General features: G+C 39.9%; 5 protein-coding genes across 24 annotated transcripts; 1 reads left to right on the top strand and 4 right to left on the bottom strand.

Moving 5' to 3' along the window:
- The first annotated feature begins 17,095 nt into the window (after positions 1-17,095).
- Positions 17,096-19,785, top strand: LOC103712555 (transcription factor MYB56-like). 2 transcript variants are annotated; one of them, XM_088702589.1, is made up of 4 exons: positions 17,096-17,572; positions 17,699-18,125; positions 18,449-18,913; positions 19,265-19,785. In XM_088702589.1, the coding sequence occupies exons 2-4, from the start codon at positions 17,744-17,746 to the stop codon at positions 19,525-19,527; spliced, it is 1,110 nt and encodes a 369-aa protein (XP_088558715.1). In that variant the 5' UTR covers positions 17,096-17,572; positions 17,699-17,743; the 3' UTR covers positions 19,528-19,785. The 2 variants fall into 2 exon arrangements, with proteins under 2 accessions (XP_088558715.1, XP_088558716.1); XM_088702590.2 differs by lacking the exon at positions 17,096-17,572 and having other exon boundaries at positions 17,600-18,125.
- A 5,256-nt stretch (positions 19,786-25,041) lies between these two features.
- Positions 25,042-36,282, bottom strand: LOC103712557 (mediator of RNA polymerase II transcription subunit). Of its 4 annotated transcripts, none has more exons than XR_015967853.2 (8): positions 35,908-36,260; positions 32,664-32,829; positions 30,111-30,585; positions 29,469-29,528; positions 29,184-29,252; positions 28,867-28,910; positions 28,516-28,786; positions 25,042-25,353 (listed from the first exon to the last, which is right to left on the bottom strand). XR_015967853.2 is itself a non-coding variant. In XM_088702588.2 (7 exons), the coding sequence occupies exons 1-7, from the start codon at positions 36,188-36,190 to the stop codon at positions 26,004-26,006; spliced, it is 1,101 nt and encodes a 366-aa protein (XP_088558714.1). In that variant the 5' UTR covers positions 36,191-36,261; the 3' UTR covers positions 25,868-26,003. The 4 variants fall into 4 exon arrangements, 2 of the variants coding, with proteins under 2 accessions (XP_088558714.1, XP_088558713.1); XR_015967852.1 differs by lacking the exon at positions 25,042-25,353 and adding an exon at positions 25,578-26,007 and having other exon boundaries at positions 35,908-36,282; XM_088702588.2 differs by lacking the exons at positions 25,042-25,353; positions 28,516-28,786 and adding an exon at positions 25,868-26,007 and having other exon boundaries at positions 35,908-36,261.
- An 8,287-nt stretch (positions 36,283-44,569) lies between these two features.
- Positions 44,570-46,567, bottom strand: LOC103712558 (expansin-A10-like). The gene is made up of 3 exons (XM_039124416.2): positions 46,354-46,567; positions 45,944-46,256; positions 44,570-45,330 (listed from the first exon to the last, which is right to left on the bottom strand). The coding sequence occupies exons 1-3, from the start codon at positions 46,502-46,504 to the stop codon at positions 45,027-45,029; spliced, it is 768 nt and encodes a 255-aa protein (XP_038980344.2). The 5' UTR covers positions 46,505-46,567; the 3' UTR covers positions 44,570-45,026.
- Positions 46,568-54,122: 7,555 nt separating this feature from the next.
- On the bottom strand, positions 54,123-55,729 carry LOC148702630 (uncharacterized). Its single transcript, XM_088702586.1, has one exon. It carries the CDS (start codon positions 55,582-55,584, stop codon positions 54,736-54,738), a length of 849 nt encoding a protein of 282 aa, XP_088558712.1. The 5' UTR covers positions 55,585-55,729; the 3' UTR covers positions 54,123-54,735.
- A 151-nt stretch (positions 55,730-55,880) lies between these two features.
- On the bottom strand, positions 55,881-68,209 carry LOC103702211 (uncharacterized). 16 transcript variants are annotated; one of them, XM_088702572.1, is made up of 6 exons: positions 67,928-68,084; positions 67,014-67,194; positions 66,398-66,511; positions 65,622-66,188; positions 57,307-57,347; positions 55,881-57,180 (listed from the first exon to the last, which is right to left on the bottom strand). In XM_088702572.1, exons 4-6 carry the CDS (start codon positions 65,932-65,934, stop codon positions 56,179-56,181), a joined length of 1,356 nt encoding a protein of 451 aa, XP_088558698.1. In that variant the 5' UTR covers positions 65,935-66,188; positions 66,398-66,511; positions 67,014-67,194; positions 67,928-68,084; the 3' UTR covers positions 55,881-56,178. The 16 variants fall into 16 exon arrangements, with proteins under 16 accessions (XP_088558698.1, XP_088558700.1, XP_088558699.1 ...); XM_088702574.1 differs by having other exon boundaries at positions 65,622-66,185; XM_088702573.1 differs by having other exon boundaries at positions 66,419-66,511.
- Positions 68,210-70,892: the final 2,683 nt, after the last annotated feature.

Below are 70,892 nucleotides of genomic sequence, written 5' to 3'. Positions count from 1 at the left end.
GATATGCTAACATATAATCCTCACTAACAGGGTATTGATATACCAGCGCATAACACCCACTGGCAGGATATCGATGTACAATCACATAACCCCCACTGGCGGGGTATCGATACATAGTCACATATCGTTTATTTGCTGGATAGATCTTGAATACTTCCTTAGAATCAAGAAACCCAAATAATACTTTCCAGTTAGCCTTCTTGGTGAAGACCTGAGTTATATTACAAATGATATCAGAGCGGACCCGATCCATAATCTATGTGGACTAGGGGACCCTGCAACATGAATCCGTTGGAGCTAATCACGAGCGGATCATGATGCTTGTGATTAGATTTGAACCTTTAGTCTGACGAGGACGTCAGGGCTTAAATGAGGAGAGTATATGAGGACCCATGCAGGCGTGTGTTTAGTCACATATCAGTTATTCGCCGGGTAGATTTTGGGTACTTGTATAGGATCAAGAAATCTAAATAATACCTTCCAGCTAGCTATTTTGGGTGAGATCCTTGGGGTTGTTACAGAGCCAGTAGTGATGAGATGCATTGTGGATGGTGGGATGTCTTATTGGCGAGCAGGGAGGGAGGGAGGGAGGGAGAGATTTGGGTGAGTGCGGACGTACCGGATGTTGGGGAGTTTGGGTGCGAATGTCGGCCGTTCCAGGTTCGTAATTGGTTAGTAGATCTTTGCTAGCTGAGAAAAAAAAAGAGCAATCTGGTTGTGGATTGGCGTTGAATATTTGATAGTCGTTCGTCAAAAAAGGTAACCAAAAAGGTCATATAATTATTTGGTTATGGATTGGCTTGTTATTAGAGGAGGTGCTCAAAAAGATCATAATTGGTTCTCCAATATATAACGAATCAATCTTGAATGTGTGACATCCATAAGTCACAAGATCCTTTTGCATATATCCTGAAAGCACGACGGGCATGCAGTCGATTTTGTTACACAACCTCGCACACGAGCATCAATTTTTCCTCCTACCTTAATCTTATTTATTGTAATTTTTGCAATTGCATCCCTGTCCAAATCGAGTCCTATCTCGATCCCTTCAATTCCTTTCGATTAGTGAGATGGGTAGCAGCATGAATCGAGAAACTACAAGAGTTTCGATCCTCTCAAATTTGGAAACATAACTTGATAGTCTGGTTCACAACCATGGCCATAGTACATCGGGCTCGATCCCCATGTATGACGAGTGTGCTGTACCTTGTACGGTATAGGTCCCAATACATTAGAGGTCGTTCTTCCATACATGGATGGCCGTGATTTGCAGAAAAGAACTCTGGAGGGGATCTGGAATCAAGCCACAGTACTGTGTACGTGAGAGATAAGAGGCTACGGATACGGCAGCCTCGCCGCTGCCGGTGCCGACATCCCGAGCGAGATCGTGGTGGGGGAGCCTTGGGCTTAGATTTGAACTGGAATAGCTCCGCCGGGTAACTCGGCCGCGTCTCCGCGTAATTATTGGCTCGTTTCTCTGCAATTTCTTCTCTCTCAGTTTCTTTTATTCTTCTATGGATGCTTGACCCAAGCTATATTTACTATAAAACAAAGAAGCCGGAGTCTGGCTGCCTTGCCCACACTTCCCAAGATGATGGGAGTAGCCACATTCCCAAGTTATAATTTCAGCATTCTCGTTCCGTTTCCGCCTTCCATCCCAAGCATGGTCTTCTCGCTTTTATCATGTCTTAAGGGCTCCTCAGCTTGACTACTTTCTCTTATGAAGATTCAAACAATGAAATCAGCAAACAAATGAAAAACAGTGATGTGGATTGTAAGTGATACGTCTTGGATCTAATCGGCTGACAATGCCATCGTGGATCCAATCGGCTGACAAATGAGAGCTTGCCACATAGCCTCCGGCTTGGTGTACCATAAAGTCGGTTAAAGCAAACAAGCCAAAAGTAGTAGTGTGGATTGCAAGTGATATCTCTAGGATCCAATCGTTGCAAATCTAATTGGCCCAACCAATCCACATGGTCTCCACTAAATGCACCATAAAATCGATTAAAGCTCATCTAACAAATGACGTTTATTGCTCGACCCACAAAAGTATGATTTGTGCAGTTAAGTTTCGCAAACGAGTAATTAAAACATACGTCCGCCCTTCTCAGTAACTAACACCAACCCACACTATATATAAACCGGACTGAAGGAACCCTAAGTATGTTCATTGTTACATTTTTTCTCCATTTTTTATTGCTCGGATCTCTATTATCCCTAGAATTTGGTTTGATTTAGGCATCGAAGAGTTTTCCGCCGAATAAAGTCCGCTAAGCTTTATTGCTTTTCTTTTTCTTCTCTTTACAGATCCAACCTATTGCTTCAAGCAGAGTTTCGACCAATCAATTTCGATCTCTAACCGAACCAGCCAAGCACCAATCTCAATGCACATCTAAGTCGAGTCGGATTTTGGCAGTGATAATAAGATATTTATATAACAATATCTTTGGGATTGAAGTATAGGGTGGGTGGGATCTTATCCCCAACAATTTCTATATGAAAAATTATTTTTTTTAAATGAAATAATCTCTTATTAGTTAAATTTCCACTTGAATATAACAAGATATGAGTTCATACGCCCATGTAGGCTGAAATCGAATCGGGTACGGATTATATACTAGTATATTCATATCCATATTTGTATTGTTTGACAAATATAAGTACAGTTACGAATGTTAGTCGGATGCAAAAATTTATATCCATATTTATTTTAAACATATACGTGTATGGATATAAATCGAATAATTAAACTTTATGACCACATAGCCAAAAATATTATTAAGTGAATGATAAATTAAGCTAATAACATATTAATTTACTTATTTTTTTTTGTTAAAAGTTCAGGAGTGCTATATAAAATTAATTAGGATTACAAATGAAATCAGATATTCGAATACAACTTGGATAATAGGCCATGTAAATTTATATCTTCTTTTTTTTGACAGATATGAATATCGATAGGGATATTAATTGGATGCTCGAATTTTTATTCATATACGGATAGTTTCAAATACGAAAATGATATTATCCGATTCACTTTTATCCTTATCTATATCTGACCTGCTTGCTATGCCAAGTCCAGAACGGCAGCTTCCATCAATCCTTGCAGGCGGAAAAGAATGCTTATCCCTCCATCCACCTCCTCCCTCTGTCCCGTCCCTATCTTCCACGTAAACAGGCTAACGGGTCAAACGTGGGCCGGCGGGTTGCATGTAGGTCAAGTACGGATAAGTTTTATACGCTTAGTTAGATAGATAGCTAGATAGATAGATAGATAGATAGAGAGGGATTTGGAATGGAGCAGAATTTTTTCAAACAACACGATATCTAAACTTACGGAGCATCTATTTTATGTATATACAATCCTCGCCTCACCATTAACATGCCTCTGTAGTCCGTAGACACCTGCTTGCTCAAACTCATACGTATTAAGCTACTTGGGCCGGACTGCTGCTTATTCTGGACATCATTCGCATTAATACCGTCTAATCCCTACCAAGTACGAAGCATCGGACTGGAGAGGTCAGGCCCAGGCTACGACCTTCTTACGACAAACCATTACAATCCCAAACTCCACAAACGGAACCAGAGTTTAATATGGGCCCTCAACAGGCCCAGCCCACATTGCCTCCTAAATCATAAGGACCCTTTAATGCATGCCTAGGGAGGTGCCACAGTATATGCTAAGTCGAATACAGAGATTGGAGTTTTATTATGTACATCCTACAAGTATTAGATAATTCAGATCAAAAGCTGCATGTGTTAATATCGGTCAAGCATGAGAAAGGTAGAGCTCTATAGCTATCTGAAAGGGGCTCTCAATCTTTGCAGTTCGTTTGAAGGATACAGGCCATTTAAATCCCAACAGTCACTCACTCAACTAGGAAGACAGTGTTACACTCCATCCGTATCATATCAGCATGCCATTTGAAGTTGCTCAGAAGAATTCTACCTTCAGGTGTGCCTGTGGTCCTCCTCAGAACAGATGGTAATTAGTAGTCCAACATCAACTCCTCCAATGAAACAGAGTATAAAGGTTTGTTCATGTGATCAAAGTTGATGCTCTAAATTTCTCCACCATCGATCTTCTAGGTAACTTGCCCGAGCCATGATGTTGTGTTAGTGTTACCATCAAAGTGAGAGTTATAGGATATAGTTATAAGGTATTGCACTTCTACCAATCTTTTTCATCTATGTTCCATATCACTCTAGATTAAGATTGAAGTTTTAATTGGATAGCTTTATGCTAGACATGGCAATTCCAGCTGAGATATTAGGAATAAGGATTGGTAATAACTATCTTGTCTAGTTATCACAACTCCCACAAAGCATCTCAACCACCAATGTAATAGAAGGAGAGGATCAGGAATGAGAGGGATCATCAAAGCAATCTCCTTATCTTTTCTCCTCTCTTCCATCTTCTTCTGCCAATAGACTGTTCGGCTATGAGAAAGAGTTTCTGTTTCAATTGTAAATGGATTCCCGACTGCGAATTTATGTTACAATGAGGAACAAGACGTTGAAGAACAAATAAAGAGTGCAAAGCATGTAATCCTAGCTAAAAAAAGATCCTACAAACATTGAACATGAGCTTTCAAGGAGTATGTTATCAATCTCCCTTCTGGATGAAGATTTTATTTCTTTCATAAAAATGAAATATAGATATTTTAGTTTTTCTAAATCTTCATTTTGGTAGCTATCATATCAATGAACTATCAGGCTTCTGTTTGTCCAAATAGTGCCATGCAGTTAATGCTAGTGGGGATGGCTCCCAAATGAAGGAATATGATGACTAAGCACATTCACACATTTTTGCACATGAATCAATGGGCTAGAAATCCAGATTACCTCTACAGATGGGCATCAATCTCAGTCCATCGCCAGCAAGCCTAGAAGTGGTCGGGCCCAAATTGCGGAGTTTTCGCATTTATGGCAAAACAAACTTTTCAACCATAAAGATTTAGAAACAAAGGGGCATGTGGGAAAAGAGAGCACGCATATGTAAAGATGTCCTAAAACTATCGATGAACTTGAATTTTAGGGCTTACATGGATATTCTTGCAGAAATTGAGGGGAGAGATATGGGGAAGAGAGAAGGGGCATAGGAGAAAAGGAATAAAGAAGAAGAGGAAGATGGTGGAGGATGGCGATGATGAGGAGAGAAACAAGACCCAAATAAGTCTTCTTTTTCTCCCTTGTCTACTCCATTCGAGCAAAGAGATGTTAGATTGATATGGGCATATGCCCAAATGAGCTATCCAAATTATGAATCTTGTGCCAGCTTAATATTGGTCACCCAAATAGGTGCTCAATAACTATACTTTTTTCTCGTTCGATAATTATATTTCACAAAATCACATAATTTATTACTACACATTTGTTTAACTGCACCGGTTCTAGATTCAAACTCCGGAAAGTATTCTCCTAATTAATGTTTAACTAATAATGATTATAAGAATAATAAAGCTCTGTTTCCGATTTAAATAGCTTTCAAGTTGGTATTGGAAGATCGACGAGCTGCCTCTGGGCCGAAAATATTCCATAGAACCTAAATAATGCTCAGGTGCACACATATATGATGATTCAAATTTAAATATTTCATGTACGTTGCACCTACCAGCTAACACAAAGCTAAATGAAAGGAGAAAGGAGAAATGCAACACAAAGAGCACAATGTTCTCCCTTGGGGCTATCATATCTCTCGAGAAGTAATTGTATTCTCATCCCCGTACTAAGAGATTGGGTCCGTTTTCTAGCTCGTGATGTGGTCGGTGACGAGGCCACATCACAAAGTTTTCAACCACCCTCAACCTTGTCCTTTCCACCGACTCCTTGTTGTTTTAACCATTTCCCGACATCAATCACGGTTACAAAAGAACAAAAACACCCTCCGAACCTAACGTTAGATATGAGGCGCAGGGTGCAAAACAATCATATGGCAACACAAATTTGGCACATAAATGTTAAAAGAGCAACGCTACAAAATCTCACGCACCGAAAGGTCCATCTCCAACATGACAACGCTCCATGCAATCTTCCAAACTCCCATTCCCTCCGTGACAAGAGAGAATCTCATATGATATGGTTTCTAAGGAGTTAGTTCACCCAAAGAAGACCAGTGAGGCGTCCCCATTATCAATGATACAAGTCAATGTTCTTTATTCATCGGCGTCGGAGATGTCGGTGTTGATCGATGCAGCATCGACGACCGCCGTGATAGAGACCACAGGCTATTCCCCACATCGATGTAGAATTCGGGGCCGATGAGCATTATTAATTCGACAATTCGAGCGGTATTATTGAGACATGGGATGATTCAGATAGGTTTTGGAACGAGTCATGGCTCTTAGGAAATTATGCCCGTGATGCTATAGGTATCCACGCTGACCTCTTGATTGGAGAGGGAAGGTTTGGCATGTGGGGAATGGACATTGTTTTTCTCAAGATGCAGCTGCTATGGCCTTTCCTAGATTTCAAAGTTTGGTTTACTTGTTTTGTCCAGTAGAATGGAGGGTGTGGAAGACAGGGTTCTCGGAAATGTAATTGAGGGAGTTTCTCATTGGGACCGACTTGAGAAATGGACAAATGGTTGTTAGCTAACCCTAAGCCTACATTGAACGAAGTAAAGCAAAAGGAGTGATGCGGACGAAGTAGAATTAACAAGGACCAAGGAGTCCTTGTGGGGCACTAAGCAAATCACATTGCTTGATTCCCTTTGCTTCTGTTTTGGGCCCTAGGCCAACTCTGTCAACATTCCCTCTTTCTCAGAGTCATTACCAGCTTATCCCTACTTCTCACCTTTTAATAACATCTCCTATGCAAAGATATCAGTTATTTAAACCGTTGAAGCTACCATAGAGTATTTTTATATATTACTGGATCTTTGATCTACGAATACGTTATTCAATCCGCACCTATTATTATATATCTCTAACCTAGCTCCGGTTCAAAATAACCAGACAAGAGGATTAATACTCGGCACCACATCAAGAATTCGCGACTCTTCATTCTGCTCAAAGTTTGGATAACATCAATATCACCAAATAATAGACCTACCAGGAATTATTATCTATCACTATAATGAAATAACAACGACTGGTGTTTAAGTTCATGAACATAAATAATATGATTATGAAATACTCGTCATTTTTTACAATTATTTGGATTTCTAATCATCACACAGGCCCCTAGCTAGAATTGTTACAATGGTCACTAATTTTAAAGCTTGCTTCTATCTCGAGCATACATTAATTGGAGGTTATAATCTACATCAAAGTAGATCCATATATATGATTGTGGACATAAAATAACACATCCTTGGGTCGTGTTCCTCGTGCACCAGGGCAAGCGACAAATTAATGTCAAAGATCAAAATTTTTATGGGCACCCGAGTGCGACGCACCAGGGTCGCCCGGCTCGCCCATCTTGACCGAGACAGCCGGCCAGGATTGGGACTCAATTGGGCCACACTTCATGGGGCGGCTTCAGGCACGTGCATGGAAATAAGGCAGCTCGAACGTGGACCCAGCGGGGGCCGGACAACCCGGGACTGAAGGAAGGTGTCCGTGGAAAAATCCCATGAATTCTTTCATGGCGATGGGGACATCCGCAGTCCCACAAATGACCTTATAATACTTGTCCATGCCCATCTTATCTCGATGTTAGATGACAGCAAGTGGGCATTACCTCATCCCCTCAGAGCAAACCTCATGTGTAACACTAGAATTTCATGATTATTTAGTCAATGTGGGGAGTTGGAAGTAGCTACTTTTGGGCAGAACGGCTTGGATTTATTGGCCTGGTTGTGTCTCTAATGACACAAAGTGCAAGGTTAAGTAGAGCAGAGGACAGAGATAACCTAGGTGACGAGGGGCATGTGCTTTTGATTGTAAGTGGACCCTCTTGGGAAGACATGTCTACATGTGCAACAGGGGAAAAAAATGGAAAAAATAAAGGCTTTGGTCTTGCGGTGGTGGAAGAGATGATAGAGTCGGTTGTTGTTGTTTGAGAGGTGGGGTCCTTGTATCTTGCTTTCTAGATGTCCTTTCCTAAAGCTTGGTCAGGTAAAGTAGTTCTAATAGTTGTGTGTTTGAGTTAGGGGTGTGGTGGAGTTGGAGGAATATGGATGAATATAGATGGATGGGCACTGGGGCTGGCCTCTATTTCAACAAAGGCTGCCTTGGGTGTCTTATTATTGCTGTGGGTGAGAGAGAAGGGACAATCCCAAATAACAATAGGAGAATCCTAGGGGAGATTTTGGAAGTCTTCTCCCTTTAGCATCTGGAGTCCATGTTTTGTAAGTGAGGGTGCTGCCGACGAAGGTACCCCACCATGGTTGGGTCACAGTCTTTGAGCTTTAGTTATCTTGTCCCCGTGATCTGAATCGACAAGTGCGACAGCCTGTTATGGGTCTGATTTAGATATGTTTTTAGCTAGATGAAGTAGCTAGACATGGATTAGATTCGTAGCATATAACATGAGCTAGATTATTGCTTGCTCGCAGAAATTCAAACTCATAATGCTTAAGATAATGATTCTCTAGCATGGATAGTGGAAGTTCGAGGTTTTTAACTCATTAAAAGTTAAGTTTCGTACTCATTTTCTAATTTTTTAATATCCTTTATTTTGTTTTAACGACAAATGGAGAGTGTGTATATATATATATATATATATATATATATATATATATATATATAAGCTTGCATTTGTGGTACCGCACCTTTATCCATATGATACACAACAACATCTATAGAAAAGCAAGGAATGAAAGCTAAAAGGAAGACAAACACTTATGCAGCACTTATCAACCTACTTTAGATCGTAGATCATGTTCTATTTACAAACTTCAGCGCCAAATAAGTATTTTTGTTTCATATTAACATTATTTGTATTATCTCAAAAAAATCTAGAGTTTCGAGTTTTGAATTCTAGAATTTGCTTCCAAATACCAAACCAGCCAGGATCATATGGTGCATAATTATGGATCTTATACTTGAGAGAAAGGGAGAAACACCCATCTGTATTAATTAATTATCCAAGCTTATATCTTTGGGGATTTTATCGAAGAAAACATGAAATCCCTGCTTGCCAATAAGTTAGAGGGAGGGTGTGATCAGTAGGACATCCTATAAATTCACATTGTGGGTCTTGTGTTGTATTGAGAAAGTATGGTTAGAGCTTAGAGCGTGTGCATTTAGTGTTAGTTTTTTTTTTTTTTTTTTTTGCTAAGTATGTTAGTTTATATATTCAAAAATGACATGGTAACACCTGTGAGGACTAAGTAGAGTGACACTAGATAAATAAATGGGGATGGATCTTCGAGATGAACCTTGGAGGACTTTATTTTATTTGGAAAGCTCTTCGGTTGCTGGGTTTGTTACTGGATTAAAAGTCTATTTAAAAGAAAACAAGAAAAACAAATACAAGAAGAAAATTTCCCACGCAAGGCAGGCAAGATGATTTTTTCTTTTCTTTCGGGCTGTTCTACGCCACACGTGTGGAATCACGTATCTCTTCCCGGATGGTCCTTGCTTTAATAGTTGGGTCGTCCGGGGACATGCAGGATGGTTTCTTTTTGAACGAGATACACTGAATACCTTGTGTATAAGCAAACATATTTGCAGGTGCGGCCCTTTCAACATGCGAGCTTAATTGGTAGGCTCCATACTAGACTGCTTGGTGTTAGATTTCATCAAAACAAATTGATAAAAAACAAGTTCTCTATCTTTTGTAGGAAACTCGTTTATGCAGCATCATGTTCTAGAAACATCAATTTTGGTCTATCATATAGACATTTTGGGTTAGCATAGGTTAGCATGAATATATTTGTTCTATACTAACTATTTTAGCCTAAAAATCAGTACAAAATGTTGTAAAACATTGCTTCAATTTTAAAAATATTTTGCTATTATTCTTTAGTAAAAACTACATTGACTAGATCTTTAAATGAAGAGTTTTATGAAAATGCTTGGTTAATTTTTTTTCATAAAATCTATTTTGACAAATTTAACAAGTCATAAGACTTTAAAAGTGGCTTTTTAAAAACGAAAAGATGTCATCAAAACTAGCTTTACATAAAATCAAGCTTTTTGATGTATCTATTTTAGATAAACTTACAACAACATTTCATGATAAAGTTTTTGCTTGCTTAGGAAGGATAATATATGGAAATAAAAGAAATCATATCAAATTATCTTGACGCTTCTCCATTGGTATCTTGTATTTTTGATGTAAATACTCTATTACTCGAAAAAAGAATTGTAAAGTGGCAGTAGATTTCTATCTCAAACTAATATTGCATGACTTTTATAATTTCTTTTTCCAAACCGGTAAAAATGGTTTTCTACAAACCACCATTGCAGCATCCTACTCACAAACATCATTTTAAACAAAAGTAAAAAAAAAAAAAATCAATGAAGCACTTGTTAAAATTCAAATACGATTCTTCTATCTACTAATTAAATTTATAAAATAATTATAGTCATCTATATCCAGCTGATAGAAAATGCTATCCTACAATATTACTCCATTCTCCAGCATGCCATGATGCCAGATAAATAGTTCAACTCTAAGACGACAATTACTCAATCCCTTATGCATTGCACCACTCCTCAGTTGCTATATAGACATGGTTTATGAGCAGTAATAGTCTATGAAATTTAGGATAAATGGAAAGAAGGAATAAATTGCTTAAAATTAAAGTGAATTAAATCAAAATTTTGATAAAAAGTTAAATAAAAAATATGTATAGATAGAGAGGGGGAAGAGAGAGAGAGAGAGAGAGAGAGAGCATCCGAGCATCCGGCCGGGCATCGTATCCTTGGGTGATATTATTCCGCTAGCTTTGCCGACTCTCCCACCTTTTCTTTCTGAAGCTCACCATCCCCACGGCCAGCCGTACACGTGTCCGACCCTGGCCAAACGACAGCGATCGAGGTGTTGTCATCTCCCCCGTCCCGAGCGAAACCGTGTCGGATGCGTCCAATTCCGATCTAACGGAATACGTCTCACAACGAGACAAATTTGCTCGCAGAAGGGGGAAAAAAAAACTTAAATAAATGTAAACAGAGAAATAACGGAAGAAAGTTAATAAAACGGCTCCGTTAGAGGTGAAAGCGGCCACACGTTTCATACGTCAAAAGCTGACCCCTTGGTGCCGTTTCCCTTGTCCTCTCTCTCTCTCAATTTTCTCTCTCCTATGCCGTAAAGATTCGCGGCAATGAAAACGAGATTTTTTTCCATTTCTCTCATTAGTCTTTTCACTATTTGCCCCTTTTATTTATATGAAATCAAATAAAAAAATAAAATAAAGATAAGAAAAGGTTTGGGGGTAAAAGAAAGGAGGGAGGGAGGGGTGGGAGGAAACATTTTGCACTGCTGTCTCCCTGCCAGCTGCATATCATCATCATGCCATGGTCGGGATAAGGATGAGGGTCTAGTACTAATATCCAAAACTTATGAAACTACAAAATATAATTGTTTTTGCTTAAAAATATATAATTTTCGATAAATATTAAGATGGTATCTTGCTGTGCTGATTTTGTCTTGATCCCATTAACTAAGTGCTGGTGTTGATGTTGGATTAGTTAATTTAATTTAGTTTGCTAGATTTATCCAATATTAGACTGTACCAATCCTTAGTGGTTTCTTATATAATAACTTGGCATGAATTATATTGCACAGTACCGATCCTCACATGCTATATCAGATCATAAATTAATTTGATAATTAATTTAAATAATGAGTGATTTGAAAGATGGGCTTGGTAATATAGTTTAAAGAACAAGACTCATCTTTATATACGAATTCTATATAGTAGTAGAATTTAAATATTTAAAGTAGGACCTAATGATATCCTCGATCGGTGTCTTTAGGTTGGTTGAAATTAACCCATGATCATAAAAAATATGATCAGAATTTTTTCCTAATATAAACTAATCGACCTAACTGTAATTTCCACGTTCAGGCTTCATATCACACTTGGACGTCCAATTTAGTTCAAATACTTCGTATTCAAATGCAACCAAAAATCATTTGAGTTGGAAGTTAGGCTCTATTCCCCACCCACCCCCCACACTCACTTAATTCTCTATACTTATATACATAGGTTTGGGTCTCTAACATTTCAGGCTTTGGTTCAAAATTTGACTAAAATAATATGCACGCGGCCTAACCCGACCCACCTGGCCCCACCTAAATTTACTTTTGTGGGTCCATGGAAGGGTGTAATAAGGTTGTACGAATGGCACATTATCTTCATGGTGTGACAGACTCACACCTAATTACTAGCTCTGCGCGAGAAATGGGCGAAGAGTTGACCGGTGCGGTCCGGAGTTATTTACGTGGGGCGAGGCGAAGGCGAGGAATGTAACAATCTGCGAGATGAAAACTAAAGGCAAAGTAATGAGTCTATGTGTGAACTGCTACTCTTGCTCATTTTTATATACTTGCATTTATCGGATGAAGGGAGAGAGAGGAGGGGTGTTTCCAACATGTCTTTGTTGGATGTGTTGCGTGTGGGAGGATTTAAAATAGGAGGGACCCATGAGCAATGTGTGCTTGTTTGAAGCAACTTACTAACGTTCCACATGAATTAAATGAGAATAAACTAGAAAAAGACATGCAACTGCTGCAAGTTCATACAGTCTACGGACGAAACAGGATGATAGGGATGGATGGCTAGTCATTTAAGTTAGAAGGCAAAGTGGTCAGCCATGTAGCAGTTAGGTAGCTGAGCAAGCTGCTTCCCTTGGTTGTGTGTGCATTTGGTCTGGAAATGCAGCACAATTAAGCTTGGACATACAGTTGTACATCTTGCTTAAAATCACTGTCATGGACTGAACCTTGTTTTTTTTTTTGGTGATGATGAGAAGCTAGCTGGTTTTACTTGAAAAATTAAGAAAGAAACAGTACACTTTTGATAAGATGGATGAGGTTAGAGCAATGGGATAATGCTGCCAAGGCAGGAAGATGGAACACTAAAACGTTATATATTTAGCATAGTCTAGTAGGGGAAAAAAATAAATGAAAACTATATGGGCAAGTTTTTGTCTTGGCAATACAAGAAAACCCTGTCATTGAAGTTCCCTTCCTTAAATTTATTTAGTGGAAAAGAACTCAATAGAAAATGTTATAGAATAGAATCAACAATGTGGGCAATTGACGAAAAACCAGGACAATTTTTTTCTGGTCAAAAAGAGAGGCTACACCAGCCCTTAGAAATATTGTGCCTTTAGCATGCATGAGTTGGCAAGTGTCACACTTCATGTAGCATGATTTTGACCACTCTCGCACCAATGAATAGAGCATGCTTGCTAATGTCTTACTCGGTCTACGGAGTCCAACTCTAAGGCTGCTAGATATTCCTACCAGTAGTTAGTAGTGTAACCATTATCTTAGACTTTAAAGCATTTTGGAAGTTACTTGAGCAGAATAATGTGTATTTAATGATTGGGTATCAAGTTGACTGTACTATCCTACTAGTTTGATTTCAAGAACAAGGGGAAGAAATGGGAGAAAGGATGAGATAAATATGGACTCCTTAGGAGACCATTAACATACACAAAGTACAATGATCTTCAATGGTCATGTTAAGTCCACCATAAGGGGGATCAAATTCCGACCTTTCTAAGATGACATAATCTATAGAAAAGATGATTATGGTATTAGAAATACCTGAATTCGCAAAATATTTAATTTTTTCAACCCCTCAAACTTCCTATTTCATTTTTTTTTTCTCCCACTGCTTTTTTAATTGATTTGGAAATATCATATAAGCAAACCGATCTAAAAATATTTATCCCTTTCCATTCTAACTTTCTGCTAAACAATAAGATTTCACCAACATCCAATTTACCAGCTAGATCACTTTGGCCATATATTAGCCATCTCTTTATAAGATTAATTATATATAATGACTTCTCCTTTACATAGTTATAGACTAAGACCTCTTTTATAATCTAAATTTACTTTTAAGGTCCCTATATAACTTTCTATCAATCATAATTGGATATTTATTAGCTTTGTTCTTCTGCCTTTCTTTACTTAGCTCTTTGGAGTTTCTAATTAGTGAGCCATTCATATATTTTGATGCTATTGTTGTGAGATCTGGTATCCTCATCGTTTACCATTGCTAGAACTAATTAGATTGTGATTTTATATATCTTGAATTTGAAGGTGATAATATTGAGAAGAATGATAGCAAACTAGTTAGAAGCTTCAAAGGTCAACTAAGAAAAGGCATGTTTGATTGATGAAAAATTTAGCTGGATTTCTATTAGAGAATTCTAGAATAAGAAGTGTCTATCCACAAATACATAGAGAACAGTTTTTGTATATATGCAGTTAATCTATATATAACAATTTCACAGTGTTGGGTGTGATCACTAGGATGCCACATGTTACACTTGATGTGGTTCATTAAAAAAAAAATATTATTCCCTGTATATTGTCAGTGGAATCGGATACGTGGAGTCAAGTTAGTAAAATCAAAGTTAATAAAATCACGAGACAGTATATTTTTATTGACCAAAGCAAAGATTATTTGGAAAAAAAATAGTTTAATAGAAGATGATGAAGAGGACAACTTGGTAGAAGTAGTCTCACACAGAACGTAGGGCCAAAAGGCAAGATGATGTGAATTTAGCAGTCAATATTGACTCACAGAAGCATTGCATGAAGTTTAATAAGATTTAACACGTCGATGCTGTCGAAGCTAACAAACAAGAAAAGTGGTAGAAAAAAAGTGTGGAATCAAGAGTAGATCGATGTGGGCCACTACATCAAGTATGTGTCATCATAACACAGTGCCCATGGAACTTTTGTTACGGGTCTCGTCCCCAAAGATAAGAAAAGATAAATGATGAGATTGGTTAGCCGCAAGATAGGTAAAGGTAAATCATAAGGTAGATTTGGCAGCCTCCTACTTTACTCTTAACTAAGTGGCTGAGAAAAATATAAAATCAAAATATTAAGAAAAAAAAAGAATGGAAAAGATAATTAATATATCTTTTCATGCGAACAGAATTTAGATCAGTTTCCTTGGCACTCTTCTCTTTTCATGGCAATCCAAGATCATAAAAAAAAAAAAAAAGTTGGAATAGCAATACATCTAATCATTATTTTTTTTTTGCTCGATATAAAATGATCGTTCTCATTGAAACTCGTATGATTGTGGTTGTCTAAATCCAATACCATATATTATAGAATGTTTCTTCCTTCATCTTTCCATAAATTAGTAAGTTCCAAAGTCTTCTTCATGTAACCTAACCTAAGTAATCGTGCTCGTACTATCATGTTTCAAAATACTGCATGTAGAAGTCTGAAGCTTGCAAAATAAGATGCTAGGAAAAAGAAAACATGTCCTCATGGTGGCAGTATTATCTGTTTCAGCTAAAATTGCTATATATTTTACAAGAACTCTACGTATGGTGAATCTCTGTGACTAGTAGTATCTTTCATAAAAATCTTGCGAGTAATTCGTGTTGCTGGAAATTGGACCCGGGGGCAATCTTCGGTCGAGGGAGAGGGAGCTGCGGGTCACCACTGCGGGGCGGCGACCAGTCGGCGGGCGGCGTCCTCCGTTTGGGGTGGCCGGAGAGAGGGAGCAGGGGGTCCTCACAGCGGGGCGGCGATCCGTCAGCGGGCGGCGTCCACCGTCTGGGGTGCCTGCAGGCAAGCCGGTGGCCGGGTTTTCCGGCGCCGGCCCTCCGACGCTCAAGTCAGGGAGGGGGCAAAGTGTGTAGAGAGGAGATAAACAGTGTTTGTAGGGCACGGAATTTCCCAATCCCCTCCTGAGAAGCCAAGGCTCCCTTTTATAGGTGGGGGTCGGTTTACCTGTGACGTAACAGGGCGAGGCCATAGTACGGCTCGGCATGTGGCTCAGGTCGGCGCACGGTCAGGCGAATCATTGTGCTGATGTCGGCGGTGAGGGCGTCGTACGACCCGAACCAGTACGCTACCAGGCGAATCATTGCATTGGTGTCGGAGGTATGGCCGAGATCAGAGACTTATTATGGTTGACCAGACTCTGCTGGGCTAACTTGCCGTGGAGAGCTGAGAGTCCGTAGATGACAGGAGCCATACGCATTAAATGTGGAGTAAGCCGGAGATCCGCATTAATTGCAGAGTAGGCCGGAGATCCGCATTAATTGTGGAGTAAGCCGGAGATCCGCATTGATTGTTGAGTGAACTGGAGGTTTACAGTAGCCATGCGCAATAAATGCTGAAGCAGCGGCAGGATATGGTCCTCAGTTGGACCTCGGAGGAGTACGGCCGTAGTAGGTGGCTGACAAGGGTAGATCTTGAGCATCAGGATTTTCCTAGGTCGGAGGTCTCGAGGTCGGATGTCTTGAGGTCGGGCGTTCCGAGGTCGGACGCCGACTTTGGCTGTTCAGAGTCGGCGATTGTGCGGCTTCTTGGGGGCATTCGTGTCACTTGGAGAAAAAATCTTATTTCCCCAACAATTCGCATGACATCCATATAACAAACAAAAAAACAAGAAATAAATAGGAAAAGCTCCCTAACAAGATGAGTAGACTACAATCCCCGGACCATTCGGACCGGAATGTCGGCTACCAAGTTCACCAAGATGCCTTCTTGTTATGTAAGCAGCTAAGCAATAACTTCTTGCCATCCTAGAATCCCTTCACCTTCTAAACCAGCATTAATAATACTTCACCTCTTTACGAACTTCTGGCTGCAGTAAGGTACTAGACTTCAAGAACGTACCAATATAATGGCATTGAAGCGTGCCAAACCAATTTCAGGTCCTTCCAGGATAAAATTTCTCTCTCCTAAAATATTTTTTTTTAAAAAGGGTAATTATGGAGGGTATAACGAAGGAAGTGTGTAAATAAGAAGAAACTATTAGGTGGTGAACTAAGGATGGAATCAATTTATTATTATTATTATTTTGTGTAATAGCAATGAGATTTAGGATAATTTTATTCTAGATTTATCGTATCCATTTGATAATTTTTCATAAATAAAATATAATAAATAGAAAATATCAAAAAAAATTGATAAATAATATATTTGCAATTCATTTGCCTTCATCTTTTCGATCTTTTCTTTGCTTCGAAAAAGCCAGAGAGGGTAGGGTGCAAAGAGCCAAGGGAGTTCTGGTGGTTTTGTCAAGGCGAAGAGGGACAGGGGCAGCTCTGGTATAAGAGTGGGAAGGACTCCCCACCCACACGAGCGGTTCCCTTTTGAACTTGTGCACGAGACCCCCAATGCCCACACCCTCAGAGGTGCAATCAGTCTCAAAGTAAGCGAAACAGAGAGAGGTCTGGGGGGGCAGGGAGGGAGGGAGGGAGGGGGAGGGAGAGAGAGAGAAGGGAAGAACCAAGTGGTTTTCTTCCGCCCGAGGCCGTTCCTCTCTCATTTTTCTGGGCTCTTTCTTCGTAAACAGTTCCGTCTTTGGGTTCTCCATCATCGTCTTCTTCCTGCTCTGAAAGCCCTGTTTCCCTCGAACTTCACTTGAAAATAGCATCAACCACAGAAAAAAATCCTTCCTTTCATCTTTAAATGTTTTCGGACTGAGGATTTACGAGAAACCGGTCAAGAAAAGGTCCAAAGCTCTCTAATTTGTGACAATTCCTCTTCCTTCTTCCCTTTTAAGAGGTCTTTCTTGCATTTTTCTGTGGTTTTCTTATGCTCTGAGTTTTTTATTTTTTCTTTTTTTGATTTTGTATAGAAGAAGTTGTTAGTCTGCATTGAGTCATTTTGGTTTCGAAGAGATATGGCGCCTAAGCATCTAAAAACAACAGATGAGACGGGGTTCTTCCATCCACCTCCACCCCCGCCACCTCCGTTTCATGGTGGTTTGGGCTCTTCATCTGGAGGGATGGAATGCAGGAGTGGTGGGATGGGCTTTCCAATGGAGCAGGAGAAGAACAAAGGCTGGGGCTTTCAGAGGTTCAGCGGGGAGCAAGGTTATCATCGGGATGAGAAGGAGGACCAGAGTGAGGAAGGAGAAGATGGTAGCCATGAGGATGACCAGCCCAAGCTCTGTGCCCGGGGCCATTGGAGGCCAGCTGAGGATGCCAAGCTCAAGGAGCTCGTCTCCCAATATGGCCCCCAGAACTGGAATCTGATTGCTGAGAAGCTCGAAGGGCGATCAGGTATTCAACCAACTCCACTGCACATAAAAACTGATGGATGATTAGATGCTCTCCCCCCCTCTCTCTCTCTCTCTCCATAACAAAGCAATAGTTCTCTCCTTGTAGGTTTTTTTTTCTAAAGAGACTAGAATAAAATAAAACAAGAAGTTGCCTCAAAAGATTTTTTTTTTTTTTTTGAATTCATACACAGATTTCTAATTGCACGCCATTAAAAAAAAATGAGATGATGTTTTTGATAGAATATTTTGATGTATCCTAATGGTCTTTTTCCCGTTTTAACTTATGCTTCTCTTTGTTTTGGTTTGGGATTTGGTTTTGGGCAGGGAAGAGCTGCAGGCTGAGGTGGTTCAACCAGCTGGACCCAAGGATCAACAGGAGGGCCTTCAGTGAGGAGGAAGAGGAGAGGCTTCTGGCTGCCCACAGGCTCTATGGCAACAAATGGGCACTGATAGCCAGGCTTTTCCCTGGCAGGACAGACAATGCAGTGAAGAACCATTGGCATGTGATCATGGCCAGGAAGCAGAGGGAACAGTCCAGTTCCTACAGGAGGAGGAAGTCCTCCAACTCCTCCCCTAACGCTCCATCCTCTCAGGCCCTCCCCAACAAGATGGAGGTGAACACCAGCAATAATGCATGCAGTGGTGAGTCCACCATCACCTCCACTAGAGATGAGTCTGCCTCCGCCGGCACAGATCTCTCCCTCAGTTCCTTCACCAGTGGGATCATTCCCAACTTCCTCACCATATATAGCCGTTCCCAGCAGCCACAGCCCTATGAGTTCCTCATGGGTATGTTCTGTTCTTTTATTCTCCCCTCCTTGTTCTTCTCATTTTCCTTCATGTTTCCTGTGGCTTCTCTTCTCTTATCATGGTGCTTTCTAGCTAATTTCCTCTTTTTTTTTCTTTTTTTTACTACTTATTCTTTCTGGGTGAATGATTGTCTCAATAATATAGCTGAGATGCTAAGTTATGCGACGTTTTTTCTCATGGGCCCCTCTTGAAAGCTGCCTGCTCATCACTTTTGCTTTGTATCATCTAGTTTTGATGAATGAATCTTTCAGTCTTTACTCTTTACTCTTGGTGGATGTTTTGGTGTTTTCCTCATGGGCATCTTTTCCTTATTGTTTGCTTTTTGTGCAGGTTCTGATGAAAAGCTGGTGGCTGGGAGGAATGGATGCTATGAGAAATTTGGCGACCATGGGATTAGCTTCCCACATGGTGCTCCCATGATGCTGGTTCCTTGTTTTGATCACTCTGGTCTTTCTGATTCAACCACCGAAGCCTCGGCAACTGAATCGGTGGCCAACCACAGGACCAGTGCCTGGCTGCATGGTAAAAGAGATCATGAGAGGGAGAACGTTAGTCTGCCCTTCTTTGATTTCCTTGGAGTAGGAGCAACATAGAAAGTGAGGTTGCAGCCTAATGTACAGGAAATAATCTACAAAGGGGGTGGAAGAAAAAGTGGGGACGAAAAAAAAGAGAGCGAGAAAGGTTTAAAAGCAGAAACAAGGGTGAAGGAGGGAGATTGGAAGTTTTTTTTCTCGTTAAAAGCAGCACCTTTGTTTTGCTGCCTGGAAACCTTAATCCGATGTTGTTAACTATTCTCAATGAGGTTTTTAGTAAACTAATGCCATGACCTCTGGTTCAACTTTCTGAACAAATGGGATGTTGCAGTAGCCTGTAATCTCCTGCACTCTTAGTCATACTCTCTAGTCTCATATGTTAAGTTATTGACTTAAACTAATCTAGTAAACACTGATACACATGTTTTCAGTCACATAGATGGTGGGATTTCTCAATTAATCTGAAATTTCGAATGCATTTTTAGATCGTGGACATCTGTGTTCCTTACATATGAATAATCTTATGATTAGTTTGCTAATTAAGTCACTACTTTGTATGACTTCGTCTAGGAGTAATTCTATCTTCATGGTTAAATCGAATCAAGAGTTTGGATGCTTTGTCCATGCTCTGTGGTATAATTTCTGTGGTAAAGTCCATTGGCTACTCTGTGCGGTGCTTAGTTCTCATTTAAATGGTATTTCCCATTGCGTGCAGGTAACGAAAATTCTATGTTAAGAAAAACTTGGTTCAATGTACGCATAGTTGTAGAGATGATTTAGGAGATCCTTTTGAGTGTCGCGGCCAAGATATGAGGCTCTCAGTCTTGGATATTGTTGCTTCTTAGAATGGTGCAGCAGTTTCTGTTACCTAGCTTGAAAACGAAAACAGAAGTCAATTCCCATTTGGCTAGAATACGGCGAAATGATGTTATCCAATCTCCTGTTAGCTCTTGAGCTCCATCATGCAATCTCCATTTGGCTAGAATCTGACGAATTGATGCTAATCTGTCTCCATTTAACCAAAATAACTTTTGCTCGGCATAAATACTTTAATATGATGGTAAATAAATCAAAGAAAACCACGAGCTTCGATCCGAATCGTCCGATGAATTTTTTCAGGCTTTCATGGTTAATTGCAGCTTATGCCTCGGTGCCCGCGGCACGTTGTCTAACGGCTAACAGTGGCATCATATCCCCTGCGAGCCACAGTAAGTTGTTCATGATGCATGCTTAGCTCACTCTAATTAATTAAAACCATTCCGTGCTTCACCAGGGTGGTTGAGAATATCTCTGACAAAATTATAGCACGTACAGTGAATGGTTGTGTACGATTTACGACACCTATAATGCAATCTTATAAAGCTTTGTAAAATGAATTCCCTTGTTTTATGATCTAAACAGAGGTTGCTTCCAGTTGGATTTAACCCAATGGCAACTTTCCCAAGGCATCAAGAACAGATGCGTTTTTAAGGCACACCACCCAACTACCCCTTGTGCTGCCGAAATGACAACTCCCCGGCGTTCCCTTGGAAGGGAAGCACTAATTTCTGGAGGGTAAAAGGAGAGCCAGAGCATTCCCTCTGAGCCCAGAGTAGTGCCCCAGTGGGAGGTAGTCGACTGCAACCAGCCTGCCAACAGTGTTCATAACTTAACATCATGTCACTGGGCCACGGGGCTTCCCTTTTGTGGCAACGGACCCCTTCGTAGGGAGGTTTGTAGCTGATCCAGCACAAAATCCTAGGTGGGAGGCAGGATGATTGATTCTCCTGCCCATATTTGGTAGGAGAAAAACGAGGGGTTGGCAAGGAAAGGGCTCTCGTTTTGTTTCTTTTCCTGCTCTGAGAGGGCCGGCATTGGTCCTCAGAGCTACTGAAACTGACTCACCACACTACAATCATGGTGGTGAACAGTTATCTCGATAAGGGTCGAAGACTTGGAAGGCTTTAGGAAACAGAGAAGCAGTGAAGAGACTTTTGACAAGGTGGTGAAAAGATGCTTCCTGCAAAAATCTACTCCATGGACAAAACATTTGAAAAAAAAAGGTTATCTTTTTTATTGTTAAATTTACTGTTTTAGTTCTTTGATACAGGTATAGCTTTTCTCTACTTGTATCGATGGCCATGATGGTTACTTGTTTGGGTCCACCTAGAGTGTTCGAAGGTGTTACCAAACTAAAAACACCATTTAAGGGAGCTGGCAGGGTGACACAGGAAACAAAGGAAACCAGAGGTCCAGCGCCTCGTGGGGTTCATAAATATAGCTCTATATAACAGGCATAGCTCTCACTCTTTTTTTATTAGAGGATTTGATGGCTTTATGGCATCATAGACGCAAAGCGAACTAAGAAGAGACGGAAGCTACTGCTAGTGGCTGGTGGCACGTGTGAGACGCTGCAAGACGTTGGGAGGGAGTGCAGAGAGTAACTTTTTTGTTTGTGTTTGGTCCAACGCTTTCCCATGAGCACAAAAAAGCTTTCGAAAGGAGACTCAGAAACGGCCTCCGGGCTCACGTGGGTGGCGAGCGGCGGGCGTTTGGCGGAGGACAGACAGGGGAGGAAACGGCTTTGAGAAGCAGCCGAGGCCAAGGATTTCGTTCTCTTGTGCGGGCGTTGGGGGGGGGGGGAAGACACGGTCCACTCGGAGCCTTCCATCGGTTACGGCCACCCTTCCCACGCCCCCCTCCCCCCTGAGACAAAGCTATCTACGTAATAACCTTGGCCGGTCAGGAGAGGAGAGAACAAATCCCGCAACGGTTTACGTACCTTTTTGAGACTTTATGTTGGAGTTATATGAATGGATAAGCCACTTGGCAACGATGCTGAAGAAAACTTATGTTGGTGTAATCCGAATGGATAAACTACTCGACAGGATTGTCGAAAAAAAATATATTTATAGTAGTTTATAGAGCTGATAAAATCCCTTGCAGTTGTGCCTAGAAGATGACAATTATGATACGGCAAGCTATATTGGACCCCGCCATGGCTAGCTAATGTATTGTAATATCAGCTTCGTTCTTGCTATTTCTCTCTCATTATTAGGTTTATTTCCATGCCTGGCTTGCAGGCCTGCGTGCATCAGTTCATTTTTTGACCTCCAAAGACTTGACCGAGCGAGTAGAAAGACATTTAATATTGTTCAGATGAACCCCATTTATCAGTGTGTTTAAGTTGATACGGTGTAGAAATTCAAAATGTATCTATCAAAGGTGAGGGCAGCTTATTCCTGCTCGAGTGATACTAAGTTGGTGTGAGATGGACCGTGTCAGATTTTTAATATATACCATTAGGCATTAAAGTAGTCCATAATTTAACATGTGGCTTCTTTGGCAGCTTATTTTTTATGTGGCAGGTGACGGGCCCGATCAACTTGTACTGGTCTCAGTCATGCCTGAGCCACAGCTGCCTCCCCAAGGAAAGAAAAAGGACAATTGAATGGGTTGCATGACAGCATAGGACTTTAGTTTAAATATAGAGAGGGTGTTATAATTCATAAAGGCTTCCTTTCTTTTCTTTTCTTTTCTTTTACTGCGTACATCTGCACATATTTAAATGTTACCTTTATGTCTGTGGAAACGAAGTGAAAGGGCACCATCATTTGAAAGGATTCTCATCATTTCTACCAAAATGAATCAATGGGGCCAGCATATTTATGTCATACGTCTGAGAGGTAATTTATCATATTTAATTTCAGTTGGATGATCGAAACAACGAAAAAAATTAAACAAAGAATGATGGTTTTGAGAGCCCACTAGATTGGATCCTTGGTCTGAAACAGGCTATCTTTTTTTTTTTGGGTAACTACTGAAACAAGCCATCTAAACTTCAAAACATGAACAAATCTCTTTTAATTATGTGCTCAAGATAGAGATAGGCGTCCTCTAGTTTGCCAGCGCATTGTAGATTTACGTCCTGGCTGATCTCATCCGACAAATCCACCAAGATTTTGATTTTAAAGATATATGTTCACATCTTTCCTTGGCGCACAGAAATTTGGAAGGCCAAATCTTTTGAAGACCAAGTTTGGGATTGTATTGTGAGCTAGTTATTTTGCCTGTAACATCGAGAAAGATACAATTTCCTATATCAAACAGTACATTACTTTGTTTGTGCTTTGCATTGAGGGTGGCTAACTTGTTGCAACGATTATTACCATTACGGCATGACCCGGCTTGCAAGCTATCTTGGGCAAGCTTCTCTCCTCCCCAAGTTGTGCCAAGTTTTTCACCATTGATAAAGATTAAAGTCATGCTAATTAAGAGACAGTTTTAAGAACATTTGCAAGCTCCAACGAATCATAACTTGATCTACAGCTGAAATTCCAGTCTATTGTTATGAAAACGAGAGTCTACAAAAGTTCATACTGGTGATAATTTTTTTTCCACTGTAATTGATGTTAAAAAAGTGATAGCCCACCTTTCTTTAATACTTCAAATTCACGATCAATCTTTGTAAATTCACTAAGCCACTAGCGTCCAAATTCCACAGCTAAAAGGCATTTGTTCTTGTTAGCTCAACCATTGCCCACCGAAAGACGAAAAATTTACCATAGGTTCAAAACTTCACATGTGAACTGCTTTATTTTTGTTTACTTATATTATCTTTCCTTGGATTAGTTACTCTTCCATTCCAAAGAAAAGGTTAAAGATCCACGCACGCCATGTTTTCAAATGTCATCAACCACCCCAAGCTATAAGTTAAGCAGTTCAGCATGCCTTTATAATCTATTTCACAAGTCACTAATCAAGTTGTAGGCGCTGCAATTGTTGACTTAAAAAGGCTGCCACGTTTAAATAATTCTCTTTTTTTGGGCTAAACCCTAGATATACATAAACCTAACCCTACCTAAGCGAGCATTAAACTTGTTAGTTATGTCGTTACTTCGAACTCAGTCAGTCCAAGTGTCAAAGGAGAGTTTGGCATGTCCCATATTTTCAATGTTTGGTCCCTTTTCCGGCACTCACATGAAGCCTAAAAGACATTGATGACTCCACCATTGTTCTTTCAGAATGACATGGATATTTTTGGTCTGTTGTGCCATGTTACCAGCACGCTTACTAGTTAAATGAGCAATCAAAGGATATTGTTGGTTGGAAAGTCCCGTATCGTACTAATTTAAATGCGGAATCATGATTAGGTGGTTCCCAACTATCTCTGTATTATTATAAACAAACAGCCTCTGAATTAAATCACACAAGTGGGCCTGCTAGGGAGTGTTACTTAAAGTTTCTTTTTTCTTTTTTTTTTTTTTCAAGTTGTTGGAAACTCATCTCATCAGTCTAAAATAAAAAGAGAGAGAAAAAAAGTCGCCCTAATCAATGTTGCCCATACATGACAAGAGCTAATTATCTTAGATGGTGCCCCATACTGTTTGTCCAGAACTCCAAATCACAATTGCTAAGTAATTTTTTTTTTTTTTGGTACGTCACCTGCTATGTAATTTAAAATAAAAGTGCGGCGCCTATGTGGGTGAAGAGTATTATAATGTAGACATCAAGGACATGATGAAACCAGCAAGGATGCAATTGTTTAACATACATCATACAGATGAACTCATAATTGTAATTTATCAGGCATGATTTTGAGCATTGTCATATTTTACTCAGGAATGATTGTATAAAGCCCAGGATATATGCATAAGATATAGATGACAAAGACAAGATTACTTGCGATCAGTTAAGCATATCTTTCCTGTTCCTCAGAAACGTAGCAAACTAAAAATAGAAACTCCAATGTAGAATGCCTACACAACAATGGAGATGACGGCGATGATAATGATGGAGAGGATGGTGATGGCATAGCACAGATGATACACAAGGATGAGGACCCCGGAAAGAGAAGGATGAGTAGACACACTGATACTGATGCAGCTAAGCCCATTCCACGCATCTCTGAAAAAAAATATTCTAGAAATGATCTCTCTTTTACATATGCATTTTAAGGCACCGGAGGTGCTGGGACCCTTGCTCGGTGAGGCAGCATTCATGACATCGGCCGTTCAACCGCAGATATAAACAAGTATTTTGCATAGAATTCTTTTGATGGCAATGACGAAGCATGACATGGGTCATACACCAAAAACATCACTCAAAAAATTGTTCCATGGAAGCATCAATAGCACATAAAAACACAGCCAACTACCATCAGCAAATGAACTGAATTCAGGGTATCCTAGAAACAAATCACTACCCATGCATGAACTTTGAAATGATCCAAAAGAGCATCATTATCAATTGTAAGCCTTGGGATAATGATCTAAAGGAGCATACATTACAGAACGACATAATCACCAAAGAACTATTAAAATGTTTCCTCCATTCGTGATCAAAAGATATATAAACAATGGAGTAACTAACCACAATTTAAAACTGTCAAAAATGACAGTGGTCGTAGTTATAGTCAAACTGTTACTAACTTCTTGACCTTATATGAGCTTTGACTACTATCAGAAGCGGGCTTCAGATACACTTAAGTCAGATATGTAGCTCGAGAAGACACCAAATCTTCAACATAAGAATCTCCAACTATTCTCTTGACAACATCACCTGAACATTGTAGTTTCTGTCAGAGTTCAATTCAGTATCCTATAAATGAAAATACTACTCTTAGGGGAAAAAGAAATAGTGGTTCATCTGATTCCACCTGTAAAGCTTTAGGATAACTTCAATAACAGAGCAGTCATAAAATTAATATCTATAACATTAGTTTCTGCAAGCCTGTGATCTAAGATTTTTCAACACGACTTAGTACAGACTTTTTTTTTGGGTACAAAACTTAGTAGACTTTTTTTTTGGTACAAACTTAGTAATAGACTTAATGACCATATCATATGAAGGTGGTGAATTCCCAAAAATTTGTTTGAACTGGGAAATATGGTACCATCTCACTCAGGATAACAGAAGGTTTTCGTTCTAGTAGCTGCGCACATATATTCCCAGGCACTTGGTTGCAACAACTCTTCGGGCTATCTTGTTCGAAATGAACCAAAAGTTTATAGAAGAGTAAATTCTAAAATTACAGCACTGCCAAATCATTTCACCTTTTGCTAAATTTGGGGAATGGGAATTAACTAGGGTTTCCGAACAGAATCCATCTTTCACTTGAAGGTCAATCATAAATATACATAACCAAGTGTGCCAGTTGGTCTTCACTACTTATAAATAACCCCATAATCAACATCTAGATAGTCCTTCAGATCTTAGTTATTTTTCATCCAGAAAGTCATTAGCAAACCAGGCCCGAGCCCAGTGGTTGCACCAAACCTCCAAATGGGAGAGATTCCATGTTCAAGCCAAGTGAGGTATTTCTGTGACTGTTTGACATGGACTTGCATCATTTTTTTGAAATGACTGATGATGTTCTAAGCACTGTTGTTCATAAAAGAACTAGAAAGTCGAAAAAGCTTTGTCATATAAAGTTGGTTGAGACATACTACATAGGCTACTGGAGAATGGATTGGAGCAAAGAAAATAACCCCACTGCCTAAGATGCACACACGCTACATAGCCGCAGTTGAAAAGCACTTGAGGTACCAGAAAGAACAAATAATAGGCATATGCCTGTAACATGATCGTGACCATTACAATGGAAGTCACAAAATACAATAGATAAAAGTAGGAGACTTTGTGTTGATTTTCTTGAGCTATCTTTGGAGCGACAATGTTACTTCAAGAGATATCAAGGTTAACAAATTAAAGTTATCTATTGGGATGTATGGTATCATGGTTCACCTTTCAACCAAAATTGTAGGATTAAAATGCTTTCCTGTAAATCCACTTCTACATAGCCTATCATTAAGTCAATGAGGTCAAGCTCAGCCCATTCTCTCTGTGGGCTGATCCAGCAACATGGTGAGCCAACTAGGTGAATCACTGGATGCTGTAGCAAGTATATAACACAAATAAAATAAGAGGAAAGTCAATAATAACAATTAAAATTTTAAGCCCCGTCCCTCCACTGTGGGGCCCATCACCTATTTGACTCCACGGTACTTTCTTTTACCTTCAAATCTCTGCCCTCTTTCCCAAAGAATGGTCCACCAGACTCCAACCCCTACATTCCTCTTCCACTGTACCCAAACGCGTGCATTGCACTTCTGTGACCTCAAAAACCCAGTAACCAATGATCTCACATGCAAACTCGTGCACCAATGCTAAAGTACTAGATACCGAGAATAAGGTGCCAGAAAAAGTGTTTATAATTGTCTTCTAATATCCATGACAACAGCTAACTTTTTTTTATTTTTTCATTTTATAGAAGATAGACGCATTGATGATTTTTTTTTTTAAAAAATGAATTTGTTTAAAATATGTATAAACTAAATTTTTGCATTTTTCCCTGATTCACAAAACCTCGTCCATGTAACTTTTCATGCAACATCAAGCCATGATGAAGTATGCAGGAAATTGTGTTTACTCATGTATATCAGGCATCTGGCTGTCCTTTCCTATCATTCCAATTTATACATACAAACTTCATAAATTTGTGTTCAATGCATTTAGGTTCCTAAATTCTTTGCCTTGGGATGAAACCTAAGGAGAAATATTGTAACCACTAATCATATCCTCATACTAGTGCATAGCTCACCGTTAGCTTCTTCAACGATGAGTCAGAAGTCAAAACCACAAAAAAATAACCACAAGCAAATTTGGCTGAAAATCCTCTAACTGGATTGGATGCACAAGATTTTAGATCTGCTATAAATAGATGAATTTTTATTAGTCTACAAGGACAGCATCATGGAAGCGCTCAATTTTTAATACCAAGCTGCCCTTACCAGATTTCAGGAAGCATATTATTTCAAGCTGTCATGAACAAAAGAAAATAAACTAAATTGAAGTGAGCTAAAACAAAAGCACACATATATGAGGAAATGAATTGTCAAACCACCAAATTGCAAAGTTATACAACTGACTGAAGAATCAAATAATGGCAGACTATAAGCAGTAGCAGCAGAAGAAAAGATAACTTTTGAGCCATTTAATTTATATGAGCTAAGCCAAAAGCTCCAAATGCATTTAATTTATATTAGAGGTAGTTAAAAGAGTTCTTACCATTTGGTTAGAAAATATATTGCTCTCCAGATACAAATGTAGTCCACCATGGAGTTGAGATAACAAGTTGATACAAAGACACAAGCTTTATTAGACTTCATCTGAACACCCAATATGATATGCACTGTTAAGATCTACATTCTGGACCTTAGCTGATGGTGTCGAATGGGATTGGTTAAAGTTGGTTGTGCAAGTTTGCCGGTAGGGACGGTGAACAGGAGGCAAGAGCAATGCTAAAGATTTATCCATCAACAGAAGATGCCCACATTTGCTACATATAAAAACAATGTAGGTTTTAATCTAGATAACAGCATATACGTACATCATGTCCTAAAGAGACAATTTTCTTACCTGCAAACCTTTGTAAATAGTGTTTGATAACTGTAGATCCAACGCTGTGAAAAATATAAAAGTTCAATAAAACTGGTGTCAGTATGATCTACGTAGAATTAACATGACCAATAGCAACAAGCCTGATGCTAATTATACGTCTCAGCTTTACAAATCCTTCTATGCCATAAGTAACAAAGAGTTTGAAAAGGAAAGACATGAATACAATTATTCCTGATACAAACATGTTAAAAAACCACAATTTTATTCCGTTAAACTGGACATTGCTTTTATAAAAAGAAAGATGTGTTTGCACATGATGGAGAAAGTAGAAGTACCAGAAGTAGAGAAAGTGATGTATTAGCATCCACACTAAGAAAATACTGCAATGCCTTGTCAGCATGTTCCTGCAGAATAAAGATGAATCGAATGCAAACAAACTTCTCAGTATACCATGTTCAATAATGTTGAGAAAGTTACAGAAAGGAAATGAAAATGAGAGTCATGCCCCCATTTTCACTTCCTTTACCTCAGTTTAACATCAAGCAGAAACAGCCTCATGGAGCAGATGAATAATAAATAGAAATATAGAGGAAGGAAGCCTAAAGTTTGGCAACATTTACCGTCACATGTCTAAATACGTGATGAACTGATAAACCTCTCGAATGAACGTAGTTGCCTCCCTAAAAAAGGTACCAGTCAGGAACTAAATATTTAGCAAATAATTTTCCATGTCAATTTAGGATGCATGAGTAAACAAGCATAAGTTAAACATAATACCTACCACAGAGATGACTCTTTCTCTCACATGCACATGAGTGCACATATGCAACAACAATGAATAAACAATAAAAAAAATAGAGCTATCAAATTGAAACATATACATGCATATGCATATGGGTTGACAAAATGAACTTTACAAATAATCAAAAAATTAAAGCTTCCAAACTGAAAAGATCAGACTGCAGCATAGCAGTGGCCATGAGGTTTGGAAGAAAAGGAAAAAAAAAAGAAGGCAACTTCACTGCATAAGAGCATGAACACACCCAAAAGATTTGTTGTAACTAAAATCAAACTATTAATTTGTTACATAAACATGACAAGAAGTCTGTAACAATATAAACTACAGATGATAGCCCACCTTGGTTGAGACCTAAGACAATGCTCTAATAACTAAACAAGATATAAAGGCAAATAATACTAATGATGCTAACCAGAAATTCAATTGCTAAGATAATCAGGAAAAGCCCATGGAAAACAAGTACCTCATCTGGAGAGAAAAATGCTGCTGCATCAGGGTTTACAGATCCTGCTGAATGCAGTGATACCACAGCTCTGAAAACAGAAGGCACTAACAACTCAATGACAGCTACCTTATCCACAGCAACAGCATTAACTGAACCTGATCTTAGTTTGTTTGGGTTGTGCATGCTCTGTTCCTTGGATGGATCTATTGAATTCTCGTTTGCTGAGGACGACAATAAGGATGCTCTTTTCAACCAATCTAGGCGCTGATATGTGAAGATTTTCATGTTGGGTACCTTATTTTCCAGATCTGTAAGAATATCAGACAAAGTTTTTACTTCATTAAGCTCTTCTCTGTGGCTTGTCGGCAATCCGTGGGAAGTCTTTTGTTTCTTTGCAACTCCAAATTCCCCATCATGAGAATGGCCAAATGGTTCATCTTCCAGGAGAGGGAAAAACCGCCTCTTCTGGTCAGTAAATGCCTTGAGGGCTAACCTAGAAATCATAAATATAAATAAAAAATATAAATATCAAGATCAGTTTCATGAGGAGTTCCAAATTTTATACTCTCTTCTATTTTAATTGTGTGAAGCAATAAAGAAACCAATGCATTGCAATCTCCTAGAGCTCTTTCAGAGGTCTGTACCTTTGCCACAGGATTATCAAGTCAGTTTTGAATCCTAAGATACTCAGATTATTGCTCTAAAAGCCACATTGAGTATTCTGCATGAGTAATTATGCAGGAGTACTCCCACATTTAAAAAGAAATCAAACAACATATATAAGTCCTCCACTTACAAATTATCAAGTTTGCCCAAAATAATAACATTTTCTTCAGCATAACCAATAGCTCAGCTTACATGCAGACATAGTACTTTAGTAGCTACTACAGATGTAAGAATCTGAGGCTAAGAAGGCTTCCAACAGTCCATTAAATAAGTTATCATCCTTCTTTCGAGCAACAAAACAAATTTGATTTATGGCACATAATTGCTCATACCAAGCCTAGGTAACAAATGTGGCCAGGGTGCGCCATCAGAAGAATGACACAAAGGAGAGAAGGCTTCGTGGCATTAGTTATTAAAGGAGTGGCAACCATTTGGGTTGCTTAACCAATCAGAATTAATAGCACAGTAATTTAGGAAGATTAGAAGAAACTGTTTATCTCAAGATAATAGTCCTTTTGATGTAAAAAACAACTGGCCTTCAATTAACACAAAAGGTCAAGCTATAAAATGATATGACCATTGAACGATATATAAAAGAGAGCCAAATATGAAGGAAACATAACCATTTGAATGCTACAGGGCCCAAAGTCACCATCAAGAAGTTCAGGTAAACATGTTGAAAAAAGAAATGAACTTTGTAACATATTTGGTCTGCGAAAGAAAGAGACCTGTAAGAATTCACACAAGCAGTTCCATGAAAGAAACTGTGGACTGGTTCTAGAGCACAAAGTCAGTTGAAGTTGTGGCAATAAAGCAATTAATATCTTTGATATGTCTAGTTTGATAAACATGAAATGTTCCACAAGATTGCTAGTCATAGTGTGCCAATGAGGCTGAAATGGGTAAACAAAATGCTTGGTGTTTGTTCAAGACCATAGATTGCTTATTTTAGCTTAGAAAAGCACTTAAATTTGAAGGCCATACTCATCATATTAGCAACATAAAGATGCATAAAGGTTATACCATTAAATGGCATGGCTGGCATTATAACACCAAGCAGACCATTCAATGTGTACCTTTTGCACCATAACCATTTTACACCTCCATGTTTGATGGGAATGGCAGAGCTACAAAGTTTGACACTGTTAAGAATCTAGCTACAAATGAGAATGCATAGAAGCATGGAGGTTATTTCATGTTATCAAAGAGATTATCACAGGAGGAATATAACCTGCTTTTGAGGCTTAATTTGCTAAAATCAATATACGGGAGTACTTCATAGAGGGTTTAAAATTTTTCCCTTGTAAGTGATAGCCTGCTTTTAGGGCTTAGTTTGTTAAATATTGTAAGTGGTGGGTCATTTTTTTAAAAGCGGTTAAATCTGGCTTTCTTGCACTCACGTACGAGTTGGCCGCCTTTGGAACCATGCAGTAATACTTGACACCTTTTGTCATCAATGCTTTGATCAGAAATCTCAATTTGCAAACAACCATCAAACACCTTTAGTCCCGATAGCCTATTCTGATTGGGACTAACTTTTTGGTTAAAGACACGTGCAGAGAAGAGACAGGAAGGCAAAAAAACCTTGTGAACATTTATTAGGCAATAGAAACAAGATTATCAATCAGGAAATGACTACTGAAAGGATCAAATAAAATTGCTTAGCTCCAATTACAGAGAAAATGCCACATTCCCTCTCTTCAAATTTAAGTTCCTAGTCAAATGCTCTTAGACAACATAAAATTACATATGTCAGAACATTTTCATATGGAATGAAAATAGTGTGATAATCATTGACACAACAATTTCAGTGTGGAACATGCTCATGCGACATAGAAAAGTACTAGTCTCCTAGAGTTTAAGCAGCTTTCACCAACAGCTGCTTACAAAATTAACTCAGCCTACCTCGTTCTGTCAACCGCAGATGCACCAGCTTGGCCAGCAAGTTGACGTTTCCAAGCATATGCAACAACAGCACCATCTGGGCAAACAAGGGGCATGTGTAAACCCCAAGAATTACCTCGTGATTTAAGAGACCCATTTAACACTCCCGAATCTTCCAATTGTCTTCCTAACAAGAAAAAAAAAGAAGAAAATTTAAAAGGCTAAATTGCAAATATATGAAATACTTAAGAACTTTTAGAATCTTATCATGCAAATGGTTTTAACATGGGCCATAAAATGATCCATTTCAACAAAACAAGGCAATTCGAGAAGAGTTGCTCTGTAATGAGGGCCATGTTTGTTAGGCTCGCATATTCTTTACACAAATTCTTCTTATATGAGTAACCTTAGAATGTTTTAATATCTTTCCCACCAGCGCTATTTAGAATGAATTGGAGGTCAAACATTCGGACTTGTTAGTTTCTGCAGGGAAGGCATAAATTAGGAAAAAGAACACCATGAGTGCCTTTCTTTCCTTCTTTTCTTGGATTCTGTCTTCTAAACTCTAGCTCCACTATCACTCCCTTCACACCCAGCTCAATCAAGTACAATATTTTCCTCATCAACAGTGAACTATGTAGCCTAGGTTGAGGGTGAATGGGACAACGGTACAATGATTGCACATAGTCAGATAGGGTTGAAAAGGCTAGTAAACTTCACTGTATTGTATTTTAGTGCGAAGGAATTTAGGTTTTTGGAATGAATTTTATGCGAGGATCCTGAGGTCCTTGGTAGTCAAGGGCAGTCTTTGCCAACCCAGTCTACCTCTTCAAAGAGTGATATCTAACTGCCAGATAAACAAGCTCCTCCACACCCACTGTAAGCTGATTCCGGGACTCAGTAATGGTAAGGAAAGGGATGGAGACCGAAGTCAAGGTAGGAAAGAAGAGGTACCAGAAGTTGGGCAAAAGCAATGGCGAGTTTTGAGTGGTTAATGAGTGCATGGTTAAGGGAAAAAAGGAAGGAAAAATAAAAAGAAAAGGTGAAAAATGTTGGGGAAGAACATTACTCCATGTTTCAACGAATATTCGTTTTCCTCCACAAGGATTTCAAAATTATTTTTCAGAGAACATAGCTACTAAATTGCCATGTCTTATCTGCTCGTCTATCGAAGAAGCTCTTCGAATCTGAAACCAGCTCAGATTGCAATCAGAGGTTCTTAAATTCCACAGAGGTTCATAAATGAGTGCACAAGTTTGCACAAGCAACACTTGGGATTAAGCAGAAGAAAAGGCACATGATGGTAACAATAAGGGAAAATCAGAATTTGTCACTTGCCCCTTTTGCACTTCTTTTTTAGTGTATGTCTATATGTAGGAGTGTGCATGCTGCATAACTGTATTGGTAAAAGAGTTGGGATATGAACATCTTGAAATTTTATTTTCTATAGATCACAGGTACATCACCACCTGAATGGCAGAATGGCACATTGTTCAGGCTTCTAAATACAACCTCCTGCAATTTTTATGTCTGAAAGGTTCAATCTTGTATAAAGTCACAACAAAATCCGCATTAAATTTAACCAAATAAGAGATAACCAGTTCCTTTTCAACGGCTGGTCATGTTTGACCCATTTTAAATATAATAGTAAGATCAGGAAAATTGAGATTGATTGTCATTTCATTCACTAACACTATAAGGTCAGCAATGCTTCCACTCACTCAAATGTCATATCACGGTACTTTTTTTTTTGCTAGAGGAAAAATACTAAAAAGATTTATTGATTCTTCTTGGAAAAAGGAAAGCTACCTAATATATTTGAAGATACAAGTATACCCTAGCGTACAGCACTTAGTAGCTGGAATATTCTACTCAGGGTAATATACATGCTTAGGTTATCTCTCAAAATCTTCAACTTGCAATCACTTCCTAAACACTCGATTGCTAAAAGTGTTTCTAAGGTATCCTGCACCCACACCTGCTCTAAGATCATTCATTTCATCATAAGTATATACCTTTTTAAAAATTTAAACCATGCACTCATTTCGAAAGCCCTACTTCCCAAACATAAAGTAACTAATCAAAACTGGATATTGAAAATTAAGCAACATTATCCTGCCAATTCATTACACATCATCTGTACCATAATTTAGATTTTTTGCTCCTTGACAATCTCACCTCACTTAAATGCTCCTATTCTAAGGAAATGTCAAATGACAATTTGCCACTTGACATAGATTTCATAAAATTTGTTGAAACCCTGTGAAACCCATGTCTTTAGACAACACTACGCAGTTTGGAACTGACAAAAAAAGTTATGGTGCTGAGATATCAGCATCTGGTTGACTGTTATTGAGATGAACTAAAATCTTGGTTCATACCTACCAGGATGAAACATGCAGAATTTATGGAAGGCATCAAGACTTCAGATAATATACAAGAACCGACTTATTGATCCCACAGCAGATATAATAAAATCAATATTAATAACTATTTTAAGGCATTGATTTTGATATTCATATGTTAAAAGACCCATTTTGCAGTGCTAAAAGAAGGATAGAAAATCTCAGGATATGTCGCAATATCACAATCATTGATATCTCAGACATATCAGATTACATTAGCAGAGAGATAATAAGAACCAATGATACAAATATATTGTCCCAGCAGTTGCCCACTGACGCTTCAAACCAATACCTCAGCTGCAACAAAAACCTTGCCGACAGCTATTAGCCAATAACTGAAGCAGAAGAAAAATATCGAGGTTTAGCAAAGTGACCCTCTTTGAGAGAGCAAAATATAAGGCCGGCGCTTCTTTAATTTTCCCAGAACTAAAGCTTCGCCATCAAGTGAAAAAGTGCAACATCAGATCCATAATGCCTTATATTCATATTCCTATAAAAATATTTATTCTGTTAACAGTTTCTGAAAGTTATCGCTCCCAACTGGAATTCATGGATACAAAAGAGCTCGTACTAGACGTGGAAACACCAGGAATAACAATACTTTTCCTTCAAAGATCCTGGAGGGTAGCAACCACTACTACCCCCAAAACGAAATGAACCTCGCTACTTACATTCAAGAAAAGAGTTCAAATTTCGAAGTTGTAGCAGTGCCACTATCAACCCCCTGAAATCGATTCTAGGTCTATTTATCGCTCCAACTCAAAGAATCAGTTGGAAAGCCAATAGAGAATCGAAAAACCCTAACCCTAGAATCAGAGGAATTGGAGGAAATCGTCGAGATGAGTGAAAGAGGAGATTACCGAGAGCTCGGAGATCTTGGAAGTGCTGGCGCATGGAGGCCTCTTCTTTGAGAATGATCTGGATGGTCTTGTTGGAGTGGTGGGGGCCGTCGGCGGCCAAGAAGAGCGCCTCCAGGAGGTGATCCGCCCCCAGCCGGATGTCCGCGATGAGACGGGCGGCGCGAGCCAGTCGGTCCATGGCCAGAGCCACCTGCTTTGGAGGAGCTTCCGTGGTGGCGCCGCCGGAGTCCGGTGGGTCCTGGGGCGGAGCTGCACCAGAGACCGCCGCTTGGGGTTGCTGCATGCCCTCTTTCCCCTCAGCGTCGGGCTCGTAAAAGTAATTAGCGCATTTCGCAAATAGAAAAAAAAAGGGTGCATATGTATCGAAGTCGAACTAGTGAAGTCGGCAATACGTCTGTGGAGATTATATCTAGGTTTATTTAAAATGCTTTTGTGGCTTTAAAGCAAAAAAAAAAAGTTTTTCAAAAACCCTTTTGTTTGGTGATATTATACTAAAAGTATTTTTTAAAAAAATTAGAAGAAACTAAAAAATTGACCTTTCCGCTCCTCCTTTATTTTTTATAAAACAGAACAACATCAAACACACTCAATGTAGTTAGTCAATTCTGATCAAATTTACATAAAACTCATATTTTGTATAAATATTATAGACCATTTTAGAATATAACATCCAAATTTTATACAACTAAACGGTTGTAGGACTTGATGTTAATGTCCTCTACTATTTTTTATATTAAGATCATAGAATTATTCAATGATCATTACATAGAAATCTAGGTTAAAAATAATTAAACAATTAAAAACTATTTCTATTTTTTGTTTTACATATTCTACACATTGACTATATAATTATTCTGCTATCACCATATGAAAATAAGAACTTCGAGTAAGTGGCCATATGTAAGTAGAAAATACAAAATTCTGCATGGACCCTACAAAGGTTATTAATTAAGTTTAGGTCCACCTAATGCTCTGATTATCTAGATCTTGGGATTCCAATGCCTCTACTTTGCTCCTTCAGATGGGATCTTGGTGAGAGCCCGTCAACCTTTCTTCTAGCAGGAGAAGTGAGACGGGCAACATGAAGAAGAAGGCGTGAGAAAGGAACAAATAATCTTGTAGTTTGTCTTATATCTTGCCTCCTGAAATGACTTAAATATTTTTTGTTTTACTTAAATAAAGTTAAGGAGAAAAGGTCAAAATTGCATCCGAATTTTGAATTGCGTGGTGGAGGTTGTGATGGAGGAGAGAGGAATGAGACGGCAGCACTGGAGATGGGAGTGGGTGGAGTCTTAGGGAAGAGGATTAGGTAGGGATAAATGAAAAATTAGGATATATCATGTGTATCATTTAGGGAAAATGAAATTATGGCGTTCCACTCTCTCTCTGAAATAAAAACAAGAGTAAATTATGCAACATGCAGTGAATTTGGAAAATATCAAAAAGGAAGGTACTTTTCATGTTTCTTGTATTTTATTGTGCAAGAGAGACATTAGAAGCCATGACAAGCAAATTATATGGGAGCTTTTCCACTGTTTCAATGCATATTTATATGTGAGTTTTACATTACCAGAACCTCATTCTTGGTTCATTGTTCTTCAGGTTATGATGGATAGAAATGATATAAATATTTTCCAATTCTGATCTCCGATTTAAGAGCAGTTTGATTAATGCAGGGTCTTATCATTAGGCCAACATTTCAAGCGCAGCTTGAAACCGATTTCTAGAGGTAGATAATGGCCTGCAAACTAACTGTCCTTTCTTCTCATCTTTGTAGGTAATGGCTGTTTTTCCTTCCCACCCAAAGTAATTGCTTTGCTTGAAAGTATGTGGTATACCTCTTTAAAACTTCTTACTGTAAAAAAGAATTTGGGCCTCAAGTTGTATCATTTGATGATTGCAGTCATTTCTATGGCTGCAGGGAAAGCACAGTGTGCCTGTTGTTTCATACAAGGAGTGACATCATTCAATCTAAACAGATAAAGCCTATGGAGTGACTGCAACTTTCACCACCACTAATGTGATATTATGACAAATAAATCTGGGTGGATTTACGTCCCTTCTCATCAATATATATATAAATATATATAGAATCCTAGTGCATGACTATTGTGAATCTGGGTAGAGAAGCTGGATGCGGATCTGCATGTCCCAAAGGAATGGAGAGTCAGGCATATAGTATCTACTCTTTCTTTTATGTAAAATGCAAGGTGATGGCACTCAATTCTTAAATATTCTACATCATTTTTGATGGAACAGTTCCTGCTTCTTAGATTCTTATGCTCCAGCTCTAAAGCTACTAGTAGTCTAACATCCATACATCATCACTGGCTTCCATTAGTAGACTATGACAAGGATACATTGTCGCGACATCACGCGTGCTTGTTTTCCTGCTCTAAGTTGATGTTTTTTTTTCAAATCTTTACCTTTTTATATGCACGCTAGCTCTATTTTTATGTCATCCATCATCTGTTGCGTTTATTACTATTCATTACCACTTGCTTTTCTAACATCAATCATCTTTTTTCCTACTTAAGCAGGAGTTACACTGCTTTGTCCACATTAGGAAGATTTGCAAACCGGTGTTAAACACAGGTGACCCTTCTTACTAGAGTTTGGCTTCGATGCTACATGACAAAGAGGAACTAATGTTAGTTTTCCAGGTAAATGTTTGTTCATTCCTCGCTATGCATGTTTGACTTTAATTCTAAGAGCTCGAATCGAGCCTGCAGAAATTGCATCTACCTCTGAAAATGTTGGTTGTAATATGGAAGGCCTTGCATGCTGTAAACTATTGCAAAGAAATAAGCAGTCCCTGAAGCTGGCATAGATGTGTATGGCACATTAGGATTTGAACAGGGACTAAAGTGCAAAGAAACACTGCTATGATGCTGCACTGGGAGATTGGCGCAGAAACGGATCATATATCTGATTTTCAATGCACCGTGCATTGCAACCTTAACACCAAATATCTTAGAACAATTTGTTGTGTATGGAGGTGATAACAAACTTCTGAGAAACTCTTGGCCCTGATTTGGTTGAGTTTGGCTCATGTTTCAGTGAAGAAACTTAGTTCCAGATGGAAGAGTCGACCCCTAAGATCTGGGAGTCGACTCATGGAAGATACGAGTCGACTCCAGACTGAGAGAGCCGACTCTCTCAGTGAAGACAGAAGCATGCTGTTTTCGGTGCCAGCTCGAGTCGACTCGAGGAATTGCGCGAGTCGACTCGAGGGCTGTGCGAGTCGACTCTAGATGGCGGGTTTTGACTGAAACTTGATTTTGGGGTAAGTTTCATGGAAGGGTTTTTTATCGCGGGCAAAGAACCTATAAATAGGCCTCTTTTAGAAGACCTAAGGTGCGCGAAAAACCAGAAGAAGAACTAGGGTTTTCCTTTCATGAGAAAGGGGGGTTCTTTGGTTTACCCAAAAATACTTGTATCTTTATCTTTGCTTAATGAAACTTTTTCTCGCTGTTCTCCCGTGGACGTAGCCCGAATGGGTGAACCACGTATATGATGTGTCTTTCTCCTGTTGTTTTATTTTCATTCGAGTTTATCTTTTTCTTTCCTTCTTCCGTGATCTACCCGGTTCGGCGACTTCCGTGAGTAAAGGGATCCAATATTCCCATCAAGTGGTATCAGAGCCGATTAGGTTGGAGTAGATCTGTGCCTCTAATGTCGATGACACGATTTGAGGGGGAGAAGTTCGATGGGAAGAAGAACTTTGAGTTATGGAAGGTCAAGATCCGTGATCTTTTGGTTCAACAGGGATACGAGGATGCACTGTTGGGTGAGGAGAATAAGCCTGCGGCGATGACGAAGTCTGATTGGGAGAAGATGGATGCGAAGGCGTTGGCAACGATCCGCATGTACTTGGCGGATGAGGTGTTGTTTAACATCATTGGCGAGAAGACGGCTTCGGGGTTATGGATGAAGCTTGAGACACTTTATCAGACCAAATCCATCACAAATCGGATTTTTCTGAAGAGGAGGCTATATTCATTGAAGATGAAGGAAGGTACTAATATCTCTGAGCATCTAAACACTTTTAATGATATTGTCTGTCAACTGAAGAGCATAGGGGTGAAGATGGATGATGAGGACTCTGCAGTCACACTGCTTTGCACATTGCCGGAGTCATATGACAATCTGGTTACGACTTTGAGTTGTACCAGCGATACTCTGACCATGGATACGGTCACAAGTGCCTTGCTTGCCGATGAGATCAGGAGAAAGGCGTCTGTTGGAGTTTCGGGAGGGTCTGGGAGTGAAGCTCTCATGGCTCGTGGCAGATCTACAGATCGCGATGGATCGAAGGGATCTTTCAGAGGCAAGAGCAAAGGGCGTTCCAAGTCAAAGGGCCGATATAGGGGCAAATGCTGGGAGTGCGGTGAGAAGGGCCATCTGAAGAAATCATGTCCCCGGTTAGCAAGCTCTAGTTATGATAGAGGATCAAGTTCAGGTGGAGGCAACAGAGACAGGAATCATGTTGAAGCCAAGGAAGCAAATCAGGCTGAGGAATCCACCTCGGGTTTTATTGAGGACGAAGCGTATGTGGTACGCTCTAACCAGAATTTCTATCAGAATTGGATCATGGATAGTGGAGCCACCCATCATATATGTCCTCATCGATCATGGTTTACTGCATACAAGCCATTAGATGGGGGTTCTGTTTTGATGGGGAACAACTCAACCTGCAAGTTGGTTGGAGTTGGTTCTATCAGGGTAAGAATGTTTGATGGAGAGGTTAGAGAACTCCATGAAGTACGTCATGTGCCGGAATTGAAAAAGAGTCTACTGTCCTTGTCTGCTTTGGATGAGGAAGGATATAAATGGACCGGTCAAGGTGGAGTCATCCGGATTGCAAAGGGAGCTTTGGTGGTGATGAAAGGTGTTCGGGTCGGGAACTTATACAAGTTACTCGGCAACACTATCGTTGATGATGTAGACATAGTGGTGGAGAATGGAGATGATTTTCCATTAAGACTGTGGCATCGTCGACTGGGACACATGAGCATGAAAGGCATGAAAATTCTGGTGAAAAAGGGATTAATTCCCAAGTTAGATTTTAGCGAGAGGGAGTTCTGTAAGCACTGTGTTTATGGAAAACATGCAAAGAGAAGCTTCAAAGCTGGAACTCATACTACCAAAGGAGTGCTTGACTACATTCATTCAGATGTGTGGTGTTCACCTGTCGCATCTTATGGCAGAGCAAGGTACTTTGTGACCTTCATCGACGATTTCTCTAGAAAAGTCTGGGTGAAGTTTCTAAAGACAAAAGGGGATGTGTTTGTGGCATTCAAGTATTTCAGGGCAGAAGTGGAGAATCTCACTGGAAGGCGCATCAAGTATCTGAGATCCGACAATGGGACTGAATACAATTCAAATGAGTTTGTGTATTTTTGCAAGGAGATAGGAATCAAGAGACATTTCACTAATGTCTACACACCGGAGCAGAATGGTGTGGCTGAGCGGATGAACCGTACATTGGTGGAGCGAGCTCGATGTATAAGGAGCAATGCAGGGTTGGAAGATGAGCTGTGGGCCGAGTCAGTGGCCATGGCTTGTTACCTTATCAACCGTTCTCCTTCAGTTACACTGAGTGGTAAATCTCCAGAGGAGGTATGGTCTGGTTCTTCTTGTAACTATTCAGATCTCAAAATTTTTGGATGTGATGCGTATGCGCTAATCCCAAGTTGTCAGAGGAACAAATTAGAACCAAAATCCAGAAGATGCATCTTTGTGGGATACAGTGAAGGTGTAAAGGGGTATCGGCTCTGGGACCCGGTTGCCAAGAGAATTGTCGTCAGCAGGGATGTGCATTTTGATGAGTCAAGAATGCTTGTCAGAGAAGGTCAGACTGGTAGTGAGAAGGAGAAAGTCCTCGAGCAGGTGGAGCTTCCTGGTAGAGAACTGGAATTGGATATGCCAGTGGATGTCCCAGTGGATCAAAACACTGAAGGAGATAGTGAGGAGGATCACCATGATCATGATGACGCTGATGTCAGTGGCAGCCAAGAGCATGTACAAGGGGCGCCACGGTTGACACCACAAGCGATGGGTCGACCGAGACGGGAGAAGGTACTGCCAGTTCATTTAAAAGATTATATCGATCCAACAACGATGCAGGCACTATTATCAGAGGATGGAGAACCAAGTTTGTACCGTGAGGCCGTGGAGTGTGAGGATGCTTCACACTGGAGGAAGGCAATGCAAGAGGAGATGGATGCTCTTCGGAAGAATCAAACATGGGACTTGGTAGCATTACCTCAAGGCCGGAAAGCGGTGGGCTGCAAGTGGGTGTACAAAATAAAGAAGAGTACCGATGGTAAAGTGGAGAGGTATCGTGCAAGATTAGTTGCAAAAGGTTTCTCACAGAAGGAAGGTACAGATTTCTCTGAAATTTTTGCACCAGTTGTCAAGTTGGTCTCCATTCGTTTTATTCTCAGTCTTGTAGCTACACATGATTTGGAGCTTGAGCAGTTAGATGTAAAAACTGCATTTTTACATGGGGACCTTGAAGAGGAGGTATACATGCAGCAACCTCCTGGTTTTATGAAGAAAGGAAAAGAGGACCTTGTATGCAAGCTGAAGAAGTCGTTGTATGGTTTAAAGCAGGCGTCGAGACAGTGGTATAGAAAATTTGACACTTTCATGTTGAATTTGGAGTATCACCGAAGCAAGTATGATCACTGTGTGTACTTGAAGTTTTTCGGTGATGGGTCGTATCTAATCTTAGCATTGTATGTTGATGACATGCTTGTAGTCGGAAAAGACAAGGCAAAGATTGATGAGCTCAAAGGGCACTTGAGCATGGCTTTCGAAATGAAAGATCTCGGGGCAGCACGTCAGATACTCGGGATAGAAATTCGGCGTGACCGAAAAAAGGGTACTCTGTCACTCACACAGAAGGGTTTTGTGGAGAAAGTGCTCTGTAGATTTGGCATGGACAAATCGAAACTGGTGAAGTCTCCATTGGCGGTACAGGTCAGGTTGTCTTCTGAAGAGTGTCCAACATCAGAAGAAGAGCGGAAGCAAATGGAGCGGTTTCCTTATGCCAGTCTAGTTGGAAGCCTAATGTTTGCCATGATATGCACTAGGCCGAACATTGCCTATGCGGTTGGTGTGCTCAGTCGGTACATGGCAAATCCTAGAAAGACACACTGGGAAGCAGCAAAGTGGGTGCTTCGTTATCTGAGAAATATTACCGATTACTCTATTACTTTTGGCCGAGGACCGAGAGTGATGAATGGGTATGTTGATGCAAATTTTGCGGGTGATCTTGATAAGAGGAGATCGACGACAGGATATCTATTTTGTTATGCTGGTGGCCCAGTGAGTTGGATGTCGAAGCTACAGTCGACAGTTGCTTTATCTACGACTGAGGCGGAGTATATGGCGTTGACGGAGGCTTGTAAAGAAGCAGTATGGTTGCAGGGATTGATGAGTGAGATTGGACTGAAGTCTCAGCCCATGGAGTTGTTTTGCGATAGCATGAGTGCTATTTGTTTGGCGAAGAATCCTGTGTATCACAAGAGGACCAAACACATTGGGGTCCAATATCACTATGTACGTGAAGTCATCGAGGATGACAAGGTAAGAGTGATAAAGATTGGAACCAAGGACAATCTCGCAGACATTTTGACAAAGCCTATGCAAGTAGAGAAGTTGGAATGGTTTCTAGCTTCTCTAGGCGACATGACGAGGTGATGATTTGGTCTGGAGAACGGCGATGGATGTGAGTTTATTATCAAGGTGGAGATTGTTGTGTATGGAGGTGATAACAAACTTCTGAGAAACTCTTGGCCCTGATTTGGTTGAGTTTGGCTCATGTTTCAGTGAAGAAACTTAGTTCCAGATGGAAGAGTCGACCCCTAAGATCTGGGAGTCGACTCATGGAAGATACGAGTCGAGTCCAGACTGAGAGAGCCGACTCTCTCAGTGAAGACAGAAGCATGCTGTTTTCGGTGCCAGCTCGAGTCGACTCGAGGAATTGCGCGAGTCGACTCGAGGGCTGTGCGAGTCGACTCTAGATGGCGGGTTTTGACTGAAACTTGATTTTGGGGTAAGTTTCATGGAAGGGTTTTTTATCGCGGGCAAAGAACCTATAAATAGGCCTCTTTTAGAAGACCTAAGGTGCGCGAAAAACCAGAAGAAGAACTAGGGTTTTCCTTTCATGAGAAAGGGGGGTTCTTTGGTTTACCCAAAAATACTTGTATCTTTATCTTTGCTTAATGAAACTTTTTCTCGCTGTTCTCCCGTGGACGTAGCCCGAATGGGTGAACCACGTATATGATGTGTCTTTCTCCTGTTGTTTTATTTTCATTCGAGTTTATCTTTTTCTTTCCTTCTTCCCTGATCTACCCGGTTCGGCGACTTCCGTGAGTAAAGGGATCCAATATTCCCATCACAATTCTTGCATATGCTGAGGAAGCGAATGAAGCTCCTACCACTATGGGGTCAGGACGATCCATGCTAATTTTTTTTTGTTTTAACACTTGGCAGTGGCTTGGATTCATCCTGCCAATACTGTTTTACAGATTCGATATGCTGAGTTAGAGGTTTCCTCTTTATTCGAAGCCATGTAGAATTTTTTCCATTCCTTACGAGATTTCTACCCTTTCCTAAGGCAATAAAACGCTAGCTTCTCAAGCCCCTCATCTGGTAATAATGCTCAATTTCACGAGCTCTTTTATAAAATATGCTTATATATCTATTCAATATCTTATAATATTTCAGCAGCAAAGCTGATTACAATGACTCTTCCCTCTGTCACAGAGAAGTACATGAAAAGAAAAGCATTCATGGGCGGGTGACCAACCTTTTGTTCACCTCAGCCATTTGTCATCCCCATTAACGCAACCCCATGGGACTCCCTAAGAACTAGAAAGCCCTCTCACACCACCCTCAGATAGTGTCCTTCTCTCCCATTACATATAAGGCCAGGAAGAGAAGGTCAATCATAAGTAAAAAAAAAAGAAAAGGAAAAAGAAAAAACTCAGTGGGACAAAGTAGGGTCGTATCAAAAGAGAACCCCACCATGGGACAATAGTACACGTGGACTCCATCAGACTACTATTGAGGTTAGAGGAATGGATGCCGGTTTAATTTTTAGAGGCTTAAAGCTGCCCGCCGGCGTAGGTCTGGCCGAAGCTCCAGTTGTGAGGGGCGACGTCCATGGAGGTAACAGTGCGGCCATCGCTGGTGCTGACGCGGAAGGAGAGGGACTGGCCATCGAGGTAGCTGTTGCTCTGCCAGTTCTGGCCCCAGTTGCGGCTCATTGGTTGCCACCCAGTCTGGGATCCCTTTATAGACACCGCCACCACGTCCCCGGCGCCACCTACATTGGTGATCAGCACCAGGTTGAAGTAGGAGTGGCCATTGATGGTGAACCTGATTCCCCCCTTTTTCACACAGGGTACCCTGCAAGATAAAAAAAAGGTTGCATTTCGTTTCAGAACTATAGTATTTGAGATCCGAGAGAGAGAGAGACAGGAAGTTGTTTGTGAGTTACATAGAGTCTGTTCGTTTATAAAGAAATTGAGATCTTCTGTTTTAATAAAGGCTCTCTTTCAAAAGGAAATAAATCATAATGTTTCATTTGAAGTCTCTGTTTTTTAATGCTTTCTTAAGTTGGATGCTAGTGCTGCTGGGGTGAAAAAGGTTCTCTAGGAGTTATTTTAGCGGTCTTGGGAAAGATCTTTGTGCCTTTTAATTCAAGCTGATACCGAAAGAGGTTAGAGGAAAAAAGACAGATGATGAAGAACAGAGAGAATATGGTTTCTAGGAGAAAGGAGTCAGAACTTTGTGTTATTGAGTTTAAAAATATTTAGGAAACAGATGCCGTTGGAAGTGGGAGTTTCTACAGATTGGAGGCAAGAAGCCAGAGCTATGAGGAATATGGATGACTTTACAGAGCTTTTGGTTGTAATGTTTCCTTGGAGCCAAGGGTGCCGTATAACCCCCCCTGTTTCATTCCACCAGGAATTATAAGGAATAGTATAATCGGAGTTATAAGATGGGTTGAAGTGTTTACCTTCTGTATTGAACAGGGACAATGCCTGCCTTGTACTGAGCAATACGCTGGAAAACTGGCTGAGAGAGATCAAAGTGGTGCAGGGGAGGGTTGCACCACCCTCCAGCATTGTTCGGAAGAGCATTATTTGGTGGGCAGAAGTTTGTTGCGGTGACTATTATAGACCCCGGGAGACACCAGTTCCCATCATCCTTGCATTGGATCTCGAAGCAAGCTCCGCAGCTCAGTCCGCTGTTGAAGAGAGCAGTGCTCAATGCTGCTGTGTCTGTCCCATAGCCTTGACTGTAGAGATTTCCATACCCACAAGCTCCTCCTGGAGGAAAGGAACAATGGTAAAGGAAAGAGTTGATGAGTTGAAGAGAAGTAGTAGTTGCATTTGGGAATCTTTATTTGGTGGCCTCTAGGCTTACCCATTGTCCCAGAAGCATCACCACCTCCATAAAAGGTAGCGTGTGCATCAGACCATCCACTGCCATATCCATGAACAGCTCCGAACATGGTGAGAAGGGAAACTAGGGAGAGGGCAATAAACTCCATTCCCTGCAGGAAAAGTGGCCTCATAGAAATGAGTGGAAATTTAAAAGAAGTAGAGGATTCCAGAGCAAAGTAAGAGTAGAAGCTTGCGCTTACAGAGGGCTTGTAATGAGAGCCTAACTGGCCAAAAGAAAAGAATGAGAGAGGATGAGGAAGGTGTGAGGAAGGAGAGGTGTATTTATAGACGTGGACGGAGGGAACTGAAGTGAAAGGAAAAGATAAAAGCAGAGCAAATTGACCAGTGGAAGAACAGTATAAACCAACTGAAACTAGACTGCTCGGAGTCCAATAACAGAAAACAGAAATTTTTATGCCTTGTTTAGCTAGCCTTTTATCACCATCCTGACTGTGATCCACCGTTCATTTAAAGCTAAATTTGGTGTGAGGGTGAATAAAGTGGGGAACAATAGGTCTTCCTACTAAATTGTATTATATTTGGTTGATAAAGCAAATGATACATAAAATGAGAGAAAGCAATGGGACCTTTTCCGTTTTTCTAACTAAATTCCATGAATCTTATCCTCTGCAGATAAAATCAGATGCTGTCAAACACTTGTAGGGACCTTCTGGAGAACAGCAATGGCACACCATAGACCTTGAGGATGTGTAAAGCAGACTGAAGGCAGTTATCTTAGTAATTCCTCTTTTTGGGCTGTTGTTTGTTGGATGATAAAAAGTGAAAAAAGGTGAATTTTTCTGATCTTTTCCTTTTCCTGCAACTCTTTCAAAAAGATGACGGCTTACTGATTATTGAGATACTGAACTTTCTTTAACTTTATCAGGAACAGTTTAAGTCGGTCACTTGTTGATGCCTAATCCTGTTTTGGTTTTTAATTTAAGAACAGAATCTCAGTTCAGTAGTTCATAATAATTGGCTTCTAACTTTGCGGGTACGCGGTTTGCTCATGAAACTATTCTATTTAGCTTTCTCTATTAAACTTCTCAGTGGGCCTTCTTATTTAATATCCATCTGATGCTTCCATGCACATGGATTGCAGGCTTCTGCTTTGATATTTAAGTCTTAATTTATGCTCCTTAGGCCATCTCTGTTGAGAATTGATGTCTTGACTTTTAGAACTTCCTGCTGGAATAAAAAATCTTGTTAAGAATTTAAAAATTATCATTAGACAGCCTCCTAAGCTCAAATTCAGGATCTAAAAAAGTTTGATTCTAGTGCGCTGCATGTGGCAAACCAAGTACTATTAAAAAGAATAGAATAGAATTAGCTTTTTGACATAGCTTCTCGTACACTTCCTTCTCCCCTTCTCTTGGCGATTTATTACCTCTCTTTTTATAAACTCCTAGCTGTATCCTTCTCATTGTCCTCTGCGTGTTCATGAAGCAGCAACATTAAGTATGTAGGAGCTTTAGACTTTACAGCTTATTGAACCCTACGTACTGAGGACCTTGTGAGCTGACTGATTATTTTGCAAAAGTTCTTGATGACATTTCTCTGTCATATTAATTTAGGATTTCTTATTGGGCTTTGAGTTTTGGCTCATATCACAATGCATGATTTACGTAAATCCTATTTTCTTTTTTCTGTTACCATGTTTTGGGTGATTCCTTCCCTTTCCCAAGGTGAAGATATTAAATGGAAACTTTAGACTTTTTTCCTCTCAACTTCCATAGCAACTGTTCAAAAAATAAACAAATCTTGGTTGTCACCTACCATTCAAATACTAACATTTAGTCAGAGGTCACTAGAGATTAAGATATATACTAATCTCTACAGTTTGCATATTAAATGGTATTGCTCATTAATGTCGTGATCAGAGAACCAGCCCACTGAGTCGCTCACAGTTTGTAGAGGGAGATGACGGTGCAATTCTTTAGTGTCTGCAACTTATGCCAGATTCTCCACCGCTGACAGTTTTAGGATTGAATTATTGAAATTAACCTGTGCGTACTGTACAAGTGCTTTAGTTATCGAAACTCTGAGTTTAAGGAGATCATTGTTCAGAACACATATGAAATATGCCATGATTTGAGCCAAGCTTGCCATTTGATTATTGCTAAAGACTGCATCTTTTGCCACTATCAGCTATTATTATTCATGTTACTTTGGATCTTCTTTATCTCTTTTCTTTTCTTTTCTTTTTTCTTTTTAATGCCTCAAATACCAATTCGAGACATTTGTACGACTTAAGCGAGCCTCCTAAGTTGTTTATTGCATACATGTCATCTGTACCTAAATGTAATGTTTTTCTTAATACAGTTATTTAGTCAATATGCCTCATTGTTTAATGACACATTACCTTTCCATTCTCATTTCTTTCATGTTCATCTGATATTTTTGGACAACTTCTGGCCGGTGCCCACAGCATTGTCCGATTATTATCTACAAAATCTTCTTCAGCATCTCTTCGGCCACTTACTATGTGTATTAGATACGAATTCTTCTCCATCATCCACCATGCCAATTCTAAGATTTGAAAGACTAGATAGAATCTGATCCGATACATGTTTGTAAAATTTAGAGCATCAATGGCAGTTGCGTGTCTCTTTTCCCTTTGCCTTCTAAGCACAGTTTAGTCGGTGTATTAATATTTCATGTCATCTAAATAATGAATTGTAGATTCCTTATCTAGTCCCAAGTTCCCAGAATACTGAACTGGTTCTCATGCATGAAAATATTGCATTTCTTGTGCCACACTAACTTCCAACGTATAAAATATCTTTGAGAGGTTCAGAACCGACGGACGGCTCTGCAGGATATGAGTAAGCCCAGGAAAACCAGTCTATCCATAAGCATTTAAAAAAAGAGAGGCTGCACATGGAATCACATGGCAACTTGGGTAAAGATGGGAGCAGTTCGAAAAGGAAAGCATAGACTACTAAATATTCTTCTCCCAGGCTGCAGTTCTCGACCTCTCTCTCTCTCTCTCTCTCTCTCTCTCTGCGGTCTCCCCCCAGCTATACGCCATCCCGTACTCAGGATTTTCTACTAGTGGCCGCTCCTTTCGTATTCTTATCTTCCAGACGGACATGAGATTGCTTGCATGGGGCCAGAAAGTATTCCGCAGAGGCCATCTTGACGCCGAGCCACTAGGCTTTCAAGCATGTGCAGCCCACCGGAAGGAACGAAGCTCGGGCCTGGTGTATGGTGTGGTCTGCCCATAGATTGAATGCCACTGGTTCTGTTGAGATGGGTGGATGGAGTGAGCCAAATGCTGATGGCTGCCCTCTGATGACCACTGGTGTCATTGACACCGATGTGAGCCAGCAATTGGCCTTGGCGTGGCCCCACCTCATTCTGCTGCCGGTTTGGGAAGCTGCAACTTAGGGTTTTCGATAATGCAAGCTTGTTAGCTCTTGCACATTCCACCACATGTGCTTTAGATGGATTTGTTGAAACCACCATTTGTCCCAAAAACTTAAGCTGATAGGATGTGATAGATTTATTTATATATTTATATTTTCTTATAGGATTGTTTATGAAGTAGTGATCTCTGGTGTTGCTATAACTTCTGCGGTTTGATATTTGCACCACAGAGTCCTCCTATGCCACTATAGATATATAGCCGCCACATCATTCCTCTCGGAGATGGATGGCTCTCATTTACCTTGGAAATATGCTCGGGCACTTTTTAGCACGGAGGCGAAGAAGAGTCATTTGTCTCCAAGACGTGCAAAAGTTGCATCGTGGAGGATCCTCTTGGAAAAGTGTAGGCCCTAAATCCTAATGCGATAATGGTGCACCAAGTTAGCGTTTACAGAATAATTCTAAACAAACAGACAAGCAAATAACCCTCAAGATCTAGATGGATTGTCCATGCCAGCTGCTCGTTCTTTCAGAACTTCTCTCTTTTGAAAGAAGCCCAGCTGGCCATGTCACCTCAAGGGCCTTTCTGGGATGGTGGCTGCTTCTCCTGGACAATGGCTTACCTTCTGGTAACTGGTGCATCTAAATTTGCACACCAAAATTTATGTACCTAATTATGTGTACACACGAATATTTGGCACATGTATGAAGAGCAATGCCTCTCAGACCCAGAATACCAAAATATATAGAATGTTGCACTGCTGGTCGACTGCATGGCATTAGGAGATTGGTGCAATTCATGATATCTACGTGATGCTACATTGCGCGACCGTCGCAAGAACCACCAAGCTTCTCATGCATGTTGCATGGATGGTTGGTTCTGAGCAGATTTCCTTCCAGTGCCAAGGTTTGGGCCTCATTGCAATTTTCTAACCAATGCAGATGCAGTGTGTAAGATTCTCGTGCCTACCATACAACTGTGTAATTTGTGAAATTAAGCAGCAGCTAACCTTCTTTGTCAATGTTCCAAAACGCAGCAGCTGGCACTCGAACTGTGCTAATTAGTCATGATTAGAGAGGAACAAGGATTTGCAGCTTCCAACCTGGCTTGAAAGCACCATCATACCTATTGCTAATGAGTCATGATTAGAGAGGAACAAGGATTTGCAGCTTCCAACCTGGCTTGAAAGCACCATCATGCCTACCAGTTGATAAAGTGCACATGATTTAGTCTTCAGCGCTATATTTTCCATGCCAGCTCTTGAGTGGTCCATTGTCCACAGTATTAAGGTGCAACATTCTGTCTACTCTTGTGTGGCATCATATCCAAGGAAAGTGATATGCCCCATCCTTATGCCTATATCAATGGATGGAGTAGTGTTTTGAAAGAACATGGACACTGTTACTATAAGAAAAGCAAAATGCACAGCAGCTTGGATATTGAGCTTTGGAGAACAAAAATTTGTCTCCATCATGAACAATCGTTCACAGGCTGCACATGAACTACACTTTTCAGCAAACAGGATAAGGCAATAAAGGTGCTTGGTTCCCCATGGCATGGTCCAAGGCTTAATCCTTTAGGATGCTTAGGGTGCAGATTCTAGTTCCTCTTGATCCAGTTTGAAATGGTTGCATGCATCATGTCATGGAGCTGCATTACTTTGGATCAGACCTTATCCCACCTATATCTGGCCTAACCTCTTGGCACTAGAAATTATGATGTCTCCTCTCGCGGAGGGCGGTTGCCAAATTTATGCAAGAATAATGCCATGCATAAAGTATTATCAAGTTCATCTATTCTTATATCAGATTCATGTCAGGATTTATAAATGCCATATAGTTGCTGAACCCAAGATGGAGCTTCCAAGAAAATATGGATGAGAAATCCAAGATTCCTTAAAAGTGGGATACCTTGGAAAATGTGAAGGAAACGATATTAAAAGTATACAAAATTAAAGTATCTAAAATTTATAATATCAGAATCATGAGGATCATGTTTTCCCATGGTTTGAAAAAATAAAAGAAAATTACGTTCATCTTTGCATTAGATTTTTGACTCTCAAATTTGGGATGAGTGCAATTTGATAAAGTTTCTATTAAGGAGATAGAGATAACTTGTACACTTCAGTCATGGAATAAAGCATGAGAGGATCAAACTCTTAAAATGGTCAATAATGCATTTGTTCCCATATATAAAGCCATTTGAAGGTGGGTGCAATTAATTTGGATTTCACTTCACTGATAGCATCATGCTGCCACCCTGCATGAGTGAGCATCCTGTGCATGCGTTTCAGCTTTTTTTGACGTGCACGTCTAATGCAATGTAGGAAGAAATACGAGAGCTTACCGCTTGCCAGCTTTCAACCAAGAAGTGTCACTTAGTGAAACCAAGATAAATGAACAAACAAATCATCAGTATAACAAAACTGATAGACTATATGATCTTTATTTACTTGACATATTCTTGGACAACAGAGTTCTTACCATTATATCTGCAAAATTTCAGAAGATGTATAGCCTGATTCTTCTGTTCATTTGTTAATTTATTCGCATCGAACTAAAACTGGGGGGCTTGTGGCCACCAACAAAGTTGGAAAATTGCCTTGGCCATCATACCAGAAGCTCCTCATTCAGGGAATTAACCATAAAAACCATATGAAGTTATGAGTTTATAATCCGCATTCTTGTAGTTTCATGGGCTTCGTAAGAAATCGAGAAGCAAGGATCTCCATACATGTGTATCATGATCATATCAAAAGACTAGTGTGAATTATATATCTTCCTTGACCCTTGCCGGCTCGACAGAAACTGTGTTCATCTCATGTTAACAAGTAACATGAACATTGTTACCGAAGAAGTAGAAGAAAAAGAAAACAGCAACATGGACAGCAAATTACAGGTGCTTGCAAAATTTTCTGTCCACGTCAGGAATAAAACCCTGTAACATTAAACATTGCCAAAGCCCAGATTAAAATGCTTTCCGTCTGCTAGTTAATTTTCAGATGTCAATTAGAACTAATAAATTGAGCCAGAGTCCCACTTCCAGGTCTAATTCTGATTTGAACTAAGGCCAAATATGGTCAGGAACAGACGAGGGTCCATCATCGTAGGTAAAATGGTAGGATCTGATCGACTCCTACAAAGCTGGGTTTTTTTGGGTCTAGCCTTGTCCGCATAGTTAGGTCTGGTATATATTTATACAGCGTATGTTTGGACAGCAGAGTGCATGTCATTATAATTGCGAATTTCAGAAGATGCATAGTCTCAATCTTTTGTTCATTTCTAGTTCGTTGGGGCATGGAACTAAAACTGGGGCTTCAAGGCCCCCTCGTTTTTCCTTCCCCGCGAGTATAGCATGATGAGCCCAAGTTACGGCAGCTCCGGATGAAGGGAGAATAGGGGTATTAAGAAAAGGGATTTCCCGAGGATCTAAAACCCCAATCCCTTTTGGGGGCCAAATACCTCCGATCTCTACCGTAGGTGCCAAAGAAGAATGAGAAGAATGAGGAAACTCTTGACACTACTACGGGCTTTTTCTGGGGGTAAGCGCACCTGAGGTTTGGTTTGTTTAAGGCATTTGGTGGAAAGGGACAAGGGGCAGACGAGTCCACTAGCTTGTCTTTCCGGCCTCACTTGATCGGGCTGTATTTCCTGACCTTTGACACTGAACTCTTGGACTGGCTGAAAGGGAAAAGGGAAACTGTACAAGGCATTTTTCACTCGTTTACGGGACCAGTGTCAAAGGAAAGGATTGTTGCACTCTCTTGCTTGAATGAATCGACATTTGTGGATGGTTGTTCATTCGGGATTCTTCTATGTATATCCTGTCAGTGCCTTACCTTGTCCTTGACTTGCCTTTCTTCCTTAGGGTCAATCACTTCGTGCCTGTAGTCCCTGTGTAAGAATCTTTCCTAAGGAGTAGTCAAACCTCCCCCTAAGGTAAAGGCTGGGACGCTTGAGCAGGGGCAAAAGACAGGTGTGACTATAAGCGAGCACTTTCCTTGGTCTGCTTGTTCATTCGGAGGATTGACCAAGAGCGCTCGGTGTGTGCAAGCCCCCGTGGTTGTTAGTCCCATAGGTCTAGAGCACGATCACGTGAAGAAGAACATACCACCGAACGGAGAAAAGGAAGAGGTGGACTTGGACGTTCCGGGGTATTACTCCCCCTAGCAGTCTATCCAGCCCCTCTAGGTGAATCATGCAATTCTATACGAATCAAGCGTAGGCTCCTCCCTCTTGCTTCTTCGCGGACTGACTTTGTCTCGGCTAAGGATGTGGGGATCTCGCCGTTGTTTAAGGATAGCTTCGGGAAGAGAGGGAGAACGAGTCAGCAAGCCATATGGCGCTTAGACTTTCCTTTTTCCCCTTTCTTCCCTTTCCTTTATTTGTTCTCGAAGGTCTTCGTCTCCGTGTAGAAGCAAACTCTCCAAATTTATGACCAACCTTTCCTTCCGCGCTCCGCTCCTTCGACTGATTGTTCGCATCGTTGAATCAACTTTTTTTTATTTGAATCTGTTATTTCAATGCAAAGGATGAAGGAAAAAAAGAAATATTGTCCGTCCAGAATAAACCTGCGGCCGAAAAAAGATAAGCCTCTAGAGATCTAGTTTCTGTAGCAGTTGGCCTAGCTTTGTTTCGCCCGTACCTAGGGTTTCAATTTGAGTTAACATCCTTTCCGTAAATCTCCTCTTAAAGCAACCCAGGAAAGCCGTTCGAAAGCTTAAGCCAGTATCTTTTCCTCTTGGACAGCCAGCAGAGTATAGAGCAGCGGGATAGAGCAAAGTTGGACAATTTCCTTGACCATCCATGGAGTTTAACCATTAGACTGACATATAGCTGTAAATTTTTTCACATAATCAGCTCCGGTATCTATCAATCACCATTCATGTAGTCCGATTGGCTCAGAAGGAAATCGAGAAATTCTTATCATGGAAAGAAATTAAGAAACAGGAATTCTCATACATCTATATCATCCTGTCAAAATGCTGGCCAACTAACGTACTCGGGCGAATCGCCAATATTCTCTGCCCATCGCAGGCTCAACGGAGATTGGGTTCATCACACGGTAACCAGTAGTCAAACATGAGCTCGGCGGCTCCCTCCCCTTCCAACCATTCATGCCCATAAAAAGCCTCTCCTTTTCTAGTTCATGCCTTCCTGTCTTCCTTTGGTTCTGCTTCCAGCTAAACAAAGGATTCAATCCTTTCTTTCCACGCCTGCCGCTCACTGGCACTGGCACCGGCACCGCATCCAGGCCCATCAGCTTGGCCACAATACTCGGCTTGCACCAGACTACTCTCTCTCCTGCCAGAGTTGGTGGCAACCAAAGACTTCTCTCCAAGTCCACCTCATAGCCATTAGAAGACAAACCCCTGCATGCACTGGAACAACAAACAGACTTCCGGCCACCTTCAAATGCACTTCTCCTGGCACCAAAGTTGAGAAAGGATGACCGATACATGGCATCCTTCCCATCGAGAGAGAACCGAGGGTGCTGATTCCGTGCATTCCTCCCCGATCTCAGGATATCCAAGTTGTTCACACATGACATCCTCCGGTGGCATGGCTCGCCATGGTCATCAAGCTTGGCCTTTCTTGCCACCTCTTCTTCCAGGTCCAGCTGCAAGATCATCTCCTCGAGAGTAAGCAAGCCTCTCGCTTCGATGCTCTCCTCCATGCAGGAGCCGGCAAGAGATGGCTCAGCAATGCAAGAGACATCTCCGTCAGCCTTCCCCTGATTTAAAGTTGATGTGGAGCTGACGTCGTTGCAGAAGCCTCCGATGCCTCTCCTCATCTTGGTTGCTAGGGGGTTCTTGAGAAGAAAGAGGGAGAGGTCCTTCATGGGTGAGGGCGGGATGAAGGTGAGGAGGGAAGGGTGGCATCGGTGAATTAAAAGGAAGTCGCAACCTGCCTTTGAGCGTGATCAAATTGAATGGAGAGGTGGACTAGTAATGGCTATTATAACAATCACATGAGAAAAGAGAGGGCTTCACAAAGTTCCTTCACCAGGTTTCCATGTCAACCCTGTGGCTTCTTAACCAACACCACAGCTCCACAATCCAACAAATAGCTAAGCATTGTCAACCAAGTTTCAACAAAAAAATTAACCGCCTTGAGTTGGTCAAAAACATTGACAGATGAGAAGAAACCCAGAAAATTTTCATGTGATTTTAGAAAAACCAAGATGTCATGAAGGACCCATACAGAACAGACACACAATGCACTGATACCACTGTTTAAGTACAGAACTATCAGTATCCAGCAGTACCAGCAATGAAAGATTGATCACTGGTCTACTAATAAGTCTATGTAAGATTTATAAACTTAAAATTTTAACTTAATAGAGTACAGATTCTGCATGGGCACTCTATCCCAAAACACAACAAAAACAAAGACTGACCTGCAGCTGAATGTATGACCATTTCTACAATCCCATCTAGCCTGAGGATTGGTGAGATCTCCCGTTCCTGGCTTGGTTAGGATCATCTTTTGGCAATGAAGATGAGGATGACCCAGTCCTCCTAAATATTTTTGTCCCAAAGAGATCTTTCCCCATCCTTCCCTTGAAGGAAAACCGCTTCTTGAAGTGGCTCCTGGTCAATGAACCTCCATGTCGTGACCTTGGGAGAGACTGATTTCGCCTCAAATCGCCCCCACTCTGAGATGAGTTCCCTCCACCGTTGGAAGAAATGTTCATACCCTGGCTTCTGCGGATGGATCTCAGAGCAACCTGCAAGGGTTCTGAAAATGATGTAGATCCCTCACTGCCAACAGCTTTCAGGCATAAAGGGCATGGAGGCTCATGGATTTGGCTCTTGGGAGTAGTCTCTTCCAAGCAATCTGCATGAAAAACATGGTGGCATGGCAGTACCCCAGCAACTGGCATATCACTGCTTCTGACAATCCGGTTAGAGCTCCATGGAGACTTCTGCCACAATAACCTCTCGCATAACCCACATTTCTGATATCTTGGTGAATTATTAAGGCACCTTTGATTCTCTACAATGATATGATCTGTGATGTCAATCACATCTCCATCATATGCAAAATCATAACTGCTGGCATTGCTCCATCTGAATCCTTCCCTCCTTGAGCTCGTGTTGGGTTCTGGAGAAGCTTCTGTCTTTTGGAGTTCTGTTATCGTTTTCCGGAACTTGAGGTCTGGGCTCAAAATGTTCTCAGGCCATATGGGAAAAGTCCTGACATCATCTCCAGGAGTCATCCTGCCACCACTACTGGTTTCAGCCATTCCAAAGGCTTCGGCATCTGAAACAGGATTCCGGAAAACGAGCGGATAAACAGGTTTCGACATGAATGAGCGTCTGCCAGAAAAATTGCAAGATGGGAAGAAGTTTGGCTGCTTGCTAGTGGATGCCCATCGATTAGAATCTGGAAGTGGGGATGCAGAGCCATAATTGTTTAAAGCCCCAAAGTGCCTCTGCAACCAGGAATGCAAAAAAAGGATACTCATTGGTAAGAGATTGTGTGAAGCCACCACACAACATTTTGAAGAAAAAAAGCATCGGTACACTGAAATTTAGGTAATAGGAGTTTAAAAGCGTACCTCATTAGACCTAGAAAATACAGAAGTCTCGAGCCTTGCTCCTGATTATGTAGAACAAATTAAAGATTAGTTGAATGATAAGGAATAACTTGAAATGACAGGGTAGAACTCTATCTAGAAGCCTTTTCTATTGGTAGACAAAAAAGATTTACAGGTTAAAAGAAGAACGGAGAATGCACTTCAAAAAAAGGTTCATTAAATATTTTTCATGTTTAATTCAGACTAAAACCCTCACAAGATCTTCAATTAAACCCCAAAAGAAATGCTTCCAGTACATTATTCACAGCTTATTATGATTATGTTTCAAACCTTGAGAGAGAGAGAACTATCAAACTTAATTTTGCATCCAGTTGCCATCTGCAGGTCGGCAGACCTAATTCCATCAGGCACACTTAAACAGCATTCCACTGTTCACCATACCCTATTACAAGATCAGGCAACCTTCAACTTAAGTAAATGGACAAATTATGAAACCTAAGAACTAAGAATTTGTGAAACATTCCAAGCTCTTTACAAACATTGACATTGCCAGTAGGAAGTTTTTTTTTTTTTTTGAAAAAAAAATGCAGCACAAGCAGAACAAAGGAACACGTGCCCAACCAACTAATTTCTAGCCTCCCATACGTTCTTTTCTCAAAGTTTTCTACTTATCTTCACCTCCAAATCAAACTCCAGATAGTAAGAAAACAATCTAATCTTCCTCACCATGCTCAACCGAATTCCATACTTCCATAGCATGAAATGCTAGTTTATACAAAACACTTCTTAATCCTCCCTAAATCCAGATAATCAAGATTCACTAATTGAGGATATAAGTAGCAGCCTCCTCATCACCAAAATATTAAAATACAAGGATTTTTGCTGAGACAATTAGCTACAGGAAGATTCAGATCATTTTTATGCACACAAAATTAATTATATACAAATCAGGAAGGTATGGAAGGGACTAAAATTCTGAAGTCCCAGTGGTCTTCCTCTAACACTTAGGTCAGAAGATAATTCTTCTAATTCCAAATTCTTTAAAGACACAAGTCAACCTGGCAAAACATAGGTAGAAGTGTGGGCATAACATTACTATGAATGATATAGGCAAGATATAACAATTCGGGGGGAACGATGAATTTAGGGTGCTAACTGTATGTTAATAATGCATTCTTACACCTCAGATGTTAAGTACTTAAGGTAAGAAAAGTAGATCTTCAAGTCTCATTGACAAGACAACAACATAAACACAAATGAATGTAGACATGCATGTAATGGATGTATGCATGCACTCTTGCAAGTCTATGTGTACGTAAGAACGTTTGCATAGTGAAATAAGCAGGGGCATAACTAAAATTATTAGTATTTGAAGCAGGGAAGTTAATTCATGATGCCATAACCTTTAAATCCAAGAGGAATAATGAGTTCCAATTTTTTTAAAAAAAATGAATCTTTTTTTCTCTTTTGCTCACAGCTCAAGCTCAAAGGCACAGGGAACGGTAGTAGATGTTAGACAAAAAGCAATCTTAGTTGGAGAGCAAGTTCAACACCATAATTTGACGATCCATCCAAGGGTAGTATTGCCATGGAAAAGCTATATGAGAAACCCATTCATGCAAAAATGTATTTTGTTAAGACATGTCTGTCCAATGGCCGGTTCATCAAACGATGCATAGATCCAAAAAGTTTATTCAACAGTAGCAAGAAGAAGGTATGCATGCTTATGGTTTATTAAAATATTCTCTCTCTAACATAGGTTAAGGTATGCCTTATGTCATAGTCCCACATTGACCAATAAAAAGGATGCTACATTGGTTTATTAGCCTGGCTGGTCCTCCTTTTAACAGCTTAAGCTTTTGGGCTGTGTTTCTGTGACACTTATGAAACCTAAACACACAATATAAATACATACCTCAACAGATCATGTCTGAATACATTCGACAAAAAAAATTACCATACGCTGCCACCAACAAATGCCAAATTATAGGAATTCAATGCAGAAAATAGTTAAATGCAATTATGAAACAATATCGTAATGGTCAGAGGAAGAGTATAAGCACAATTCGAGCTCTTATGTCATCATGATTGTGTCGAATCAATCAATTGTAGAAGAATCTGGCAATCAGAAGGTAACATAATGTTATGTTGTTAACTAAAAAAATGAGAATGTCAGCAGAATCCACCTGCATGTTGAAGAACTGAGATCAATCCCTAGCTGAGTGCACAGAGAGCAAAGCATGACTACTAATAAAAAAAAGCCACCAAGAGATAATAAGACAGAAGAAAGCAGACTTAATATAGGCAAGAATGAACATAATGATACCAACTTAAAGCATGTAAACAAGCAGTAAGAGTGGCTGAATCCTGAAAAGTAGTCATTTGGTAACAAAAGAAAGTCTCGTAGGATGGGCTTCCGATTACTGCTGCTTGAAAAGATTTCAACCACAAATTGATTCCATAATCAGTTGATAATCCTTTCAGTGACAACCAGTTACAATGTTTGTCTGAGGTAAAAATTGCAGTTCAAAGCTATGACTGAGTTATTTGACACACCCTCAATCTCACGAAGCATAACAATGAATTTACATTCTTTAACAATGAATGCAAGTTTTATGGTAAACTTGCACCCAAGGCGCAAAAAATGATATTTCTTGATTAGCCCTAAACAATTAAGTGATTAATGTGCCTTCCTCAAAACTTTGATGAGAGTAACCCCTAGTCACTTTTTGAAATTTGAACCGACCAGCTGATGTGAAACGCAAGGGCCCTAACATTTTATTTCAGGTTTATCAAGTAAAAGTTGGACTTTGATAATCTTAAATCTGCAGCTGGATAGATCTAAACCAAGAAGCCACAAAGAGACATAATTGAAGGAACAGAAAAATTAGGCTTAATAGTTAAAATAGGCTTAGTTTTAATTTAATTTCAGAACAATGCCGCTTTTCATTTTCATTACAAAATGGAGAAATGGGAAAGAAGGCACGACGTATGGGAAGAGAAACAAAAGAAGGATAAAGAAAAATAAAGGACATGACAGAAGTAAGAGAATAAGGAAAATGAAGAGTTACATATGTTACAAAGGTCCGAAACAGAATACCAACTCTAATCCTATCTGATAGAAACAAATCATGTATAATTAAATCTACAATCAGACAAAGCCTTTATAATTAAATCTATATCTCCACCCTTACCAAGTTCATCTACTTCACATCCTGAAAAACCATATAAAAACACCAAGTATTTCTTACCATGTGAAAACTTTCATAATCTTAAAATGCCTTAATACCTCCCAAAATATCCCTAAACAACCCAAAATAGCCTCACAAATTCTAAAATTCTAAATCCTCATGGACTCTAAAGATGAATCCTTCATCGCGGAAAAAGTCAGTTCCTAATCCCCAAGGTCATACTGTTTTCCTAATTGGGTCACAGGTTGACAGTTCAAGCGCAAATCAACCATGAGTTGACCATATAATCTAAGATTGCAAGTCCCGGAACCCCTCCCCCCTTTCTCAACCCACTCTTCCAAGATATCGGTCCCCCATCCCTCCATCTAAAAATCCCACGCCCATCTGAGATTCCTAAGCTAAGCAAACATTTGTCACCATCTTAAACACCACTCACCTTAATCCTTCCATCTAAAATCCCTAATCCCTTCTTCCTTTGTCTCAAACCCTATTGACCTCCTACCTTTTACAAGGGACTCTAATCGCATGACCAAATGATCCTACAAGAAAGAATTTGGTGACAGCCAAGCATCGAGCTATTGGAGTCACGCTCCAAAGAAAGAGAGGGTCAAGAAGAAAACCATATTGTAGTTCAGCCCACCACATTGGTTCCCAGCCTCTCCTCACCTCCACTTCTTTTATGACACATCAGCCCAAGCAAAGGAAGATAGAGCGGAGAAAACCCCAAAAGAAAGATCGAGATTATTTTTTTTTCAATTTCTTTTGTTAAGTAGTCAAAATGTCCCGGGCCAGAACCAATTTGACTTCCCAGTTCAAATGACTGAGCTGTTTGACCCACCAGGTCAAATGGTTTTTTGGGAATTACGTGTTTTTATGCGACTCCCAGGAAGCAAGCCAAGTGGATGGACTCGATCGATGCACCCAGTTCACTAAACATTAGTTCTTCCCAACACATACTCCCGCACCATCACATATTATTGCTCTTACCCTCCTCAGCTTACATCACTGCACAGCGTGGCCATAACACTCCAGCTTTTTTGCTCCATACCGTTCGTGATCCTAATACTTTCTTCTCTGATTTTTTTATTAGATTTTAAGAGCACAAGGATGTGGATTCGCTCAATAGGTTCTAGACAAGAGGTGACGATCATGATGAAGGCCGACGATGTAAAACTATGCCAGGCCATCAAAGATCTGAAGCGAGTTTGAAGCAAGTTCAAGGCCATCAAAGACTTGAAACAAATTCAAGACAATCAAAGATTCAACATTGGAATTGCAGTTCATGGGAAGAATTTGTAGCCCAATTTAGAGAATTTTGTTGAACATTATAACCTAACTATTGTCAAGGATATAAATCTCATCATTAATCTCCTTGCCTAGGTGAACTCAAGCATTCGAAACTTCCCGGAGTGTCAGATTACTCATGATACAAAAAATCACGTTGATAAGACTATTCTATTGCTGGGTAATATTTAATGGACGATAATCAAAACTTTCAAAAATTGTCAAATGGATCAACACTTTTTCACTCAATAAGCACATCAAAAGTTTGTATCCTCGTCCTCTGAACCTATAAATCATATTTCTTTAACATTATACGACATGGGAAGGGCAAGGATAGCCTTCTACTCTTTGTTTTCTCTTTATTTTTTCTTAACAACTTCTGCTTCCCAAGTTACCGACCTCATCAAACCTAAAGTACCTGATGAGCAACATAGTATATGCTTCGTGCCCAGAAGCAAAATATCAGTTGGATATTTTATGTTGCATTAAGTCACCTAACCTAGTATCACTTTGGTTGTTCGAGACCTAATTTTTTAATCCTACATGGCTAATGAAATGGCTTTCTGATTAAAGTTGTCCATAGTTTATCCATGTCAACAAAATCAAAGCAAGCTATAGATATTAGATTGTTCACTTGGTCACTGTTTTTCTTTTTTGCTGAAAACTTGGTCACCGTTTTTCATCTTGGCTGGTAATAGACTAGACCCAACTTGAGCCAAACAGAAATAAATTAAAATTCTGCCATTCTGCCATCCAAACTTCCCGTGCTACAAACTAGCTAGTTGCATATTGCATCATCTTTGTTAAAATTTATACAGTTTGTAGTTTGCATTGATGTACATTAATAGTCAATAAAAGGCCAAATCTATTATAAGCTTTTTCTTTGTTCACTTTCTAATACAAAAAATGATCTTGGTGTAGGCGAACTAGATATCCATAGCTGACTTCAATCACATAGTAATCACCTTGAGGGCCACCGTCAGTGGCTAAAGGTAACACTATTCATTCTAAAATCCCTCGCTTCTTTTGTCCTCCCATCTTAGTAGTACAATGGCTAAAGGTTTGACTCAACAAATGGTACATCCCCCAAGGAAGAGGTCCTAAACAGCCTCCTTACCATCATCAACGATATCCCAAAGTTAAACTCTACTCTTGAACAACTGTCACTGCATTAAAAAACTACATTCTCTTCACGCCTCTCACAACTATCTCCCCTTACAACATATCCTTACTAACCTAAACTAGGAGACAATATGCAATACCTTCAATTAGAGCTTACATCACTTTTTCCTTTACATAAAAAATCAACGTCCTCCTTCGTAATCCAATTGCCATCCAAATTTAGGCTTCCAGCTCCCATATATGTAATGCTCTTGAGTTCTTCCTCCAATACATCTACTGATCCATTCCTCTTGCACATTAGGAAGTCTTTCATCAGCAATTTTCTTCTATATTCATCCAATGAGTTCTCTTCATTAGCTTCCTTGGCTTCTTAATGAAAAGCACCCAAAAGCTTCTTGAGAAATAACGTACTATGTCTACCTCCAAAGTCATCCATCTTCCTAGGTTAAAATTCGTAAAATGTGTCCTAAAGAGAGAGATCAAGAAAAATAATGACACAACTACTTTCCTCAAGTTAATGTTTCCTAACAGGGTGCACATATTACCATCATTCGCCAAATATTTCTTAATCAAAGTATCCCAAAAGCGAGAAACTTATCAATGGCAAAAATAGATAGCCAAACAGTAGAATGCAAAACTATATATCTTTTTAAAAAAGGTCACCCAGACAACAGCTTATTCCCATTATGATGTGATTTGGAAGCAATTCAAAATTCAGACAAGAATATATCTCTTGAGGAACCAGATGGCATATAAATGACCCAGTTTCACTGGTTCCTGCTAGTGTTATATGCTTACCCTGTACAGAAGACACAAACACATGCAAGCATGCAACCATGAAAGGGCACAGGAAAAATGTGCATGCTGCACACATACATATTCTTAACTTTGATGCCAATTTTGAAGCATATTTGTAAAGTATCAAAGCCTCTCCACAAACCAGAGGGTCGCCACTCACCAGTAATACAACTTCCAAGATTCCCATAGTCACTTCTGCAATATCTAACCAAGACATGAGAGGGATAGATGCAATCATACATTCACAACCATAAACCCACATATTCATGCACAAATGCATACAAGCACAAACATCCCTTCTCCATTCTTTTTATTCTTATACGCCTGACAATGAATGACAAGTTGGTCCATTCTTCTCTTTATCAATTACAAGGTTTTTTGTCCTCGATATCATCCCCCGACCTAAGTGCAACATTATAGTTTCTTTTTTTATCAACTTACAAGAAGCTATTAATAAATTATTGCACGTGATACACAAACTACATAGTCCAAATCAATGCATAAAATAGATAAGAAAATGCATAAGGAATGTCACTATAATGAAACCAGTCAATAACATCCTAAACAGGTAAAAATTAACTAGACAGTTAGACACCTGACCAGCACCAATCTTGGTGTCACATTATCTAACAGAATCCTGCTTATCAACATGCTTATCAAAGGGAATTGAGATTTAAGGCATGGCATACAATAAAGTGACCCCAAAATCCCTAAGATTCTATGAACCATCCTTGCAATCTGGAAAACCAGCACTCGCTAGATGATATAGAAGGTTAGCTCCTAAGTCAAAGGGCACCAAAATATGTTCTGAGACCAAAAATGCTGCAGTGAAACAAAGTCCAGCACAAGATACACATGCAGCAAATGATGATTGAAAATTTTATGTTAGAAAGATGAAAAGAGAGTTTGCTCCCCTGATCCTCCTTCACATGCCCATCTATTGCCTCTTACACCTAGGGGTGTAAATGAGCCGAGCTTCATCAAGCCTCGGTTTCATCAAGCTCGCTTGAAATTGATTTGGAGCTTGAAATGCTTGTTCAAGCTTGGTTTATCCACTACTATCTTGAACTCAATTCGAGTCTAATTTCCAACTAAGCTGAAAACATGCCTAAACGAGTAGCTTGTAAATCCTAAACCAAGCCAGAAATTAATTCAAGCTCGAACCAATCTTGGTTCAGCTTGATTTCAAGCCTGGTTCAAGCTCGGTTAGTCTGAATTAACATTTAATGGATTCAAATGTTAAAACATATGCGAATCAAAATCTTAATTATAAAGCAGAAGTTTAGAAAAAAAAATACCAAAAATGCTATTGATTATGCTGCTCTAGAGAAAACAGAGCCTTATTGAGCCAATCTTGAACGTTCTGGGTATTTTTTGGCTTGGCTTGAAATTATTTTCGAGCCTGAATTGCTAATTCAAGCTTGGTTCATTTAGTCTCAAACCAAGGTTGAACCGAGCCTGTTCTGGGCTAATCCCAAGCTGACCTCGAGCTGTTCAGCTATTTTGCCACCCCTACTTATACCTCTCTCTCTGAGACATCATAATGTCGAGCCATTTCCAAGGAGTCAATTGTCAGCAAGCCTCTAAGTCAGCATTTGTTCACATCAACCCACCCTCATGATCATATTCAGTTTGCTCTACAATCCTTTCCCATCCAAATTATAGTGACCCAGCAAAAATCAGTCATATTATTCCAATATGAAAATTATTTTTATCCTATCTATCTTGATTTTTTTCCTGTAACACTCACATGTCAAACCTGCAAGTTGCAGCCTTCAGAATGAGTAGATAGACAAAGAAATTTAAGCTTGTAGCCACCGGCCACAACAAAAAATGAAAGGACAAACAAGAGTAGTTATCATATTAAAATTAAAAGCGAACTGGAGCAATTCTAACTTATTGTCATAAATTACCATTAGGAAATTAGGGAGCATGAATTACCTCCTACAGGTGTAAACTCGCCAAGATCATATCTTCGCACAGGTGGTGTCCACCCAGGTACCTGCAAATTATCAGACGGACTCCCTAAATAAGAAAGTGCCCCATCAGACACTGAATGGTAATGATTTGGGTACTGGTCGCTGCTGACACCACTTCTACTTCCCTTACTGTGTGATGATAATGATGACCCATATATGGGAGCTTCATGAACCCTATGAGATAATCCATCTGATTGAAACCTACAATCCCATCTCCTTGACAGAGGAGGGGAGAAGCTTGAATTCATTTGCCAATGAGGTTCGCTTGGATCCATGGAACAGTCTCTACTGGCTGTATTGGATTTTGGTCCATGTGGCCCGGCGGCCACACAACAGAGAGCACCCGTCTTAGCTATTTTTATGAGATGGCGTGGAGATGCAATGGAAGAAATTACGCATTAATCAAACACTTGTAACTTCCTTCCAATGGGAATCATTTATGAGTCTTCACTCCAAAATGAATGGTAAGACATCATGCAGCAAACATTGAATCAGCAACGATGATGAGACATGTGGATAAGAGTACCTGCTGCAATAATTTAAGCTCCAGTGTTATAATAGGCTTGCAAAAAAAATATCTCGATTAAAATAGAGTCAGAAAATTTTGTATCATAATCTCCTCTCTCAATCAGATCTTCAAACTTTTCAGTTAAGCATTGCCCTAGTTTAGAATTTAATGTTGCTCATCAGCACATGAGAAAACACAAAAAAAAAGGTTTTACTTGTGACACCTACTACCTTATACATTTAATCACAGACCTTCATCTCCCTAAACAGCTCCTCCACTCCACTAATCATGCACTTGTCGACCCCCTTGCAGAGACAGTAACCACTCAAGAAACATGATAATTTCTAAGGCACACAAATAACAATCTGCTTAATATTTCTGTGGCATATTTTATAAATATAATAAACATTACAAGCATACTAAACATAGAAGTACATAGCCATACAAACACTCTAAGAATAGGTAACATATAAATTATTAACATGTCTCCTTAAATACCTCCAAGAATAATCATCAACTGCAATAAAAGCCTAGCATTTATTCGCCATTCTGTTTTACAGAGCCTATTTAGAAGTTGATGTATATATTTTTTCCAAGAAAAGCTTCGCATTTATTTGGATGGGCCCTGGTAAAATACACTAAATTTGGCATAAAGGAAGGCCCCATAGTTTAAATAAATAAATAAATAAAAAGTTAGCTTGACCATTATAATGTTTTAGCCTGCAGTAGAGGGCAACTTACTGATGATATGTGGGTTGCTGAATACTAGCATTCTACTTGGCAAGAGACTTTTTATCGATCTACATTGCAAGATTAAATAGCATGCCACAGGATGGAAAATCCTACCTTGAGTGAGGGGGGAAAGTAAAATGAAGTCATGCCCATTTCGCACCAAAACACTGTGGGAGACCGTATGTAACAAAGCAAAAAAAACTTGCTAGATGAACCACATAGAACCCGATCCATACATCAAGTCAAACACATGCTTTCGATGCGTCACCTAAATAAGTGCCATAGTAAGCATTTCCTTCAACGAAAACAAATGACAAGTTAATAAGGCAAGAACGGAATTTCTGGTAGGAGAATAGATGTCAAGTGTGCTCATTAACTTAAAATAATAAGACCGGTTCACGAAAATTTTCCAAAAAGAAATCAAGTATTACTAGACTAATTCATCAATTTTATTGCTTGACAACATGAAATCTGTAATTTCTGCTCACACCACAAACATGTGCTCCAAGAAAATATAGCTTCACAGACAACAACCCGGCCATCTATTTAGTTTTTTCTTCGTTCACTGACTAGCCACATGATTGCATAAGTTTCTAGGGTTCCATATTCACAGCTCCTCAACCCTTAAAAACCAATGAGGTATAACAGACACCTTAAAGAACGAAAGAAACAACCCAAGTAGGGGCAAAAAATCAAAATAAGAAGCACAATACGGCAATAAATCAATCCAAAAATTAATCTTGGTGCGCTTCAAACTAACAGATTTAGGTATATAAGATGAATAGCACAAAACAATAACTAAGAAACCACAAATCAAAAATAATGTCAACCTGCAAGAGAAAAATCGCATCTTGGAGCAAACGAAATGAAGATACCAGATTAAATAGACACGAAATCATACGAAATCACATGCCTCGTGTGGAAAAGTGCATAAAAATCGGCATAAATCCCCAAAAAGGCAGGAAGAGATGGAGAGGAAGATCGGCATAAATCGCCAAACAAGCAGGAAGAGATGGAGAGGAAGATACCTGGAGAAATTTCCAGGTCTTGGAAGCGTGAACGGGAAAAGGGGCGGAAGGAGAGCAGCAAGGCCCAAGCTTTTAACGATAAGAGAGCCTCGGAGGAAGAGGGGAAAAAAAAAGGGGATAATAGAAGGCGAGGGTGACGTAAGCTCTCTCTCTCTCTCTCTCTCTCTCTCTCTCTCTCTCTCTCTCTAATAGTTAATACACGGACAAATGGCACGCCAGAGCCAAACTTCCGCTATGGATTCTGGTTGCCATACTCGGCAACAAGCCCGCAACGGAGAAGAGCACGTGCATATCTCGTGACATGAAAGGGGTTAATAAGATGGCGGTGAATCTGCGACCTGTGGAATATGACATGCAATACGGCAATTTACCAACAACAACAATAACAACAACAAAAAATATGAAAATAGAACTTAGATACAAGTCTTGGCCTTGGATCATGTAACTACTTTGACATTACAACATATTTTTATAACATGATAGTGGTGTTGGATTAGGTGACGCCAAATTCATCTTGTTCCTTGGATCCAGATTTTAGTAGTGCAGTAGTATATCACCATCCTATCATAACTGCATTCGTAATATATTTTTGTTTGTTTTATCAATATGACAATTTATAAAATCTTACATTTAGTTGATTATGAGTAACATTTGCATTGTGTTCCTTTCGTCCACTATATTTCAACCAATATGATGACTGATATTTCTATTCGAAGATGTTCAACGAAATATTTGGTAATAACAATCTCTTTTATATTTATTATGACATAGGTTGCCGTATTGCTACGGCCATAATAATAGAACTACAGCAGTGTTTGGCCTTTCTTTTTTTTTTTGATCAAGTGATCTTGATATTTGAAAGAGTGCTTTTGTTAGGAAAAAGGCCATTGTTGAAAGTTAAACTTATTTTGCCTGCCAAAGAAAAGCTAGGCTGATTTGAATTTTTAAGAACAAGGCATAAAAGGTGGGAGACTCGTAGATGGGCCCTGAAAGCCAGCTCAGGTGGACCCTTGCAGGATAGATCTGATGCCGGATTTGGAGCTAATCAAGGGGCGGTTCAGATAGATCTCTTTCCACAACCCAAACCAAGGGAAATTAATGGTGCCTTATGGGGCCCAGTTGGTGAACTCTCCTTAGTGCCTGCGTTTCCTAATGGGTGGGGTCTGGCCTGTTCTGTTTGGATGGGTCTAGAACATGAACATCATTTGATTCCTGTCCCGGAAGGAAACTCTCTTTGATTGGACTATAGAGATATTATTTCTGACTCTACGTCATTCTTGGGATATCCTTTTAAACAATAATTTTGACTCCCAAGTCCATAAGTCTATTTCTATTAGAGGCTTTTGAAGAATGACTGAACTGAGTTAGCCCAGAATATAGTGGAGTGTGTGTGCTGTGGCATCTGGTATTAGCCAGCAATGTTAGAAACAAACCGCTCAACTTGCTTCACTACTAAAGTTGAAGACTCTTCATGTTGTTCCACAAATGGTCTTAGTACAATAGGGATTTAGCTTATAATCACTTATAACAGGTCATGCTGGCGCTCATCCACGTAAAACTTGATCTCCAAAACTGTATCTTGAAAGAGTGGTTGGCGGATGGAACATCTCCACCAATGGAACATAGTCGTCAAAGCCAAGCTTTCTCGGAGTAGAGCCGGTCAGGTCTCCAAAGTTTTCAACTTCTTGCGGAGCTAGAGGATCTAGTCCTAATGGCCATGCCGGGGAGCTGTGTGACCCCTTAGCATGGTATGACGGACTTTCTAGTAATCCTAACATTTGTGCATCAATCCGCTTTCTCGGCAGCATGATGACAGCTACCCGACTATCTTATTGGGTGTGCCTGAAAAAGAAATATAGGCTCGTTTGGTTCGCAGGAAAAGAAGGGGGGAAAGTGTGGTCAACGGAAAAGTAATGAGATGCCTCTTGTTTGGTTGGAGTTTTCAAAGGAGAGAGATGGGAAAGTTATATTCCCATGGGAATATGATTCCCACATTTCGGGCTCGTTTGGTTCGCGGGAAAAGAAGGGGGGAAAGTGTGGTCAACGGGAAAGTAATGAGATGCCTCTTGTTTGGTTGGAGTTTTCAAAGGAGAGAGAAGGGAAAGTTGTATTCCCATGGGAATGTGATTCCCACATTTCATGGGAAAGTCTTTCCCATGAGAAACATGGGAAAGTTACTTTCCCATGAGGTGGGAATCACTCCATTTTTACTTTTTCCCAAAAAGTCCCTTCAGCATTAAAGAAGCATTAAAGAGGCATTAAAAACCTAATTTTTATTAAGGACATAATAGGAATTATATATAACTTTCCTAGGAAAGTGGATGGCCAACCAAACATAAGCACCTTGGAAATTTGTCACTTTTCCATGGTCAACCAAACATGCCAAAAGTACTTTCCTAGGCATCCTCTTCCTAGGAATTTATTTCCCAGGAATCATATTCCTAGGAAGGAAAATGCTTCCCGCGAACCAAACGAGCCCTTCATGGGAAAGTCTTTCCCATAAGAAACATGGGAAAGTTACTTTCCAATGAGGCGGAAATCACCCCATTTTTATTTTTTTCCAAAAAGGCCTTTCAGCATTAAAAAAGCATTAAAGAGGCATTAAAGACCTAATTTTTATTAAGGGAATAATATAAATTATACATAACTTTCTCAGAAAAGTGGATGGTAAGCACTTTGAAAATTTGTCACTTTCCCATGGTCAACCAAACATGCTAAAAGTACTTTCCTAGGCATCCTCTTCCTAGAAATTTGTTTTCCAGAAATTATATTCCTAGGAGGAAAAATGCTTTCCGCGAACCAAACGAGCCCTATATTGGCTGCTAGGGGATGGATGACATGCATCTCTTAGCAGGCTCATGCAAGCACACAAGCATGCTATCAGTGTCAATAACCGGAAAGAAAATAAGGTGAAGGATTGGTAGCATGGTCCTGGTACGTTGATCTTCAAAAACTTCTACTACTG

The sequence above is a fragment of the Phoenix dactylifera genome, chromosome 8, assembly GCF_051530095.1.
Source record: "Phoenix dactylifera cultivar Ajwa chromosome 8, Ajwa_hap1_PhDact_Kaust_v1.1, whole genome shotgun sequence".
NCBI classification, from domain to species: Eukaryota; Viridiplantae; Streptophyta; class Magnoliopsida; order Arecales; family Arecaceae; genus Phoenix; species Phoenix dactylifera.
The sequence above is the reverse complement of the archived record's forward strand: the minus strand, read 5'-3'. Positions and strand labels throughout refer to the sequence as shown.

Excerpts from the sequence above, each read along its gene's own strand:
- LOC103712555 (XM_088702589.1), top strand. The coding sequence starts at position 17,744 with ATGGCGCCTAAGCATCTAAAAACAACAGATGAGACGGGGTTCTTCCAT. Across the intron at positions 18,126-18,448 it reads GAAGCTCGAAGGGCGATCAG|GGAAGAGCTGCAGGCTGAGG; the intron begins GTATTCAACCAA and ends GGTTTTGGGCAG. Across the intron at positions 18,914-19,264 it reads GCCCTATGAGTTCCTCATGG|GTTCTGATGAAAAGCTGGTG; the intron begins GTATGTTCTGTT and ends CTTTTTGTGCAG.
- LOC103712557 (XM_088702587.2), bottom strand. The coding sequence starts at position 36,190 with ATGCAGCAACCCCAAGCGGCGGTCTCTGGTGCAGCTCCGCCCCAGGAC. Across the intron at positions 29,253-29,468 it reads ACGTATTTAGACATGTGACG|GAACATGCTGACAAGGCATT; the intron begins GTAAATGTTGCC and ends TTTATTCTGCAG. Across the intron at positions 28,911-29,183 it reads CATCACTTTCTCTACTTCTG|CGTTGGATCTACAGTTATCA; the intron begins GTACTTCTACTT and ends TATTTTTCACAG.
- LOC103712558 (XM_039124416.2), bottom strand. The coding sequence starts at position 46,504 with ATGAGGCCACTTTTCCTGCAGGGAATGGAGTTTATTGCCCTCTCCCTA. Across the intron at positions 46,257-46,353 it reads TGATGCTTCTGGGACAATGG|GAGGAGCTTGTGGGTATGGA; the intron begins GTAAGCCTAGAG and ends CCTTTCCTCCAG. Across the intron at positions 45,331-45,943 it reads GTCCCTGTTCAATACAGAAG|GGTACCCTGTGTGAAAAAGG; the intron begins GTAAACACTTCA and ends TTTATCTTGCAG.
- LOC148702630 (XM_088702586.1), bottom strand. The coding sequence starts at position 55,584 with ATGAAGGACCTCTCCCTCTTTCTTCTCAAGAACCCCCTAGCAACCAAG.
- LOC103702211 (XM_039124417.2), bottom strand. The coding sequence starts at position 65,934 with ATGGATCCAAGCGAACCTCATTGGCAAATGAATTCAAGCTTCTCCCCT. Across the intron at positions 57,348-65,621 it reads CGAGTTTACACCTGTAGGAG|GAGCAAGGCTCGAGACTTCT; the intron begins GTAATTCATGCT and ends CTACATAATCAG. Across the intron at positions 57,181-57,306 it reads TATTTTCTAGGTCTAATGAG|AGGCACTTTGGGGCTTTAAA; the intron begins GTACGCTTTTAA and ends TCCTGGTTGCAG.